General features: G+C 38.5%; 1 protein-coding gene across 1 annotated transcript; it reads right to left on the bottom strand.

Moving 5' to 3' along the window:
- Positions 1–19,249: 19,249 nt before the first annotated feature.
- mxra5 (matrix-remodelling associated 5) lies at positions 19,250–56,610 on the bottom strand. Its single transcript, XM_002941005.5, has 7 exons — positions 56,115–56,610; positions 36,776–36,983; positions 35,382–35,511; positions 32,693–33,083; positions 25,853–30,841; positions 22,914–23,814; positions 19,250–21,956 (listed from the first exon to the last, which is right to left on the bottom strand). The coding sequence occupies exons 1-7, from the start codon at positions 56,143–56,145 to the stop codon at positions 20,051–20,053; spliced, it is 8,556 nt and encodes a 2,851-aa protein (XP_002941051.4). The 5' UTR covers positions 56,146–56,610; the 3' UTR covers positions 19,250–20,050.
- Between the last annotated feature and the right edge of the window lie 15,479 nt (positions 56,611–72,089).

The raw sequence follows: 72,089 nt of genomic DNA, 5'->3' as shown, positions 1-72,089 counted from the left end.
TGCAGGGGCGAGGTGCCCGACCGGGTTGCCGGGTTGGACAAAATATGCATAGGCAGGGTGTCAGGACATACCAGTACCTGCACAGTCCCCGTTCCCCTCTGATTTTGTGACAGGCACAGTGTGCCCCCCCTGTCCCGACACAGGGGGGGCACTATAACACTTTGGCAAGTCAGGACTATGGCACTGTGACCTAAAATGAATTTGACCAGTGGGGGAGATTTTAACTTTTAATTGCAGATACTAATTGGTTAAACGTAATAACTCCTTTGCCAGTCAAACTCCCAGCACATCCAGAAACTTGTATAAGGCATAACTGTGCATGAGTGTTAGTGCCATTGTTAGTGTTAGTGTCAGTGTTATTCATTACTTCATGACACCCATGTCTATTGCACATGTGTGTTTTTGTGAAAACTGGTTATCCCCATAGACCATTTCTATGCATGCACAACCCAATATTGATATATAGAAGGATTCATTTCTTAGTAACTACTAGTTACTAGGGTACGCTGGGTTATTCTTCATGCTGTGTACTGTGCACCTTATAGAAATGAAGATATGGGTTACACATCTTGGGAAACTATCAGTAAAGAAAATGGACTTCAGAAAGAGAGGAATGCAAATAAATCTGTGCAAGTGATCTAAAAGGACTTTTGTGTCTTTGAAGCTCATCAGTACTTGAGCACGTTATTGATAGCTGGTGCTTCATTCTATTCCCACAGAGGGACACAGTTTCAAGTTACTGTCTGACTTCTCTCTACAGAGGCCGAATGGGGCAAGCAGCCTGCATTCAAACGGTAAATCACACGATATATCACTTAGCCCTATGGGAGGCCTACAAATGATTTTGCAAAAGCCAATTACCAAAGAAAGAAAGCCTAGTGACAATGAAAAATGATTATAATGGCAGGCAGCTGTTAGGCTTCTTAAACATTTAAATAAAAGGAAATTCTATTCTTGCATAATTGCCATATACAGACAATGTTTAGGAATGGAGCTTTAAAACAGATAGCAAATAACATAAAAGAGTTATGTATATTGGTTATTCTATATATAAGTATGGGAGTTGTTTCTTCATATCTGCAGATTTCTCCAAGTAACCCTATTTCTTACATTCAGTCTTGACATCTTTTCTAATATCCCCATTATACAAGAAACATGGGCATCCTTTTTGATGAAAATACTGATAAAATATGTCCTGTAGCCAGGCCTGGATTTGTGCAGAGGCCACAAAGGCCCGGGCCTAGGGCAGCAGAAATGCCATATGGGAGTTTAAATGCCCGGGGGGGGTTGGGCATTCACGCTCGGGGAGAGGATGGGGTGACCAATGGGGGCAGCCTCGGGGCACCCGGAACACAAATCCGGCGCTGCCTGTAGCCCATATGCGGCAAAATTCTATTTACCTATGGGTGAATTAAAACATCTTTTTGGAGAAATGAGTGAAAATAGCATTTTCTTTTTTTTTTCCTAATAATTTCAATTTTCTTTTCAATTACCTTTTTATGTAAGTAACTGAAATGCAATTGAAATAAAGCAATTTTAGGAACTTCTTAACACTTCAATGACATTTCCTGTTCAACAGCAGCAACTGCTTTGCTTCCCTACCCCCAACTTTGACTGAAACCATTTAAAGCTTTATAAATAACTGTTGAAATCAAATTGCCTTTGGTGTGAATGTCTCTGACAGTGTGATTGGCTTGACAGAAGTATACAATCCAATTGCTCCTGCATGCTTTTTTAGTGGGGATATATATATGCATTTCATGTGTTTCCAGTTATTAATTTATGAGAAATGGGTTTAGCACAATTAACTATAATGAGTATAAGCAGTCCAGGAAATATGACGAAAACACAACACTACTTATTTATTTAGGAAAGGGGAAATATGAAAGAAATTAGACTAAACAGTAATTAGGGAGGAGTGTCTCAGCAGGCATAGGAAGGAGACTCTAAGTAAGGGAAAGTCTTGCTTGCTTATGATCTTATGCAAGTAAGCAAATCTTGTAGAGACTCAGACTTCACAAAGAGTGAGTAAGCGCTATTCCATCATTCTGATTAGATTCTGGTAAATTAAGTCAAACCTAATATTTTATGTCAAATAAAAGTGTTAGATTACAAAGGAATTGAATTGTACCAATTCTCAAAGGAGAGCTAAATCCCAAAAATTAATATGACCAGTTTTTGCAGTATATATAATTTACTTATTGCACCAACCTAAAGGTTCAACATCTCAATATATATATAATCAGTAATGATCCAGGCCTTCACAGTTGACACAGGAGTTCCCCATCTTGGATTCTGTTAGAAGTGTCAGTGACACTCACATGCTCAGTATGCTCTCAGCAGCTGTTAAGAAGCTAAGCTTAGGGGTCATCGCAAATTAATAAGCAGAAAATGAGATTTGTCTGCCATATAAGCTGATGCTACAAGTGCAAAAAACGAGTGTGATCCGCTATTCACAAAGAAGGAGTTCTCTAGGTCTCAGTTCTTCTCAGTGGACAATGCTTACAATGTAGTAAATTGTTTGTTGTTTGGCACTTATGTGACATATGAACTGTAGAACAAATATTTATGGAGGGTTAAGTACTGATCAGTAAATCTGTCAGTATTGACAGTTGAGTCAGTCATTTAATGTTTATGTGTAAAATAAGGAACATTTCATGGGAACTGAATCTTTCAAAATGCTGACCGCTCTTTAACGTTACCCGATTTCCAAACTCCAGAGAAGATGGTATTAAGGCTTACAGTTGAACGTAAAGCTTTTGTTTATGTTCAAACCACAGGATAATGTTATAATCTCATTCCCTTCCTCTCTTTTGGTATTTTGATTTTCCCTTTTCAAGTGACCAAGCAGTCTAAATGCAAACTTAATGAAAAAGTAAAAGTGAATGACATAGAGATTCTGAGCACACAGAGTCCAAATATGTATGTTTATATGAGCATTTGACTTTGGGAATTGAAAACAGCGTGTAGCTACATTGTGTGTGTTGATTTGTTCTGGCTACAACTAAAATTGCAAAAGGATTTGCCTTGTTCAAATGCCCCTAGGGACACAAATAATGTTTAACAAAATAGACATCTGAAAGAAGCCAAGTGTTGGTTGTGTGTGTTTGCATACATACAATCTTCTTGTTTAATTTTTGCATTACTACTTCTTTTGGAAAATGTCCAGACATTAAAAAAGAGAGGTGTAATGTAGCAAAAAAGCCCACAATTTATAGTGACAAGCATTGGTTGGTCTATTTGTCTGTACTAGATGTTCTCAAGAAAGGAGTGCTGATCAAAGGAGTGGATGTGCTAGTTTGTTTTGTTGTTACCTATTCATCTTCCAATCAGTTGTCCATAGACCTACAAACATGATTTCATAGCCAGGGTGGGACTGGCCTTATACAAGATTGCATTGCAGGGATGCATATCATACTTACATATAGTGGAGTGAAGTGCAGCAAATGAGTTTTGTAACCACAGAAAAAAACCCATTGGCAGATTCTGTTTGAGTGTTTGCGCTGTTTACATTGTGCCTTAACCTAATTTTGTTTTTTTAAATTTAGCTCATAGCAGAGGGGATTTGTGTGGGGTCTTAAAGCTGTCTGGCGATCAAGTGTTATTGACTTTGACAACATGTCAGTTAACTCTGGAGGAAAAAGATATTGACAAATAAATAATCATTTCTTTTACACGTTTAATTTATTTTTTTATAGAGACCTTAAGTCAAATTCTAGTGTGTGAGCAGTGGAAATGGGGCTTAGCCACAGGACCAGGTAGGATGTGAATTGGAAAGAATAGATATTTGCTCTCTGCAAGCCCAACCTAGGGCAACCTGTTAGGGTGAGATTTATAATGAATATGTATTTGCTGCCTTGTAAGTATGGGTGAATTGCTGTTACACCAATATTTTTCTTTATCTGTATGAATATCATTAGCTAATAGGGGTTTTGGCCAAAAGTTGGTCCTCCCCAGGGAGCCCAGGCCAAAGGTTGGACCTTTAATGAGGGTTTAAGATGAAACATTTTGCCAACCACTGGCCTCAAACATTGATATGCAAAGGATCAAACATATTTAATTAAATAACATAGGTAGGGACAGAAAAGGTAATGAATGCACATGTTTAGAGCATAATTATTAGGGGTTTCATGGGAAAGAAAGAAAAAGACAATGGAAGTAATTCTACTGAGCACACATGAGCTAAGATGAACAGCAGCAGAGTGCCTTGGTGCAAAGATTTGCATGACCTATTTTTGCCAATCGACAGCTTTGAATGCTCAGGGTATAATAGAAGAACTATATTTAAGGGGTTAAATGGAAAGGTTCCCTTTCTCTCTTCAATGCTTTAAACTGGATAAAAGGACCAAAGTAACACAAAACAGCTTGGATGGTTTGGAGCTCTGTGTCCTTGCCATGGTAGCCTTTTATCCAATGTATTCCTTATGCTTCAACCTTTTCCTATTATACAATCTGAACTGCAGCTCTTTCTCATGCATGTGACTGCAATGCAATTCAGTGGCTGGTAGGGCCAGTACAATTCTGTATTATGTATCCATCCCAGTTGGATCCAATCCCAGCATACAAAATATATCCAAACTAAACTGGAAAAGTCGGTTATGGGGAGAAATATACTTAAATTTAGCCAGACCTTCAGTACTGCAGCAGTTGTATGACTATTACTCTATACTAAACTTGAAGAGGATGCTGGGAGCTGTAGTACTACGGCAGCTGGAGTATGGAAAGCTGTTTAACTCCAAGTTAAACACTGCTTTTCTCTGTTTTATACTATGAAAAAGTGGTGTGAAATATTAACTTGCTTAACTTTACTTAATTAATATTAATATGCTTTTCGGTGTTAGTTTAAATCAGTGTTTAGGCATAACGTTTATCTTATATAGACATATAGATAGACATATAGGTAAAAAACTGAGCATTCTGGACATAGATGGGGCAAATCTAGGTAATTATGTACTACTGACAGTGGACCTATTTGATTTTTATTTATTTTATATATTACTATATACAACATTTATACAGTGTTTGACCAAGATTACTTATCATTAACACCAGTCCCTGCCTCAGTCAAGCTTACAATAACATTCACACACTAGGCTTCTATTTAGCCAGGTAACCTGTCTGTATATTTTTGGAGTGTGGGGGAAACCAACGCAGACACAGGAAGACATTACAAACAGATAATGACCAGTTTAAAAATGACATCAGGACACGAGTGCTATAAAAAAGCAGGGCTAATCACTGAGCTATAATGAATATTCAGACAGCCTTTGATGTAGCGCTTAATTTCAGCTCTCTAACCTCTTAGTTAGTCAGTGACTTTAGGGGGGAGGCACATGGCACATAACTATTCAGTAAGTTTATGAGCACACAGGTCAGATTCAAATGCAAACTAACTGAGCAGTTATGTTCCATCTGCCCCCCCCCAAGTCACTGATTGGCTACTGACTGCTAACAGCATAGAAAGCAGGAAATAGTGTTCTGGCTATTATGTTAGACATCTGCCCACTCCAGTCTTTATCGATTATATTTTTGGCTAACTAACTATATTTTTCTGCTGCAGTAGAAATGCATACTCCAGGAATTCAAGGTAACTGACTGCTTAGAAGTCCAAAAGTTGTTTTTTTTAAAGATTATAAGTAAGACCATAGCATGAACTTGGTGCAGTCCACAGAAGGAGTATTCTGGATACTTGAAAAGTACCCGACAAAAAATGTAAGTTTGAGGGCTGAGACTACACAGTTCCCTAATAACCAGCATTTCTAATAATGAATGAAGAAAAGTAGTGAGTCTGCAGGACCATGGGAAATATCTTTACCTGAAGCCACATGAATCACTGGAATGTACAACACACCATAACATTTTTATAATAAATCCTTTGTCCTGGTTGTTTAATGTTAATATTTAGCCACATGTGGAATGGAAGCCAGCAGGATATCTGTTGGTCCAGCAGGATAGCTATTTGTGACCCCAGAGAGAACACTAAGGGGTGCAAAGAGCACAAACTAAGGCTACAAAGTGTACAAAAAATGGTGCTGTTGCTCCTGCCTTCCATGTGGTAAATAATCTGTATAGAACTCACTTGCGAGGGAGGACAAATGTCATAAAAGTCCATACAAGTATTAGATTTGCAGTATGTTAGATTCATACAAATGAAACAGCAAAGCTTGCTCTAAATTGCTTTCATCACACTGTGCCCCTAAGAATTATTATATAATCTAGCCCTAGCATGAAAGAATGACAAGGTCTAATGGAGATTTGCATTTTTGTAATAAACTTCCATAGAAACCAAGCAATCAGGCAGGCCAGGAAATCAAGCAAAAGCTATTTTTCCATTGCAATCACAGCAAGGGCCGTAAAAAAAAAAAAAAAAATAAAGGGCAAGCTCGACTTCAAATTATGACATCATCAGTTTTAAAATCAAGTCTATGGATATCTAGATAAAGGCCCGCTGCATGAACAAAAATACGCTGTCTAAATTGTAGACATATACATCTTTTGCTCTGAAAAGTCTTATAAATTACATTTATCCAAAGGGGCCTACATCAATTAAGTATAATGTAGAGCAGCAGTAGAGTTGACACTATAGCCTATACACTATTTGCTACTGTGTTGGTTTCTAAAACCAGGATTTTCATTTTCTCATAATTTGTATTTGTATGTGGTTGTAATGTGGTTACACCAACTCTATATTCACTTAAATAGAATTGTTTCCTATTTTGCAACACCACCTTCCTATACTATAACTGTTTAATATCACAAAAGGTGTTTCTCAAAACACTGCTTCATTAAAGGGGACCTGTCACCCTAGAAAATAATTCCAAATCCTTTTCTATCATGTTTGTTGAGCAAAATAAACTTCACTTACACTATGTAAACTGTTTAATTTTCTTTCCCTTTAGTCCTGGAATTTATAGTCACAGAGAGCAGGGAGGCGCCATTTTGTGTATACTGTTATTAAGCAAACTTTGTATCATCCCAAAATCTTATATATTCACCTCCTAGGTGATATCTTGAAAAAGTTAAATGGAAAATTGAAGTAATTGTAATTAAAAATCTGAGCTGACAATCATATATTAACTGCCCCGCCTCTATGCCTTCGTCATAGAGGCGGGGCAGGCAATATATGATTGACAGCTCAGATTTTGAAATCCATTTATAACAGGTATGGATGATTCAATTAAAAAAAGAATTTGTGTTTCATGTTTAATGAAGGACTTTTATCATGTGTTGGTGACAGGGGGTGTTCAAATTTATTCACAGTTTTTGAATATAGACAGATTTGGCCATTTAAACAATATTTACAGTTTGGTTTAAATGATTCATTTTCAAACTACCAGCGCGACATAAAGCCTTAGGCCTTCGCTCTGCCAGCCAGGGGGCCTCCCATGTGATCACAACACAGGAAGGAGCAGGTAACACTTGCTAGTGCTCATGAATCACCTCAGCCAATAAGATCATGGCTGCCACTCTACCTGTATCGTCATGACGTAGCATGGACCCTACACAGCTAGGGTGTAGGCAATCCTCATGAATTTGTGGAGAAAGTAGTAAAAGTTCCAAAGTTTGTGCCAAGTCTAGCAACCCATCAGCAGGTAGCATTTACTGGTTAAAGCAAATATCTGCTTGGTTGCTAGGGGTTACTAGATCTGGTGCAAAGGTTGTGCCAATTATTTCATTATTCCCCTAGCGTCTACTGTTTAGGCTGATGCCACACGTGGCGTTTTTACGCGGCATTTTTTCTCAGCCTAAAAATGCTGCACAAGCCACACATGGCGTTTTTCAGCCTAGTACTGGTGACGTAAGCAAATCCTGTTGCCATGGTGCTAATAGTGCGAAATAGCAAAAAACGCCGCGTATTTCCGCTAGGTCTGGCAGCTGCCTTTGCGTATCCATAGGAATAGCTTGCTTTGCAAGTACTGGCGTATTTCAGCCAACGCTTGAAAAATCCGTGCTTAGGCGTTTTCTAGCGTATTTCCGCATTGTGTGGTTTGGTTCGCGTCTTTTCAAGCTATTTCTATGGATGATGATATCAGGCGTTTTTCAGCCGCCGAGAGAATTAGAAAATACGCAGCGTAAAAACGCCACGTGTGGCATCAGCCTTATAGTTAACATTACTCCATACTTTCAATAGCATCTAACTAAACATGATGTGTGTTGTTTGTGTGAAAAGTTCTGTTACTTCTTGGCATCTGTATTTTGTTTTCTTTTTACTTAGCTCTAGGCTTCTTTCTTTATTAGCACACTTTACTTTTTACACTTAAATAGAAACATATCAGATCAGTTCTGTAAACATGCATTATGGTCACTATATCATGTACAACATGGGCATTTTACAATGCACCAACTTGTAAATGAAATCCTAATAAACCTAAAAAGATAGTAGAGAGGCACGGCCATGGGTGCTGCTCTTATACATTACAAAGCATAATGTAGCCCTATCATAAATTAGAAGGCTATTAGATATTTCTGCAGTGTTCCGTTACCACTGTGACTTCTAATAGCCTTATAAATGACAGTAGGGGGTACACTTAACTCTTTTTAATAGAATAAATGTTAGTTTAGGGTTAGTTTAATCAAAAAGCTCTATTTATCTTTATTTACACGCATAGAACAAAAGATCTTTCCTACTAAATAGGAATACACATTTAAGCTGATGTGAGGAGAGATATGACCCCCAAATGGTAAACATTACTGTTTTATAATAAAGGACAAATAGTAAGGGCACGCTTTCTATTATCTGCTTGTTCGGCCAATGCAGAGCCACCTAAAGAGGACTGCAACAATAGTCAGCCCTGAACTGCCACTGGGAGTCACACCTTCAGATATTTATTACTAAAGAGCGTAATTGCATATATATTTGTTTAAAATTGCCCGAGCAGTTGTAAAATATACATGTGATGATTGCAATAGCCTTAATTCCTAATTAATTTGCGTGCTATTGCAACTCTTAACAAGCCAAAATAATTGGTGGACATTGACAGACTCCATGCCAGGTGACTGTATAAAAGGGATATAAATATCTGTCTGGTCCCCTGGGGTTCCCCTACTTTTTAGTCGATCGCAAAGAAAAACCTGGTTATTGTTGCCGTTTGAAGTGAATGTGGTTTTATAAAATTGTCATGGTGCAAAGCATTGATATCAACTCCTCGCTAGTGTAGCCAGGTTAGAATAAAATAATTGACTTGTGGAAGGCTGGCTAGGTTTTTAAAGAATTGGTGTCATTTACAATTTAACAGTTATGAAATAGTTAATAGTTCCAAAAATAAAAGCGGCAGCTATTGCTCTGCTATTTCATTTTTATTGTTTGGCTTGGGATCTCGTACAGTTTATTCATTCCGTATAAAGTGATATCTGGTTGCTGGGGTCAGCAACAATTGGCAACCTGGAAGAATTCATTTGCAGTTCATTTTCTCTATAAATTATGTGCATGAAACATCGGCTCATGACAACTGGCCATTTTAACTTATTTATAGAAATAAGATAATCTGAGGTTTTATAATGCATTAATGGACATGGATTAGCAAATAATAAAATACTTTCTATCTACATGTCAAATCTGTCAGTCTATCCTCAAATAAAATGTTTTTTGGCAGCAAAATCTGTATTTTGCCTAAGGAAGGTGTTTATGATATATGTGGGTAGAAGGTTATTAAGAACTTTTGGTCACTGCAACTGTACTCACTGTCAAAAGACAGCTTTTCAATCTACTTCACATCGTGGAAGCACGGAATTCCATACAGATTAAACAAATATTCCTTCACCTAGCTATGGAGAGCTACATCCCACCCACTCACTCAATCAGCAGTTCCAGATACAATGAGTTACTATATAATGGAAATGAAACTATATGACTTGTAGTAGGGACTTTAAATTACATGGGTTTATTTAACACTGACCACCATTCAATTTTATAGTTATGATCTTTCCTAGTAAAAGGAGAACTAATATTTAACAAAGACATTGGCCGTTATAGATTGTGGGTCATTTAGGTAGGGATACATGCTCATGCAGACAGAACTTCTTCTCCAGGTCTGAATGAAGTGCAACTTAGGGGTCTGATAAAAGGAAGAATCACTAGGCATCCTGCCTTCCCTTCATGAACACAGTGCTCCTTAACACAGTATTCATCATGCTGTATTCATCATGGAGCACAGAGACCTATGGTAGTTCTTCAGAGCAGGAAGACAGTGTCCAAAGTTAAAAAAAGACACACTTCCTTCCTGTTATTAAATGAACCCTATTCTATTTCAGGTTTCTTTACTAGCACAAAGCCTTTTAGCCTTGAAATTTGGGTGGCGATTGTGGGTTCAGATTGCTGCGGGTCAGACTGGGGACGTACACTCTCTGTCTGCTCCGGATGTTTCCCTGTCATCAGAAGTGACATACATAGCAGAAAGACGTGGGTATGGGTTGGGTGCAGGTTTTACAATGGCAACATATTGCAAGCTAGGGTCGGATGTGGGTTAAGGTTTTGCGGGTTAGGGTCGGGTTCGGGTTGAGCACACATCTTTGACCTGCACATCACTAATTCATAGCATGTGTTCTAGGAACATGGAACTCTGAGATGATTTCTGATGGGCTTTTAAATTTTAGTGTGGGCATGCTAACCTTTATATTCTAGCTTTATTGCCATACAAAATTCCCAACATCTTCACTTTCATGCACAAATCCCGGCACCATCTTCCCCTTCTCCTGCTATGCTATAACTTTCAGTGTCTGTCCTGTTGACCCTCCAATCCAGAAATCTAACCATTTTCTTCTCTAGATATTTAAGTATTATGCACAACTCCCAGTGCTTCCCTCATTGCATAAAATAGCCTCCAAAGTGATATTTTTGTGAAGCCAACACATGCTAAGTCCATAGAAATTTAGAGAAAAGAGAGCACCACTGACAGATAGTGATGAGCAAATTTTTTCCCCAGCATGGATTTGTGGCAAAATTCAGCATTTCAAGATTGGCAAAATTTTGGGGGAAACTGCAGCAGACATTCACCACGAAAATAAAAATTGTCGAAAAAAGTAATTTGCAGAAAAAAATGAGACTACAATGCAAACGGGACAGATTCTTATCACTACTGACAGACACAGAGCTGACTGCATTAATAGGCGTTCCCATTTTCAGACTATAGACTATTGTATGATTCTTTAAAACAGATGATATACGTCATCAATGTCTGCCCATAAATCTAACCCTTAGTATTACAGACGGTATTTTTAACTTGACTTTAGCTGTACACACCATCTAATATATGCATCGTGCATGATGAGTCTTTGTTCCAGAACAACAAATGTTTTGCAGATGTACATCCACCCTATTGTTCCGTTCTATAGAGTGCTGATTGCATCTTTTCTGGCCATATGCCTGGGCTGTATGATAATCACTTACTGTGCAAGTACAGAGAAAGTCTAAAACCACACAGACGCTTGTACAGAAAGGCCTTAACATGCAGATTTAGTGCTTAACCCAAGCTTATCCTCAGATTGCTTCGCTTCAGAATTTCTTTAAACAAACTTGTGCAGACTTGGGCGAATTATTTATATTTCTTTCATATATTTCCGAATACAAAGCCATTATTTATTTTTTAGAATTGGATTTGCTGTCGGAGCAAAAGCAAATGTAAAGCAATACTCTCTCTCCCGGTATTAGGGATCTGCTCTGCCCTTGCCCTATAAGAAATAAACATGTTGCAGATAAGTCACAAGGCAATTTCCTTTGCTCTTATAAACAGTGCTTGTTATTTCAGTTGAATTTGTTGTTTTCAATAGAAATCAAAGAAAAAAGGTTTCATTAGGTCTGCTCTGTTTTATTAATCTTTTTTGACAACCTTTAACAATGTTGATTATTTGTCTTGCATCTTATACCATTACAGCATGGTGTATTTGCTGCTTACTTATCTTTCTGGGTGGTTGGACCGGAACAGCAGTCTTTTAATTGGTTAGAATAACAAATGCAAGTTTGCTTTCTTTATATTTCCCTTGCTTAAGTACTCTCAGATTTTCTATCATATAAATCGTATTCATCATCTCCCCCTTTTAACTGTTTTAAGCAAGATGCAAGTCATATATTAGCCATTCTTTAGATCAGTCCTTGCCTTAGTGGAGCTTACAATCTAAGGTCCCTTATATTATTCACATAATACTTAATTTTATCAGAATCCAGATACCCTGGCTGTGTGTTTTGGAGCCTAGAAGGAAACTGGAGTAACCAGAGGAAACCCACACAGTCAGGGGGAGAACATACCAGCTCCTTGCTGATAGTGCCCTGGCTGGAATCAAGCCTAGGCCACAGTGCTACAGTGTAGCAATTATAAACTCTGGGCCAACACGGCTTCACTGACAGACATGCCCAAAAACCCACATTGGTTAATGTGTCCTGTACCACTGTAGATTTTAAGATCTGTAAAACAAAGTTTGGGGGTTAAGCAAAGTAAGGGATATCTATTTGTTTGACCTATTACATAACACCTGTAAGCGTACTGATCTAGTTGGGGAGGAGAGTGTTACTTTTATTACAAAATATAGTACTGGTTAAAGTAGACAGGTGGCCCCGGCAACCTCGAATGTGTGCATTCCTGCCCCCTCTGTTGACAAGTACAAGGTGGGGGGCCTGGATGGTGTAAAAGTGCAGGAAATTGTTAGTAGTGCCTAGGGTATCTGAGGCTCACTGGGGCCACCACTCCAGACGGCCCCCTCACCTCCTCTGTGGCCCCTGCCACCTGCCTTTTCACCCATAGCCAGCCACTTCCCCCCACACATGCACTTTATACTCATTTTGCTGCTATGGGGGGAGGATGGCGACAGGGGAAGACAGGCGGAGATTGGCTCTGGGTCGGCAGGGCCCACTGGGTTTTTACCCTATGTAATGGAGCCCAGTCCCTGACCCCTAGTTCCAGCCCTGATAATGCAAAATCCTGAGAAGTTATGGGGAACTATATCTGGTAGAAGGTTCTGCTTCTTAATAGTGATGAGCGAATCTGTCCCGTTTTGCTTCGCTATAACATTTGCGGAATGGCAAAAAAATTAGCAAAACGGCAAAAAATTAGCAAAACGCATTTGTCGCGCGATTTTTTTTTTTTGTCGCCCGCGTCTATTTTTTGTTGCCCCTGCTTTTTTGTCACGAGTGCACCTGATTTGACGTGCAACACATAATTTCCCGCGTGACAAATTTTTCACAGCGAATTTTCACGGAAGTTTCGCAAAAACAATTCGCCAAAGGCGAAATGTGGAAATTCGCTGTGAATCCATGCCTGGCGAAAAAATTCGCTTATCACTACTTCTTAGACTTTTTTTTTAGGTCCAGGAGTGGAATAATAATAATGTAGGAGTCTGGATCTAGCTTTATCACCTCAGTTTTGCTTAGTTTATGGAGTGTGAATTGGGTCTTATGTTAAATAGTACAGTAACTCAGTAGCTGCTGCTAATGGTATAAACAATCCAATACGACAATGCCATGTTAATAAGGGGTCAACTACTAAGTGCATTTTGCACCAGGCCCTGCATCTAGTTGGTCTGCACTTAAAAATGGAACACAGAGACTTGTGTTATCCTATAAGTACAGCACTGCCTGTGTTTAGCACCTCTATATACATGAGGGACAGGCAGGCACTTAGACTGTCACCCTACCATCACCATAAATAGGGGTGTTTTTTCTCACAAATAATGCAGTATATAAACTTGCATTGCTATTGTTACTTTTTATAACTTATCTTTCTATTCAGTCTGACTCCTATTCATATTTCAGTATGTGCAGAATAGTAAGCTACTTTTCCCTTTGCTGGCAAAGGTGCAGACTTGGGGAAGCATCTACTAATGCTTGATGTTTTCAGTTTAAGTTTTTTTTTTGTCTTGGAAAAAAACACAATTTCGTTGTGATGTAATAAAACCTTAACAAATCTGAATACACAACTACTCCATTAAAAACCTCATTGAGATCATGTAGAAGTCATTGATAGATGTCCCTTTTTCAACGAGAAGATGCTTCTTTGCTTCATGGTTTTAGTGTTTTTTTGGTTTTTTTTTTACTTTTGCGTGACAATATGAAAAAGTCACAGTGTTCATGCAAGATAACAAGAAAGTCCCTTTTTTTGTGTTTTTTCCTAACCTTTTTTTCCATGAATGCTTTTTCAATTCGGATCTTTTGATAAATGACTGAAATGACTTAAGTTGTTGTTTAAAAAAACTATAAAACCATGAAAATCCAAATGTTAATAAATGCCCCCCCTTAGGGGCAAATTTTTCAAATTGTGAGCTTAGATCTGAATACATCAAAATTCACCCATGTTCTATTTATTCCTATGGGATTTTTAGAAAAGTATTTATGAAATGGTGAGTTCTAACTTTCACCCATTGATAAACATGCTTCTAAAAATCCTATAGGAATGAATAGAACATAGAACATATTATGCATTAAGCTCTAAACTCACATTTTGATAAATCTGCCCCTAATAGAAAGTAAGCGAGGGCATGCAATGTTCAGAACACATAACCCAAACCTATTCTTCCTACTGGGTGAAAGAAAAAGAAATGAATGTGTTTATTTATCAACATGTGAGCACTGTTATTGTATTTCACAGCATAATTATTCCTCTATGTCCATTCTATGTCAAGGAAGGAAATTCTTACACTGCAGTTTAGTTTGAATTGATGTGTTTTGTCAATGAGAAGATCTGTGAAGTTTGATTTCAAATGGAAGAGCCGGCAGAGCTTTGGAATAATCACCAACTGTACATTCTGGGATTCAGTGATACAAAAGGGGCAATTTATTGCAGGCTATCAGATTTCAAGCTTTCTGAGTAATGTAAATTAAATTAGGAAAAAATGTAGCTGTCTGTGTGGCTCTCATTCCACAAATTTGGGAAAAAACAGAACTTGCATTCGGTTATGGAAATGGAGATGTCAAGCATGACGGAATCTGCTGTATTTCCTTCACAGAACCCAGGGACAGATTGCTGCATACAAGATCCCTTGGCAATAAACATATTGGTTTTACACAGTTCATTCAATACAAGGGCTTTACTGTGGGCACAGGGATAAGTGCAAAATTGCTTCATGTAGCAAAATGCCTTACATTAAGCAGCTGTGCCCAAGGGAACCCAGTAATTTATCCCTTCCAGTGTTAAAGGGATTGCAAACTCAAAAATAATTGTGTGAATAATTGTGTGAATAATTGTGTGAAAGTCAATTCCAAGGAATTTCCCAATATAGATCAATTACCAACAATACCTTATTCTCCTTTACAGGCCTGGTCTTGGCTAGGGGGAGAGTACTGCAACAATGTTTCAGTGGTATGTGTAGTCAGATCCAGTAGTGATCAGACAGAAAACTTGTAATTAAAGTATACCGATAAATTGAGTAGAATTAAATTTTTGGTGACTTGCCCCTTCCATACAGAGTGGGTAGGGGCAGATTTATTATTTATTATTTATAAGTCCGAATGGGTACGATTACAAAAAATTCTTATTTTTTCTATTTTTGCATATTTTTCACAATATTTTCCTTAATTTCTGCAACTTTTTTTGTGGTTTGCGCTATTTGTGAAACAAAATCGCATTTGTCGCAAGGACTACAAAAGTTTCGGATTCATTCAAGCTTCGGTATCGTGACTTTCTTTTGACGAGGTTGGAGCTGCAGAGTGTCATTGATTCCTATGGGAGACTTTCCTTGGGCCAGGTTGGAGCTGCAGAGTGCCATTGAGCCCTATGGGAGACTTTCCTTGGGCCAGGTTGGAGCTGCAGAGTGCCATTGAGCCCTATGGGAGACTTTCCTTGGGCCAGGTTGGAGCTGCAGAGTGCCATTGAGCCCTATGGGAGACTTTCCCTTGGGCCAGGTTGGAGCTGCAGAGTGCCATTGAGCCCTATGGGAGACTTTCCTTGGGCCAGGTTGGAGCTGCAGAGTGCCATTGAGCCCTATGGGAGACTTTCCTTGGGCCAGGTTGGAGCTGCAGAGTGCCATTGAGCCCTATGGGAGACTTTCCTTGGGCCGGGTTGGAGCTGCAGAGTGCCATTGAGTCCTATGGGAGACTTTCCTTGGGCCGGGTTGGAGCTGCAGAGTGCCATTGAGCCCTATGGGAGACTTTCCTTGGGCCGGGTTGGAGCTGCAGAGTGCCATTGAGCCCTATGGGAGACTTTCCTTGGGCCGGGTTGGAGCTGCAGAGTGCCATTAAGCCCTATGGGAGACTTTCCTTGGGCCAGGTTGGAGCTGCAGAGTGCCATTGAGCCCTATGGGAGACTTTCCTTGGGCCGGGTTGGAGCTGCAGAGTGCCATTGAGCCCTATGGGAGACTTTCCTTGGGCCAGGTTGGAGCTGCAGAGTGCCATTAAGCCCTATGGGAGACTTTCCTTGGGCCGGGTTGGGGGAGCTGCAGAGTGCCATTGAGCCCTATGGGAGACTTTCCTTGGGCCGGGTTGGAGCTGCAGAGTGCCATTGAGCCCTATGGGAGACTTTCCTTGGGCCAGGTTGGAGCTGCAGAGTGCCATTGAAGCCCTATGGGAGACTTTCCTTGGGCCGGGTTGGAGCTGCAGAGTGCCATTGAGCCCTATGGGAGACTTTCCTTGGGCCGGGTTGGAGCTGCAGAGTGCCATTGAGCCCTATGGGAGACTTTCCTTGGGCCGGGTTGGAGCTGCAGAGTGCCATTGAGCCCTATGGGAGACTTTCCTTGGGCCGGGTTGGAGCTGCAGGGTGCCATTGAGTCCTATGGGAGGCTTCCAAAATCATGCACAGAAGGATCAAAGTCAGAAAATTTTTTGCGCCATTTACGGTTGTTCGGATATGAAAATTTCGTAACTTTTGGATCGTACGAAGATATTTTCGTACAACCACAATCTGAATTTTCATGCAATTAACGCACATCAGAAATTATCGTTATTAATACGAGTTTTTGCCAATCCTACTTAGAAACATCTGAAATTCGGACTTTGATAAAACAGCCCCCAAAAGTAAAATTAACATATTTATTATTACAGGTATGGGATCCCTTATCTGGAAACCTGTTATCCAAAAAGTTCAGAATTACAAAAAGACCATCTCCCATAGATGCCATTATAAGCAAATAATTTTAATTTTTAAAAATGATTTCCTTTGTCTCTCTAATAATAAAACAGAACCTTGTACTTGATCCCAACAAAGATATAATTAATCCTTATTGGAGGAAAAACAATCCTATTGGCTTTATTCAATATTTAAATGGTTTTTAACAGACTTAAGCTATGGAGATCTAAATTACGGAAAGATCCCTTATCCGGAAAACCCCAGGTCCTGAGCATTCTGGATAACAGGTCCCATACCTGTGTTTTATTGCTATTAATATTTAACATTATCTGCAAGTATTCATAGATACTGTTTATAATATGTATTAGAGGTAACTAATAAGCACTGTTTGCTCTAGGCATTTTTAACCACAAAACCCTGGACTTGGTGTTATGGAATGCACTCAATGTCTTACTTTCTCATGCTAAGTCTTCCTTTTGCTGTTGAAAGATGGTTTTTATTGCTTGTGTCTTGACCCGTGCCTGCATTGTCTGACATCCTGACCTTGGCCTTGGCTGATCTAAAACACTATGGTATCATATAGCACAAGAACTACACTGTCAGTTTCTTCTCACAGTCTATTACTTTTGTATCTGTCACAGCTTCCTTATGCTCCAATTCCTAAACATTCCTGAACAATCAGATATATTACTTCACCCATCTAAACTGCATCTGCCTTTGAGTCAAACAAGTTGTCATAGTAATATAATGTTAGCTATCCTACTTGTGCATACGATATTTTAAAAAAGAGCCAAATAAATGTTGTCCAGTCTGCACAGCAAAGCCAAATATCAATATTAAAATATTCTATTCCCACAACCAAGGCATCATATAAATGTTTATCTGTGAATAAGGCTTAATTACACTATACTGTATGGGGCACATTTACTAACCCACGAACGGGCCGAATGCGTCCGATTGCGTTTTTTTCGTAATGATCGGTAATTTTGCGATTTTTTTCGGCGTCTTTACGATTTTTGTGTAAAAACGCGAGTTTTTCGGCGTCTTTACGTTTTTTGCGTAAAAACGCGAGTTTTTCGCCGTCTTTACGAAAGTTGCGCAAAGTCGCGATTTTTTCGTAGCGTTAAAACTTGCGCGAAACGTCGCGCCTTTTAAGTTTTAACGCTACGAAAAAGGCGCGACTTTGCGCGCAAGTGTAAACGCTACGAAAAAATCGCGACTTTGCGCAACTTTCGTAAAGACGCCGAAAAACTTGCGTTTTTACGCAAAAATCGTAAAGACGCCGAAAAAATCGCAAAAAATACGAAAAAGTCGCAAAATGTTCGTTTCCAATCGGAATTTTTCCAATTCGGATTCGAAATCGTGTCTTAGTAAATCAGCCCCTATGTGTTTAAAACTTTCATGCTTGTAAATACTTTTTTAATAGACTTGTCAAATTCACTGGGTCATTTGGACTCTATTTCTTAAAACCAAATGTACATAAAATGATATAAACAACAAAAGATATTACTTCTGTAAGGTCTGGACATGTTGTACAATGTATGAAACTACTGGGATTTCAAAGGCTTTTACGTACAACTTACACCTTATACACCTTATATATTTTAAATTAACTGTTATTAGGACATATAAGCCTTATATGTCCTAATGACACCCGGGTCGTGTTTCTGAACCAGTGATTCGGGGCGACATCTTCTCTATTTTTTCACTTTAAATCAGAGTGTGTATGTGTTTTCTGGTTCAAAATGTTGTTCTTTCACTGGTACACAACCCTCCATCCATCTAGTAATAAACTGAAGCTCAGTCAAATTGCTTCATATATTCTTATCTTCACTATAACCTAATTTTCCATGTTTCCATTTGGATTTGTGCCCAATCCTTGGAACTCCCTTTACAGATGGATGGACTCTCTTATCTTATGTTTGCAGTGTTTGTAATTAAACTGCAATATAGAGGATCTCTGCATTCTGCTAATAAATGGTCTATTATTGATTAACATGTACGTGACTAAACCTTATATATTTGTGTAATCTTAAATAAAGCCATTTTGTATGATAAAAATAACTATTGCTATAGTAATAATTTGTCAATCTGGATATAAGTCTCCAATTTACTAATAGGGGCCTTTTATAATATATTTCAAGATTATGGGTGCTTTTTATATATAAAACATATTTTTGGTAACACTAAAGACACTTTAGGGAATCCTGTCCAATATTTCTTGATACCAGCTATTTATAAAGCAACATAGACTACAATGTTAGTGGTTGTTCGGAAAAATAATATTTATTATAAAATGTACAGTACATCGATTTAATAATATAAACACAGTTTTGCGTAAAGTCTTTTAAAGACCAATAATTTATAAAATGAGACATCGATAGACTGACTTTGTGTCTCATGACAAGATAACTAATATATATAAAACATATGCATTAAGCACCAGTTAAGGGATCTTTATCGATTTGTATATCAACAGGTTTATCAAAGTCCAGTTCAGAGGTGTGATAGAAATGGTACATGATGAAATATCAGCTCCAAGGTATATGTTTGTACATAAAAGAGTTACTAAAACAGCAGTGCTATCATACAGAAAGGTGTTTTACCCTTTTGTATCTAAAGGGCTTTAAATGCATTGAAAGTAATGCTTTTATAGCCCTCTTTAGAACGCCAAAGGGTTCACGTTATAATAGTTAAGGGAAAGTTATTACATTATACAAGTTAAACAAAAATTGCTGCAGCATGTTTGTGGAATTAATACTTCTTTGGTAGTAAGGTGCAAAAAAAGGCAACAATACATTGTATTACTCACTAACCATAACAAGATGGGCCTGGTTTTTGCTACCTTTGGCTTTATCTGGATTTCATCGTCCTTACTAATTAATGTAGACTCTTTATTTCAGTTGTGGATAGGGTATTAATATCACCAAGCAGCTCTCAGAATCACTTCATCACCGTGACTGAGAGACACCTCTGAGATTTATCAAAACCATTTACAAATAAGTCAGTATCATTTGCACTTGTGTGGCAGTCGTCCTGGGCATTTACCGGTAAAATGATATCTCCTAATACACATGTATGTAAGTTGTCTTTGTATCAGCCCCTAGTATATTTTTAGCTGTGCATTTGTAGTATCCTGTATCTCTTTTTGAAGAGTGTTGAATAACCAGTGTCCCCTGAGGATGAAGGAACTTGTTTCCATATAAACGGGATTGAGCCACTGCAGTCAAAACAGATTTATCAGGTAATTCCCATGTGATTTCTGGCTTTGGGATGCCAATTGACATGCAGTTTAACTGGACAGAACTTCCAGGTCTTGCATAAGTAACAGGAGCAGGACTAGTGGTAATGCGTGGAGGATAAGCAATGACGATCACAGGAACATTCATTGTTGATGAGCCATATTGTGTGGTTGCTTTGCATACATAACTTCCTCTGTCATACACAGATGTATCACGCACGACAAGGGTACCATTCTGTAACAAGGAAACACGACCCCTAGTTTGTGGACCATCAAGAATCACACCATTAGGCAGTGTCCATGAAATCTGTGTCTGGGACTCTCCATGTGTTGAACAATGAAGTTGTAATGTCTCACCATTAATTATGCTGATTAAATTATTGTAATTATTCTTCATTTGTGGTTTACGGCCGATCTGTAAAGTAATCAATTTATCTGCAAATCCAGCAATATTTATAGCCCTGCACCGATAGGTTCCAGCATCAGATACAGCGATGGACCCAATGAGCAAGGCACCATCATTCCTATGGTATAATCTGTGAAGCTGTTTACCATTGTGAACTTCAGTTCCATTTGGAAGAAACCATATTCTCTCAGGCACTGGAATTCCTCTGGATGAACAATTTAAGCTTACTGATTGTCCCTCACCCACAACAATATTTTCATTCTCAGTATTGAATTTAGGTTTTTCTGTTGGATCAGTAACCATCAGATGTACGACTAATCTTGCCTCCCCACCTTCATTGCGACCTATGCAAGTTAACTGTACTGAATCAGTTTTCCTTAAAACTTTGATGTCAAGTGTACCATTACGGTGTACGGTAATTCTGTTTCCATAGTAAGGAGCAGGAAGTATCACTCCTTCAGGAAATGCCCACATGACCCGCGGTGTTGGGACTCCTTCAGCTTTGCAGTCTAGCATAAGTCGAGAATCTCTCATTGCTAATTGTTTTATAGTGGTTATTTGATTAGAGAAGCCATTTATTGTTGGTGGCAAAACCTTAACTTGGATTTGCACAATCTTTTTGTCTTCTCCACCAGTATTCTGTGCTATACAAGTATAGTTTCCACTATCAGATCTTTGTGCTTTTTGAATCAGAAGAGATCCATCTCTGTAAATTTGATATTTGTCTGACAAAGAAGGGATGGGTCTATTTGAAGGGGAGAGCCAGATGATCTTGGGAACAGGTTCTCCTTTTGCTTCGCATGAAACTGTGACTACATCTCCGTAAGGCACATGTATTATAGAGTGGGTTTTATTCTTAATAACTGCTTTTTCTGCTACTACCTTAACGCTAACACGCATCTCATCTTGTCCGATTTGGTTTATAGCATAACATGTATAGTCCCCTTCTTCCTTCAATCCTACTTCATTAAAATATAAGGTTCCATTATTAAATACAACATATCTTCTTGTCCTGGTGCCACTGTCGTCTGACTGCATAATGTTATTGATCATGCTTCCATCGGGAAGGCTCCAAGAAATCTCAGGGTTAGGGACACCGGTAGCTATACAATCGACCTTTAAATCTCCTCCATACATTACTTTGTGGTCCACCTCATTTTTATACTGAATTTTAGCAGGTTTCATCATCACATTTACTTTGAGAACCACATAATCATCTCCAAGTTTGTTCCGAGCCATGCACAAATAGTCTCCGGCATCTTTTTCAGTAACTGAATAAATGAGAAGCGTTCCATTGGAGTAAGTTTTGATTCTGGAGTCAAAGCTGTTTCAGAAAAAAAATAAAGAACAATTAGATGTGTCATCTTTACTGGGATCATTATTTACAGTGCCATTCAAGGTGACATTAGTTATTAAGTTAACAAATGCCAAGGAACTTTTTGTGTTTTACTAATCCATGAGTTTCTGATCAGTGTTTCTTCTTATTTAATATCTTCTTTTACTTCTTGTCTAGCTTCTCCCCCAAATATCAACTTAATAGGAAACTATACAAATAAAAAAAATATATAATTATCTGGTTCTCAAAAAATATTAACTCTAGTTCTCTAATATCCCACTGAATTTGGATTGACTCTATAGAAAACCCAATAATTCATTTTTTTTTTTGCAATCCTTGTAAAAACTTTAAAATGCACAAGGCCTTTGGCCATAATGGTCCCTTTTACCTTTATACTCCTGTATACACTGTACTAAGCGTACCCTAATGGAGTTTTCTTCTGTAGGAACATTTGCCATCGACATCTATAAAAAAAGCCCGATTTCCTTCTCAGCTTAAACAAAGCTCTCCAGTTTTCAGAATCCATATCACACAAACACAATGGAAGGAACCTTTCAGAATACCAAACTGATGTCATCCCATAAATGATAAATGTATCAAGCAACTTTTTCCTAACTATAAACAGGTATCACCTCCTTTTAAGCATCGCTGGAATGTAATTTTTTCCATCTGTCTCTTAACATTTGACTACTTTTTTTAAATAAGAAAAGCATTCATAATGGCAAAGCGCATTACAGCACATGGTCAGAGTTTAAAGACGAAAGGTTTCCTTTGACATAAATGGGATTGTGCACTACTAAATGGGAATAACCACATTGTCCCTACTTTTTTCCTCCTCTATCCTTTTTTCCTTTACTGCACTAGTAACCATATACAAGAAAATGTACTTGTTAGACTACGTGGATGAGTTTTTGTTTATCTGACACAATATTTCTTATATTTTACCTGAAGAATGAATCCACCACTCGTTTAGAGGGAAGTCTCCACAGTATCCTTGGCCATGGATCACCAGCTGCACTGCAGTCCAGGCGCAGAGTGCTTCCATATGTGACATCTGTTTTTTGGGGTGAACTTGCAGTGATCTTGGCATTACTTGCTAACTTTTTTACATCAAGCATAATTGTCCTTCTGGCAGCTCCGACGATGTTTGTGGCAACACACTCATATTTTCCGGTATCTTTCTGTGATAAGCTTCTTATATACAGTGTTCCATTTGGAAAAACAAACACATTTCCATTTACAAATTGGGATGTCCGGACCTGGGTTCCATCAAAAAGAACCCAACGTATACTTGGAGATGGAGCACCTTTTGCAGAACAATGGATATAAACACTGTGACCATGGGGAAGGGTAATGTTCTCTTGCTTTTCCTGTTTAATAATTGGAGGCAAGGCAGCAATATGAAGCCTTACTGTCAGACTGTCAGCTCCTGCCACATTACTGGCAACACATTTGAAAATTCCTCTGTCAGTAAAAGTTGTTTCCTTAATTATCAATGTTCCATTTTCATGAAGCATAATACGACTCTCTGTAGCTGATACAGTCCGTATTATTTTTCTGTCAGGGAATATCCAAGAAATGTGTACAGATGGAACACCACTAGCAGGACAGTCCATTGAAATTGTATCTCCAATGTACACTGTAACATCCTTATAACGAGATCCTAATATTCGAGGCTGTTGGACAACCACAGTCAGGGTCACATACATCTTGTCGATGCCATGCTGGTTCTGTGCAGTACACACATACTGTCCATGGTCCTGCAGCTGAAGTTTCTGAATGCTAAGAGTTCCATTTTCCAAGACCTCATATCGTTGCATCCTTGTGTTTTTTGACATTACTGCCCCTGCAATAACAATTCATCGATTAATAAAAAATATAAACTCTCCTAAAACTATCATTGCTTCCTCTTTATACTGCCTGTTTAAACATAACTGTAGTTATGAAGATGGTGACACATCTTTGATGTAGTTATTATTTAATGTATACTTTGGCTGAAAGTTGTGTTGGCAAAAAAGGGAGTTGTATAAAATGGTGCACTTGTTCCTAACTAGAAAGAAATATGAAGCTACTCAGGGCACAAGAAACATTCTTTAACCCTACTTCATTAAAATATAATGTCTGTATAATATAAATGTAATATAAAATATGTCTTTGTGGCTTGTATATCAGATTATAATAATTAATCACTGACATCTATCTATCATCTATCTATCTATCTATCTATCATCTATCATCTATCATCTATCTATCTATCTATCTATCTATCTATCTATCTATCTATCATCTATCTATCTATCTATCTATCTATCATCTATCTATCATCTATCTATCTATCTATCTATCTATCTATCTATCTATCTATCTATCTATCATCTATCTATATCTCTAGCACAAGAAGTACACATCACAACCTACAGTATGTGTTAACACTTTATGTTTGGAACCATTGAGCATATATTTTTGATGCTCTGATTTTCATTCTATCACAGCTAGAGTACTAAAGCTGGTCATACAACTTAAGACCCAGTGTTGCCAAACAAGTGGATATCTGTTAAATTTGGCCACCCACGTGCTGGTGAATACAACTTGAGACCCATTAATTTAGCGATGTTGCGAAACAAGTGGATATCTGTTCAATTTGGCCGCCCATGTGCTAGCAAATTCTGTATTGTTGCTAATATAACCACTCTCTCTACATGCAGCTTTGTGTTGGTGTCTTGGTCGGATGGCTATTTTGAAAGACAGCTCAAATACATACATTGTCTAGGGCAGGCAATAGGAGCACACAAAACTATATTTGTATCAAAAGCTGACTTCTGCATGAGGTAAGACTTTTTGCTAAGAGGGGGATATTAAAATCTAACTTGATATTCAGAATCAGTGCAAAATTTCTAATGGTTTATATTTAGAAAATGTCACATTTCCACGAGATGAAGATCATATTACATATTCAGGAAAGTTCCCCTTATGATAAAAATGTATTTAGATTACTACATTCCTATCTGTATCTTTGAAGAACCCTACAAGGTTCAGTTAAAGGTAAACTAAGGCCCAATACAAAATGTTTAATTTGAATTAAGCCTTTACACAAACAGCAACCCTATACATCTTGTTACAGACTTCAGGAAGATACACATATGTACCCTTCATTGGTCCCCTTTACAAGAGGTAAACTCAACATAAACAAGTGGGTGGGCACCATGGTGGAACCCAGAAGTTTGTTGGAAAAGAAATAATCTGCTGGACATGGCACAAAACACAAATGCCTTAGTAATGCTGCTAAACTTAGCAAACTATTAGATGTTCTTTGTTTTTGCTAGAAAGTGCTATTGTTAACATGCTATTGTTATATTAGTGAATGATGCTCCTGAACTAAAGCTTTTTTGTTTTTCATATATGCAAGTGTGCACCCCTTAGTGTTCACTTACTAAAGCACTGGGTAATGCTGGGTAATGCCGGGGAATGCTGCTCTCTGCTCTGACCTCCAGATCAAAAATCCTGGCACTGGTGCAGAGAGCAGCATCAGGAGATGCAACCAATCTCTGGTAAAACTGGTACATGATGAGCAAGTTAGGGGCATATAAGGAATGGTGGGAGGACACCTATGGGCCTCCCCTTTGTCCCTTTTGGATAGATCTCTGCCTCACACATGCAGCACTCTATCCGAGGGGCAAGCTGCAGGTCTGTTTCAGAGCGTGGAGGAGTGCAGCAGGTCACATGATGCAGGACGCAGTTTGCAAAGTACAAAATAATGACCATTTGCATGCTTTTTTGTGCCTTGCACAATATGTCCTGCATTGTAAATAACTCCAAATTTGTGCATGATCTTATACCTTTTACATATATGTGACAAAAAATAAAGTAAAATCTTAATTCATTACCAGTGGCGACTTTTGTCCAGGTAATGGAAGGCTTAGGATCACCAAAGGTTTCACATGGTATAACAGCATCCGTTTCAAAAGGCACAGATAATGACTGTAGCCCAGTGGTTGTAATCCGTGGCTTGATTCCTTGAGGTCTTTGAGTTACTGAAGACTGTATTTCATTGAGATTTGTCAGTTTAGCTCCTTCGACAATTGATGGTTTGTTGTTTATGTGATTAAAGTACCTGTTTAGCTGAATAGTTGAGCTGGATTTGGGTGTTTGAGTATGTACAATATAAGGAGTAGTCAGCTGCATTTGTTTTTGTGTTGCAGGCTTGGTTACAGGTATCACTGGCAAAGGTGCAACCGTGGCTTTAATTATGGCACTTGATATTGTTGTCTTTGCAGCTGATACATAAGTGTTTTTTTTATTTGCACTGTCTGGAACCAAATTGGTAGGTATAGGAGGTTTAAGTGTAGCAGTAAATATGATGGGCTTAGTCCTGTTAAAACGATAATGGAATCTTGGATTTAAGTAATATGGATTTCCTTGATAAGGAATTCTTGCAACTATGTCTTTACCATTATTATTGAGAGTATTTCCTGCAGGTCTATAATAGGGCGATATGCGTTGCCCTAGATTAAATCGACTTGGAGTCATTGGTTTTGGTCTAAATAGTGGTACAACTGTTGTAGTTGTTGTGGATGGTTTTGTTGTTAACTGTTGAGAAGGAAATGTTTTTTTCTCTTGATTGCTTTGTGCTGTATATGCTGTAATCTCTGGCTTGTTTGTCATCACAAATGGTTGGTTTGTAACAAAGTAACGTAATGGTCCTTGGGTGCCAAAATAAGGTGGTCTCTTGGTTCCACGAACAGGACCATGATGAACTGGAGGGTTCACATTATTTTGATTAATAGGTAGTCGTGACTGATGTAATTTTGTATTATATAAAACGCTGTTATTTGACATTGCCACATAATTGTCCTTAAATCGTCCTTGTATTTGTGGAAAAAGCATTTTGTTTTGAATGTGTGGAAGCTGGTCCAGTTCATTTTGCCTGGAAGATGGGGTGCTTGTTTGTGCTATTTTTACTTTTGATGGTGCTGTTGGAACTATGATTTCATGATATTTGGTCCTTGTAGAAGCTGTAGCTTGGGTTGTAGGCAAATGTAAGTGAGCAGTAGGAATGAAAACCTTCTCTGTAAATGGCCTAAACTTAATTTGAGAGCTTTGAGTAGTCATTGGATATGGCTTAGTGGTACTTTCCCTATTTCCTTTGTATGAATATACTGTTTTCCTTTCGGTTTTTGAAGGGAATGTGGCTGAATCTTTTCTTTCTTTCGTTTCAGGCCTCAAAGTAGTATGTCCAACTGTGGTTTCTACAGGTATTTTAGTGGTAGACACAGGGGAATCAGTGACCAAAGGCATAGATTCAGGATATGGACTGCTCTGAACATTGTCTAAATATTGAAAGATATGTTCTGTTATACCGGCAGTAGTTGTTATTTTTAAAGGTTCCTCTGTAACAGTTAATGGGTACAACTCAGATTCAGACTGAATTCCTGTAGTTGACTCAATTGAGTTGGCATATGGAACAGTAGTTGTATATTTTGAAAACTTAGATGGCTTTGTAGTTACATGCAAGGTATTGGACTTTGTAATATGACTGGTGCTGACTGCATCGTTTTTCCCAACCAATGTTGAGGTCTGGACATTTTGTATAGTATTGGAATCTGTGTTAACAATGGGATGTAAGGTATTTACATTGTTTACATGCTCATGTTCACCTACCCTTTGGGTCTGGACTATTTGTAGTGTTGTTATAGGGGTGGGAATGGGCAATCCAATTATTTTAGTATTAGATGCAGGTGTAGAAGATGGAACAGCACTGGTGTAAACATTTTTAAACTCAGTAGGTCTTATGTGATCATTAGTGACGACCTGTTCTTTTGTTGGTGGTGCAACTGGCTTTTGAGGAAAATAATCTAAGACTGGTTGTACTGTTGGAACAATCTGATTCTGACGTAATTTGTACCGATTTGGACGTTTTCTTCTCCCATTTGGTCGACGTCTATGGATATTAATATTTCCATTTGTACTTATTGTTGTAGTTGTACTTATTTTTGTAGTTGTACTTGTTAGATAATTTGTTCTAATTGTTGACCCCTGAACTGTGGGAGTCACCATGTTTTTCTTAGGCACTGCATTAATAATAGTATTTGGGATCATTGTAGTCTTCAGTCGACTGTCTGTTTTTGGTTTTCCTGTAGATGTAGTCACTGTAGTAGGTTCAGCTTTATAATTATTCTTATGTCCCCGGGAAATGGAACTTTTACTACTCATTTTGGGGAAAATAGTGTCTGTGTTTCCAGCATAGTCCTCTGTGTAATTTACTTCAATTACATTTTCACCAGCAGACTGAGTGGTAATTGGAATTAATGTTTGAGTAGGAACCAAAGCATAGATATTCAACTGGTCATCAGAGGGAGTGGGGGAAATAGCATTAGATATAGAAGTCACAGGGGTGGACTGAATTTCTCTGTTGATTGTGGGAAGAATATCATTGTCTTCTTTCCATAAAATAAAGTTTTCTGTAGTAAGGCTATCATCACTTTCAGCATTCGGAGGCTGAGACGGTTCTTCTGGAAAATATGTGTCACTACTTTTTATTGTTGTAGATTTTTCCACACCAGGCAGCAATGGGGCCACTGTTATTCCAGAAGCAGTAGAAAGTTCTTTAACATCATCAGTTCCCACGCTAAGCATTTCCATAGTACTGCTTTCTAAATCTGCTTCCGAATTATTCTCACTTTCAAACACTGTTTTTTCATTTGATTGCTCCTCAACATAACTGTCGGTTGTTACACTGTCTACTATATATTCATTTTCAATAGTCTGGATATATGTTGTTGGGGCACTACTGTGAATTTCATTCCCTTCTAGAATTACATTTTCATCTTCATTTGTTGAATAAGTAAAACCTTCTGCTTCAGAGTTCTCAATAGTTGTCAGATCTGTGTTTGGAGTGGAAGACTCTGTTTTACATGTTTTGCTTTCTGATAGCACAGTTTCGCTGTCATTATCTGTTTCTTCACTGATTACAGTTACAATTCTGTCATTAGGGGATACTGTGACATCAGAGATTCCTTGTGCTATTGTTGGGGAAGAAGTTATATGTAATAATTCTTCTTCATCTGCGGATGTTTCTTCTACATAAGGTTCTGATTCTTTTGCAGGTGGAGGCATAGCAATAGACGAAGGGGGTGTAGGTTTATGCCGTAATGCAGAAGTGGGAGTGGCTTGTGTGGCAAGTGGAAATTCTGTTGTTCTTTGAAGATTTTTCCCTCTAACCTTTGCTAGAATATTGGCCCATTGTTGTGGATCAATCTGTTTATTCCCCATATTAATTCTCCTTCTTGATTCAAACTTCCTTCGACCTTCGGCAATATTGCTCCCTTTTGATCTTTCTGTACCTTTCCAAGGTTTCATTTTCCTTCTGTCCTTTCTGTTTTGTTTAACACGAACTTTAGTTGAAGCTGAACCAATTTTCTTTACCGGTCTTGCACCATTTTTGACGTTATATTTACCTGACTCTTCTTGAGTATCCTTTTCCCCTGAGCCACCATCATCATCTATCACATTATACTTGGGCTTTGTTGGAACTTCAAAAGAAGGCTGTTTTTTAGTTTTTATTATTTGATAAGGTTTTTCAGATACTTTTCTGTTTATTTCTACTTGAACGCTGTAGTGGTCTGTCCCATGCTGATTAATACCTATGCATCTGTACAAGCCACTGTCACTAAGTTTGGCATTTATAATTGCTAATGAACCATTATTTAAAAGATATAGACCTGTATTATTTACTGATGCATCAATAATTTTATTATTAGGCAAAATCCAGTTCACATCAGCATCTGGATTCCCCACTACATTGCAAGCCAAGGCTATGGGATCCCCTACATTCCTTGTAAGAACATGAATATGATTCTCAGCTACATCACTTGATGATGACTGCACTGTGACTCTAAATAGCTGCATATCCACTTCATGCTTTACTCGAGCAATGCAATAATACAATCCAGAATCTGGGAAATCTGCTTCTTTTATAACTAACTGTCCACTGGGAGAAACGGAAAATCTGCTTTCTGGGCTATTGTATGGTGCTTTGAGTATTGTTCCATCTGGAAGACTCCATTCAATCGAGGGGATTTCAGATGACTTTACATGGCAGTTCAGCTGACAGAGAGTTCCTTTAACTGCAGTGCATGATGTCTTCACTTTTTCATTTTTCTCAATCAACACCCAATTATTCTGAGTATACTGTATCTCCTTTGTGTGTATAGACTCTGCAAATTGTGTAGAAAAAGATAAAGTGACTTTCTTAGCAGTACTCATCTTTCTATTTAACTGGATGTTGACAGTTGTTTGCATTATCCAAGATGGATCTGATGATATTAGAGCTTTAACACCTGTATAATAATATGAGTCATGGTCTACATTCTGTCTGTATCTGTAAGTCATTTTGGGACTGTCATTAAACTGTAATTCCCTTTCCAGCTTTACAGGTACTTCGCTATAATAGGCTATAAGCTTCCATAATTTTTCATAGTTTTCTCGATTCATTGGGCATTCAAAATCAAGACTAAATGTGGCATTGATATCAATTTCCTCTGGATGATGTTGATTCCAAGTAATTTTGCTGAAGTCTGCTGGCTTTATCATGTCACAGTCCAAATTTACTTTGTTCCCATGCTCGTCAGTCATATTTAATATGACTTTCCCTAGCAGGTTATGATAAGACTCTGCTGCTGGTGGATCATTCCCATTCTCTTCTTCTGTGTAGGCATAACTACTGTTGTCTCGAAGTGCTGAGTATATCACAGGTCTAGAACAGTAAGCATCTTTCAGACTCTGGATTTCCCGATTTTGCAGATGCTTTGGAGAAGAGCATGTAGGGCACAGCTGCCCATTTTCATATGATCTGTCTTTCTTACATTTAAGAATGCCTGTAGGAGCAAAAAAACAATTTGTTAAAATTAACCAGGATGGAAACAATGAACAACATATGACTATGAAGATTTTCATTTATCCAGGTCATGGTATATTTAGTATAAATAAATCTATAGCAACTGGACTTGTTAAATAATCATTGAAGACATTTCACTACTCATCTGAGTAGCTCAGAACCTCAGTTGAAAGCCTTCAATGATTACTTAAAGGAACAGTAACACCAAAAAATGAAAGTGTATAAAAGTAACTAAAATATAATGTGCTGCTGCCCTGCACTGGTAAAAGTTGTGTGTTTACTTCAGAAAGTCTACTATAATTTATATAAATAAGCTGCTATGTAGCCATGGAGGCAGCCATTCAAAGGAGAAAAGGCACAGGCACATAGCAGATAACAGATAAAACACCATTGTATTCTACAGAGCTTATCTGTTATCTGCTATGTAACCTGTGCCTTTTCCCTTTTTTTCCAGCTTGAATGGCTGCCCCCGTGGCTACACAGCAGCTTATTATATACATTATAGTAGTGTTACTGTAGCAAACACACCAGTGTTACCAGTGCAGGGCAACAGTGCATTACTGTTCCTTTAACAAGTCCAGTTGCTTTAGATTTATTTATTCTAGATATTGAACAACATAGTTAAGGAGCTAAATTAAATATATTAAAATATGTATCTAGGCACACCAACAGTAAAGTAAGAAAAACATAACACTACTTCCTAGTTCATTTACTGTGGGCATCCCTTGAATAATAAGCCACCGGCAACAAATTGTTTTAAAGCTAAACGGATGCATTTTGGCAACAAAGCATTAAGGCAAACATGCAATTTGCAGTTTTAGCAATTAGAAACAGCAAATACAGAATATACACTTGGCTAATCATGAAAAAGCTCAGACAAGCAAAGAGAAATTGAACTGTTAATGCCAACTGCAGTATTTCTCCTGTCTTTTAATTATAATTCTAAACTTAAGTTCATTTTTGATTAAAGAGTGAATTTGAAAGCAATTATTTACTGAAAGACTGTGAACATTTGAAGCTTTATTTCCTAAATCTTTCCATGTTTACACAAGTATACTCAACAGCCCACTGTGTTCAGGTGTTTGTTTATTCACCTCCCATTCTCAACTACAGTAGTGAAGACTTCTAGACAAAAGGGCAATTATTAAGCAAATGTTGCACAGTTTCAATACTAAAAGACTTCTCCAGTTGTGAAATGACTCTGCTGTACTAGAACACTTATGTAAAACTTGTTCTCCGCTAAATTCAAATAATTGCTGTCTACCTGACAATACTAGTAGTTGTCTTTTTCAGTAATTAATAGGCATGACATGGTACAATGATGTGGTCCTCGTCCCGACAGCCTGTATCCTGTCAATGTGATTTGATCATTTGGATATTGGGCCAAACAATTGGATCAATACGATATCGCTCACCTCAAGATAGCCATATTGGTGAAAGATCTGCTTATTTGGCAACCTTGACAAATGAGCAGATTTTCACATGTATGGCTACCTTTACAATATAATTTTGGGAAAAATAATTGGAAAACATACATGGAGAACTGTTTCACTTCTGTGCACTATATACTCTTCAGTGATCTTTTATGTTTGGTTTTTAAAGGCATTACTGTCTGTTGTATGTCCACCAAATAGGATTGTACTTAGTAATACTATGCATTGGTACATCCACTTCCCCTGTCAATGAAAGATAAGAAGGGAAAGTTTGAAATGTATATTTTTGTGGGCTACTAAATGATGCCAAATTATTAGCACTTAACACACTTTTCATATGAGACAACGGCTTGTATTGTTTTTCATAGACTTTTGCTTATATAATAGATAATATTTACCATCTGTTTGCTCAGTCCAGTCAAGTAACCACTTGATGTTACAATCACAGACCCATGGGTTACCATGAAGGTAGAGATTTTCCAGTAATGGCATTGTTTTTATCATGTCTGCAGGCAGTGACTGAATCATGTTTTCTGATAAATAAAGGTGTTTTAACGTAGACTGTCGGAAATAACCTAAGAAATTGAAGGTGCAAAATGTGTTGGCATGTAGCTGTTGAAGCAAGTTTCCTTCTAAATGAAGAAGTCTTAAAGACATTAAACCATTGAACGCATTGGGGTGTATGAATTCAATTTGGTTATGGTCAATGTGCAGCCTTGTTAAGCCCAAAAGACCATGGAGGGTGTGACTGGTAATCGTTTTCAGCTTGTTGTAGCTCATTTTGAACACCTAAGGGAAAACAAAATATAGAAAAACATATTTTTTACATTTGAAAACACAGTGGCACAGAACAATTATAAGGCTATTGATTCCAGCTGACTAATTATATTGCCAGAGAAAGATAGTATTACAATTATACACAAATGAATACACCGTTGACACTTCAACTGCATATGACATAATTACCCTGAATTAAGGAAAAACAGATGTTCCTTTATTTAAACAAATTTGCAAACTGTGAATAATTGTAATATTAGGTATTCATTTTATATCACAGTACAGAAAGTAGAGTCTTTTTGGGTTGTACATGCACCATTGTCCCAATGCATTATTAGGACTCTGGCACACGTGGAGATTAGTCGCCCGCGACAAATCTCCCTGTTTGCGGGCGACTAATCTCCCTGAGTTGCCATCAGTTGCCATCCCACCGGCGAACATGTAAGTTGCCGGTGGGATGGCACACGCGGTGGCGCGATTTCGGCAAATCGGCGAAAATGCCTCACGAGGCGACCTCGGCGATTTGCCGAAATCACCTGCACAGCGTGTACCATCCCACCGGCGACTTACATGTTCGCCGGTGGGATGGTAGTTCGGGGAGATTAGTCACCCGTGACAAGGGAGATTTGTTGCGGGCGACTAATCTCCCCGTGTGCCAGAGCCCTTAGAAACTGTCCAGCAGCAGATTTTCATTCATTTCTCTTATACTTTCATCATACCTCCACAATATCCCAAGATATGAATACAAAGGTACAAAGAATACACCAGGAACCCTAAAACTTAACATACTCATATGATAAGCAAACAAACTAAACTAAAATGTTATTGGGACTATTTTAATAAATGTCAGTCTTAATTTACTGCATAGTATTCTCTATTCGTTTTCAAGTAAACACTACTTAGTTTAACATATGGCTTAATAATAAAGCTATTCTGTACTGTAACATTTTAGTCTAATTTATTTATTTGCAAAGACAAGCCTTAACAAAAGTTATATTTCATTGGAAGCCCTGACTGTGAAATACCATTGACTTTCTCAACCACATTGTTCAAACACAAGGTCAAATGCAGATACGTTGTACACAATGATCCACCTTGTGTGCACGGAGCATTCCATTCATCTGAGAGTCAGCACAGTGGGATATCTGCCTGGTCTAAGCCTTTTTTAAGGGCAATTCTCTTTCAGAAAACTGCAACCAAATGCAAAATATTTGTGCTATCTACAATATTGTAGATATCGATTTCTTAGTTCATCCACTTGTACAGAAATACTTTATTTTGTAATAAATATAAGTAGATATCACTTGATAAAAGCCCTAGAACTGAGCCGAAATGTTGAAATGATGTGGTTATAAGAAATTAAGTCCTATTTGTAAGTCCATGATGTAGACTAGTGATGAGCGAATCTGTCCTGTTTCACCTCGCCATAAAATTTGCGAAACGGCAAGGAAATCCGCGAAAAGCATTTGTCGCTCGATTTTTTTGTCACTCGCGTCTTTTTTGTCGCCCATGTTTTTTTGACACGACCATGCCCAATTTTGATGTGAGCGCCCTTTTTTACGTGGCCATGCCCGATTTGACGCGCGACAAAAAAAATTCTACGCAACGAATTTACCCGCGGTGAATGTTCACGGAAGTTTCGCGAAACAATTCAGTAAAATGTAAAAGCAGTGAAATGCATTATGCACAAAAATAGTGTAAAATGAGGGAAAACTTAGAATTAGGGGATTGAGATCTTCCGGGATTGGGTCTGCTTCACTACAGCTGTCTATTTATCCCCTTATATAATTCCTATTCCAGTTACTTACTTACTGACTGACTTACTTAATCACTTGCAGCTCAAGCAATAGTAAATCTGCCCCTAAATGTCATCCTACAGTTGTAGCTTTAATTTATAAAGGGGTTGAGGCAACAAAAATATGCAGGATCATTCTACCATGCATGGAGATGCATAAAACTACAAACTTTCAGTAAGTGATATTTGTTATCCCATACATTCACAAACAAATACTAGGTTGGTAAAGTCAAATACAACTTCATTTATATTTAACCTTACTGAAAAAATTGTTAATTTCCATATTACACATGAAGGAATGGCATTTTGTATTAGCATCATATTAATTCATAATGAAGAAGCTAACTTTATCCATGCTTTTGGCTCAAATGGCTCACTTTGTACATAATTTCCATGGATATAAATATAAATGCTGAGATTCAGGAGTGCACAATATGAGCTACAGGACATTTTCTTAATTAAGAAAAGAAAATAATAAAACAGCAATGTGTTGGAATGTATTATTCAGAATTTACCTGTAAAGAAACCAGATCTCTAAAAGCACCGTTGGGAACATTGCGGACATCATTACTATGGATCAAAAGTAACTCTAGTTTTGATAATCCTGCGAATGAATCCTCCCCAATAGATTGGATACTGTTGAATCTGCAGAAAAAAATAGAACTCATAAGAAGCTTTGTTTTCTGGATATGGGATCTTTCCATAATGTGGATCAACATACTTTAAGTCTACTAAAAATCATTTAAACATTATATAAACCCAGTAGGATTGTTTTGCCTCCAGTATGGATTCATGCAGCTTAGTTAGGTTCAAGTACGGGTATGGAACCTCTTATCCAGAATACTTGGAACCTGAGGTTTTCCAGATAAGAGGTCTTTCTATAATTCTGATCTCCTAGCGTACATCTGCTAAAAAATTATTTAAACATTAAATAAACCCAATAGGATTGTTTTGGCTCCAACAATTATTAATTATATCTTAGTTGGGATCAAGTTCAAGGTACTGTTTTATTATTACAGAGAAAAAGGAAATCAGTTTTAAAATGTGAATTACTTGATTAAAATGGAGTCTATTGGAGATGGCCTTTCTGTAATTCGGAACTTTCTGGATAATGGGTTTCTGGATTAGGGGATTAACTGTACAAAGTACTGCTTTATTAGTACTGAGAAAAATGAAACAATTTGTAGAAATTTGCATTATTTGATTACAAACGACTCTACAGGAGATGGCCTTCCCATATTTCATAGCCGTCTGGTTAATGGGTTTCTGGATAACAGATGCCATACCTATACAGTAGTACCACTTATTTATTCCTGCTCCATACCATCAATTTTTATTCATTTCTTATTTGCCGGTTTTTCCATTACTTACTAAGCCTTCCACTTCTTGGCCATATTTTGAATTTAGAAGCCCTTAGTCACCATATTCCTACATAAGCATACATGGAAAATCTGTAATAATGAGTAATAATGGTTAGCTTTGTTTATTGTCCGAGATCTGGGTCATGTTCTTTTGGGAATTTATCTCTGAGTTTCATAAACTTATCATAATTACTCAGATGAATAAAATCTGTGTAGAAAATGTAATTTTCACTTGATAATGACATACTGTCTAAGACACCAAGAGACTAAATGGGATAAATCATTGACTAATTGTTTAACAACCACTGAATCCAGCCTAAAACAGCAGGACACAATTTTCCTAGCAGTGGAATAATAGGTGACACCGGTTTTATTTTGACAAGTGCAGGCAAATTTTCATGCAGATTAAAGTTTTATTCATAAACACACACGGGTAATCATTCAAAGGTGCATGAAAAACGGCCAAATTCAACATCTGCTCAGTATCAAAGAGCGTAATTTGTGACTATGTAAAGGATATGAACTGAAAATGAAATTTAGATACAAACCCCAAATTGATTCTTTCCACATGTTTTGGTATTCGCGATGGCACTGCCGCTAAGGAGCGGAAGGTACAATGGACCTCGGAGTTGACGTAGCAGGCACATGGATGTGGGCACGAGAGAGCATTCTGTGGCACAAATATAATAACCGCAAGGATGAGCCATAAATGAATCCCGTTGTACATTTTGCTCAGTTTTTTTTTCCCTTGAGTTCCTGAGTGAGGAAATAAAAAAAAAGTTCAAATGTATATTTAGTACATAGTAGCTGACATTATTTTAACATTTAAATGCATTCCGAACAACTGAATAATTAACATCACTTAAAACGTTGTTAATGTATAAATAGAGGAATATGTTTGGGTGCAGGTGACGGAATATATAAATTAACAAGGCATTGCAATCACCAAGTCCAACCAAATGGCTTTAATTAAACAAAAATAAAGTGGCCTGATTGGTGTCGTGAAATGTTTATATACTATATATATAGCCCAATAATAACAAACTTCCCGTAGCCTTGTAATGGCTTGGAGGGATCCTGTAATACAGATCTATAACTTCACTTATTCATACTGAGGGAGCTTACAGAGATTAGCAGCATGCCGCATAATGACCACAGGCATACATCATAGGGCTCATTTATAAAAAAAAAATATTTTATCCACATTGCAGCTTTTTGTTCTGAATTCCTGACTCTTTGGGGCACATTTACCAAATCACGAACGAGCATATTTTCGCCGATTTGTACGGGCGTCCGTACGATTTTTCCATACGCTGCACGAACGCTTGCACGAAAAAATCGGAAAGGCTTTACCGCTGTTTACAATTGTACGGTACGAAAATTTTGTGACTTTCGGATCGCCAATATGATATTATCGTGGCTAATACGATTTTTTCGGAAGCATTTTCGTGATATTTGCAATCTTCAGAAATTTTCCTTTCCAATCATAATTTTTCCCATTTGGGATTCGAACTCGTGATTTGCTAAATCTGCCCCCTTGCGTTTATTTGTGATTATCTGTGAATGCCACTTGGCTTCAATAACAGCAATATAATACAGTTCACTTTGCGCAATTCAGCTGCAGTTATGGATGAAGCCTTTTCTTTTGTGTCCTTGTGCTCAGTTGATCAGAGCAGGCTCTAAGTTTGTTTATGTGCTCACTGCAAGCTGATGTTCAATTTGTACCCATTTTAGCACATTGCACTTGCAATCTTAAATAAGCCCCTCTAGTTTATTCCCATGCAAGGAACTGAATTGCATAAAATGGAAAAGGCAGTTAAGGTGGCCATACACGGGCCGACTATAGCTGCCGATATCGGTCCCTTGGACCGATTCGGCAGCTAATCGGCCCGTGTATGGGGAGAGCAGAGCGGCCTGGCCGACCGATATCTGGCCTGAAATTGGCCAGATCTCGATCGGCCAGGTTAGAAAATCTGGTCGGATCGGGGACCGCATCGGCTCCTTGATGCGGTCCCCGATCCGACTGCCCCATTGCCGCCCACATAATCCGATCGTTTGGCCCCAGGGCCAAACGATCGGATTATTATTTTTTTTACCTAAATGGTCCCCGATATCGCCCACCCGTAGGTGGGGATATCGGGGGAAGATCCGCTCGCTTGGCGACATCGCCAAGCGAGCGGATCTGCTCGTGTATGGCCACCTTTAGGCTCGTAGATAACAGAAGGCAACACTTATGTTAGATGACTTGTACTCATTGAAGCAAAAACAAACTTGGTGGGGTATTAGCACCACTGCACCACTGACACTTTCTCTCTACATATTTAAAAACATGTCTACAAAGAATTTCACTTCTGTTCACCTCTTTTCAAAACCATCAGCAATGCTGTTCCTTTATGCCACCCCAGCACTCCCAGGTTGCATGTTGGCACAGTGTTTGAGCAGGGGCAGTGGGTTGTGCCTACATGCACAGGCACGAGTATGTAGAAATGATTCCAGGCTGTAATCCCCAAGTTCATTGTTTTAAAAAAGACGTGTAATTTCATTATCTGCAAGTGTATCAGCGTCACCTTTAAGCATATGCAGATAATAAAACTGCAGCACTTACTGCAACCCCTGGGCTTGGCTGGAATCTATAGCTTTGCACCAGATGGAGTGCCAGAGGTAACACCACCTTATGGACATATATAAATTATTTTGCATGCGAAAACAAAGTCAACAGCTGTACCTCCTAGCAACTCTAACATTATTATATACAACAATGGGGAGATAAAAAACCTATATTACATGTCATTACATATGCCAATTGTATTTAATATTCAAGAACCTCTTTCATCTGTTTGGCAAGCATGGGAACTGTTACATGGATTCAGTCCAGATCTTGATATGGGATAGATTACATGGAACTGCAGCTGCATAGTGTTATATTAATGTCTATGGTCTATAAGAATCATTTTGAATGACACAGCTATGCTATTAAGTGTAGTAGAGCTAGAGAGATTTGTAATAAAAGCCTTGAATTGGGCAAACCATTAATGGTAAATACGAGTTATATAATTATATATATATATTTATATATATTTAAGAACTCTTTCACTTTGAGAAAGGCTATTGCTCTAGCTAAAACGTCAGTCTCCACTAATAAATGACCTAAGTGTTTCTACGTAAAACCTGCAAATGTGGACCTTTCTTTCCTGGTGGATTTGTTTAAGAACTTTAATATAGATTTTAGTATTCTAGTTGTACATTCCCAAGTTCCATCTTCAAATGGAATTCTTCACTATTGACTCTAACATTTTCTAGTTTGCCTCTATGGAAACAGATGAAGTGATTTTCCTGGAATGAAAGTGTGCAACCTGTGGAGGCCCCAGACAGCTGCAATGGAGGTAAAAAGAGTGTAACAATATAACAATATAAGCCACTCTGTGATCTTGGCAAACTGAAATGGGAGATAGTGGAATTTGTTACTCCATACTGCATTTAGGGTGTGTTTACTCTCTGTTGACTCAATATTCAAAGTAGCCATGAGAGCTTCTATAAGTGGCTATCATGTACAACACCAGTTGACAGCACTAAAGAATATCCTTCTGCCCACCAGATAATCCTAACATTAGGAATGAATACTTTCAAATGAAAGCACAACTGTATGAAGAGTCCTGGCTTCTGCATCAGATTAGTACCACATGTACTTGTTATGTAAGAGGGGCCCTAAATACATGGCAAAGTGTGCTTGAGTCTTTCAGCACTTGCTAATATAATTGGCCATTTAAGAGGATAAATCAGCAGGAGGAGCAAACTTGATTTAGACATTTGATGCAGATGAACTGAAAGTACATCTGGGTCATTTCCACCAATGCTCAATGAGCATCTGCCGTTTTTAGCATTCTCACCAATGACCCCCTACTTTACAGCTGCTTCCTTGCAATGTGACATTATGCTGAATGTAGCAACAAAGGTGTATCCAGTACAAGGTGCAAAAAGCACTTTGCCCTAAGCATTAAATAAATGTAGATGCAACAGGTCAATATGAAGCAAACATTGTACCCATTAACACATCAAGCTCTTGCCCATTTCCAAAAGTCTTTCCCCCTCGAGCTTTGTACCCATAGGCAATCTTGACTTCACCTTCAAATGGTAAACTGGTAAGGAACACCAAAATTAATGCCCACACTGCCTTTATGTTGCCCCTCACCCAACAGCATAGGGCAAATCTATGCTTTACGTACTGCTGATGCACAGATTTCCATCAAGAAGTAGGCTTAATGGAAAGAGTGCCAATTACATTTTCAGCTAAACTCAAAAGTCTATAATCATACTTTTGAATTCATAATTTTAAGATTTTTTCCTAATTTTGTTGATGTATTATATGAGTAAGAATCCTTTAAATGTAAAATTCTGCCATAGACATAAATAAAATAAGTACAGGTATGAGACCCATTATCCAGAAACCCGTTATCCAGAAAGTTTTTAATTATGGAAAGGCCATCTGCCATAGACTCCATTTTAATCAAATTGACATTTTTAAAACATATTTCCCTTTTCTCTGTAATAATAAAACAGTACCTGTACTTGATCCCAACTAAGATATAATTAATCCTTATTGGAGCCAAAAAAAAACTCCTATTGGGTTTCATTACTGTTTAAATAATTTTTTTGTAGACTTAAGATATGAAGATCCAAATTATGGAAAGACCCCTTATCCGGGAAACCCCAGGTCCCGAGCATTCTGGATAACCTCCCATACCTGTAATATGTATGGAAAAAACGTTCTTACATTGTCTTTTTGTATTTGCAGCTTGTAACATTCTGCTGTTTGTAATGTTTCACCCATTGATCCATCTACATCTGCTGTTTGTAACATTCTCGCAAATAATCAATCAAATATATGGAAAAGTATGGTTACGGGATGCATTCACATTACCACAAATCCAATAAGCATCAAGGCTGTATGCTGTGAGATATTACGCTGAGAACCTCTTTACAGTATGTCAGTAGTATGGAATGAAATAGAATAGAAGGCTAATGGAAACCTGCTGACAAATTATGGCCAATAAAAACCTAATGTGGTTCTAATACATAAAGTGAATTAAGAGTAATGGGAGCTAGAAACAACTGCCCATTTTGCAAATTGTTAAAGAGTATTCCGGTAATTTAATCCTAATATTTTTGGACGCAGAATGTCCCATGCAAAGTATTTCACGCTCACTTATGGCCATAAACACTCTTGTGCCAGGGCAGAAATCAATTTCATTTTCCAAAAACTTTAAAACAATGGCAGATCATCTATACACTAATGATTTATAAAAATATCTCCTGATAAGCAGAACTGTGTGTTCTTTGTGAAACTATTCATGCAATGTTCCCTCATTAAGGAAAGAATAATGAAAACAAGTGAAAGAACAATAACATATATATTATTTTCATAGACTTGGATGAAACATATTGTATATTTTTTAGGTGAAAGTTATGAGCAGCTTTTTTATTCCATGTGGGGGCCATTTACCAATGTTTGTATTTTTTTTTTCCACGATTCATGGGTTTTTTTTGCACTAGAACTTTTCATGATTTATTAAATGTAAAACAGTAAAAACCACTAATACACAATTTTGCCATGAAAAAACTGTTAAGGTAATGTAGAATTCAATGGGAGCTATCATAGGCAAATCGTTACACTATTTTTTTCAATTTGAGATTTTAGAGTTTTTCGGGGGGGGTTTTTGTTTGTAAACACACAAAAATTCTTACAAAAATAAAAAAATAGAGTTTTTTGTGCTCTTTTCATTTTTGTTCCACATTTAAATTCATTTGTGCTTTTTCAGTTTGGATCAGGGTTGGACTGGGCCGGCGGGGCACTGGGAAAAAACCCGTCGGACCCTGACTCTCGTGGCCCTGTGCCCCACACAGGCCTAGGCCTGTTCCCCCCCACCAGTAACTGCGGGTGCTGGCGCTCTCCCATCCTTTCTTTGCTGCAAGTAGGAAGTGTGGTACAAAGTGGGGAGGAAGAGGGTTGACATAGAAAGTGTAGCAGCTTCTGACTGGGGTGAGGTGGGCTGGACACCCCAATCCAAAATGGTTTTCGATCTTTTAAAAAATGACTAGACATTTGTGGATTTAGTAGAAATGAGTTTATTTGTGGCTTCGAAAACCTCTTAAACCACAAAAATGAGAATGTTGATAAATGGGCTTCCCAAATTAAATAAAAAAAGGATTAGTAGTGAATTCATGGAGAAGATTTGATTACACCCAAGCCATTTGTACGCCAGACACACTCTTTAAACTGACAGTGCCAAACGGTGATAGAGACAGTAACAGAACCCTTGCACTCCGAGCCTGCTAGCAGCAAAGGCACACATGCTTTTCATACAATTTCCATAAATAACGTTGCGCTACTGTACCAAGCCCATGTTTTTGAGATCTCCCAGAAGGATTATTTGCTGTATAATATTTCCACTAGATTTATTATGCATTTAAACAAAGCCAGTACAGTGGGGCGTAAGGACTTTTGGGAGTTTGGAGGTGCAAAACGAATCTGCAATTCGAAGGGAAATTTTAATGGGATGTTTAAGGCCATAACTAAACGCCACAGGTGTAATACCAGTCTGCTCCACATATCAGCCAATAAATCAAAACACTGTGCTCTAGACCCCGACCCTTATCTAGTATTCTCATCTTCCTTCAGCCTTCACTCCTGTATTGGCAACCCACTTTGCATGGGTGTTAGTTATAGTGCTATTTTACCTTTAGGCAAATCACCTCTATGACCAACATAAAAGCAGAGGCTGAAATTTTATGCAGAGGATTGTGTCACTGTAAAGTTGAACGTGAGAAGACCACAAGGCAGGAATTACATCTGCATTGTAAAAGGAGTGCAATAAAGCAAGGATTGACTGCAAATATTGTACCTGTACCAGGGGGAGGCTTGCAATGGTGGTGCAATGAGATTACTGTGGCCCTTGCAGTAGCACTGGCCCAGACAAAGGACAATCAACCTTTCAAGACCACACAGTACAATGTTAGTTAAATTCCACTTAATAATATCACTCTTATCCCTTACTAGCCCCCCCCCCCAACCTGTACTTTCAGTATTTACTTTCTTTAATTCAATGAGTTTTATTTATATCACTGAAATTGTGTATCTGTAAGGATGTGCTGCCTATGGGCTCGAGTACTGAGGAGTACCTTTTTTTGAGTGTGTTCTATACGTACCAAATGTAAGTTTTTTGTCAAGCTGCTTAGAATAATCATTGAAGAGTTCAAAGTAGACCTAGTAGACATAAATAGACCTTGGTAATAGGAAACTGGAAACTGTTATCATAAAGAAAAAAATCTGCACTCTTTAACCTTCTGCCTAAATGGCTCTGCAAATTGTGGATGGATGGAAAGAATATAAAGATGTCGCGTGATGAACTGGTAATGTTAGTGCATATTGTTACTTCCTTTCCAAAGTTTTTTTAATAGGTGTTGTATTAATATCCCATGGCTGGTCATTGATTATGTGACATCTGTGATTGCCAGATTGAACAATACAATGGGTTTTGACAATTCTGATGCTGATCTTTCTATAAAACAGATGTATAGTCATAAATTCTAAGTGGATGCCAAACAAAGCATTCCTAGATTCACAGGCAAATACAAATGGGTAAAATTATTCTAGAAACACTAGACTGAAGTAAAGCTACAGAAAGTAATAAGGAGAAGAATGAAAGGCTAAGTTGGCTTATATCCACCTAATTACAGATTACTGGAAGCACAAGGTCATGTCAGGTTTGGAAGCAATAACAGTAATATTTTTAGTAATAGCATCTTGGCCACATTACTCAATCTACTGCAGTTTGTCAGAGGAAAAAAAAAAGTTTGTATTCCTAACTTAGTTTCTTAAATATATTAATAGGGAAGTAGAAGGGGATGTGTTATACTAAAGGGCAGTAGGCATAACACTGTCACTGGAATAAGACCAGATAGAGTGATAGATAGATAGATAGATAGATAGATAGATAGATAGATAGATAGATATCTAATCAATGATAAATGATTAATTTGATGGATGATAGATAGATATTGTTAACTCACGTCAGCACAGGTTAAAAAGCAAAGATGATATCTGTCAATTCAAACACAGTACCATTCAACTATGCAGAGTAAATCATTATTTAAACTGTCTGGGGACCTTCCAATTCAAAGAGAGCATGGTATGTATACTGTATGTATATACATATGCAGTTTCCCCCTGTTCGTAGATCCTCAGATTTCCATCTAAAGCACCAGCTTATATGACATTGCTCTGTGCTTGGGGCAGCTACAGGGTCGGACTGGGCTAGACCCGATACCCACAGGGCGCTCCACCAATCCTCCGGGGGGAGGGGGGTTGGACAGGCAGGTGAGGCCTGCGATGAGGTGTGTGAAGGCCGCAACCATTGGGCGGTGCAGGGACCCTTAAGGCAGAAGCCTCGGTGGGCCCTGAACCCCCCCAGTCCAACCCTGGGCAGCTATTATAGTTGAGAATTATAAGATGGTGTTTTGCATTATTCTGAGGGCCCAAAATACATTTTTCTTACTGTTTTGTATTTATGTATTAGGCTCTTTCCTTGCATTAGGATTCAAAGAACAAAATGAATTTCTGAAGGCGGCTGTGGCAGAGACTAGTAGAATGCAGCACTGGTTTGAACTTAATGTGAATATTCTTGATGTATAGATTCTTTTTTCTCTGGCTTTTTTTTCTCAAGTGCTTCTGAAAGAGCAGCATTCATTTCTCATATTTATTAAACCCCCAAAAATGCTGCTTTTAGAAAAACTTTAATCATATCTGCATTAGTCTTTTCCTCAAGCAAGTTCAGCTTTCAGTAGGAAAGTGATTTAGTATAGCCTGCTGAGCAGAAACACTTTCTGCTACCTAATACCAGCACTGGTTCATGATGGAAGATATATGGACATTAGATCACTGACAGGAGAGGATGCTGGGGGCCTGGGTTCTATTGAAGCAGCCATACACCAATATAGGGGACAGATTCAATATATCGGCATATATGTACAAACAAGCCAGTTTTAGTAGATTTTTGCAGAGTAGCCACACTTTACTTGCATGGGTGCTAACTTGCCCCAGTCTGTTAATTAGAAAATGAAAGCAAAGACCTGATTGGCTGCTATGGGTGTGCTTTTACTCAGCGTGTGCAGTTTACTATGTTAGTGTGTGAATAAACCCTTAGGGGCACATTTCTCAAAGTATGATTGCTTCCGAATAAAAAAAAAAACTTTTTTTTTTTTTCCAATTTATAGAACTGAGTGTATTTTCTGCAATATTTTTGTTAATTTGTGCACAAATTTTACGCAACAAATTCGCATTTGTCGCAACGAGTACGAAAGTTTCGGATTCATTCAAGCTTCATTATCGTGACTTTCCTTGGGCCAGGTTGGAGCTGCAGAGTGCCATTGAGTCCTATGGGAGACTTTCCTTGGGCCGGGTTGGAGCTGCAGAGTGCCATTGAGCCCTATGGGAGACTTTCCTTGGGCCGGGTTGGAGCTGCAGAGTGCCATTGAGCCCTATGGGAGGCTTTCCTTGGGCCGGGTTGGAGCTGCAGAGTGCCATTGAGTCCTATGGGAGACTTTCCTTGGGCCGGGTTGGAGCTGCAGAGTGCCATTGAGCCCTATGGGAGACTTTCCTTGGGCCGGGTTGGAGCTGCAGAGTGCCATTGAGCCCTATGGGAGACTTTCCTTGGGGCAGGTTGGAGCTGCAGAGTGCCATTGAGCCCTATGGGAGACTTTCCTTGGGCCGGGTTGGAGCTGCAGAGTGCCATTGAGTCCTATGGGAGACTTTCCTTTGGCCGGGTTGGAGCTGCAGAGTGCCATTGAGCCCTATGAGAGACTTTCCTTGGGCCGGGTTGGAGCTGCAGAGTGCCATTGAACCCTATGGGAGACTTTCCTTGGGCCGAGTTGGAGCTGCAGAGTGTCATTGAGCCCTATGGGAGACTTTCCTTGGGCCGGGTTGGAGCTGCAGAGTGTCATTGAGCCCTATGGGAGACTTTCCTTGGGCCAGGTTGGAGCTGCAGAGTGCCATTGAGCCCTATGGGAGACTTTCCTTGGGCCAGGTTGGAGCTGCAGAGTGCCATTGAGCCCTATGGGAGACTTTCCTTGGGCCGGGCTGGAGCTGCAGAGTGCCATTGAGCCCTATGGGAGACTTTCCTTGGGCCGGGCTGGAGCTGCAGAGTGCCATTGAGCCCTATGGGAGACTTTCCTTGGACCGGGTTGGAGCTGCAGAGTGCCATTGAGCCCTATGGGAGACTTTCCTTGGGCCAGGTTGGAGCTGCAGAGTGCCATTGAGCCCTATGGGAGACTTTCCTTGGGCCGGGTTGGAGCTGCGGGTTGGAGCTGCCATTGATTGCTATGGGAGGCTTCCAAAATCATGCACTGAAGGTTCAAAGTCAGAAAGGTTTTCCTGCCGTTTGTGATCATTCGGATAAGAAAATTAAGTGACTTTCGTATTGCCAATATAATATTATTGTGACTATTACGATTTTTTCATAAGCATTTTTGTGACATTTCCGATAATCAGAAATTATCATATCTAATCCGATTTTTACCCATTTCGGGACTGGAACTCGTACTTTGATTAATCTGCCCCTAAGGGTATATTAAACTTAATACAGGTATGGGATGCGTTATCAGGAAACCCCTTATCCAGAAAGCTCCAAATTATGGCAAGGCCATCTCCAATAGACATTATAATCAAATAATTAAAATTTAAAAATATTATAACTTTTCTCTGTGATAATAGACAATTACCATGTTCTTAATCCCTACAAAGATATAGTTAATCCTTATTGGATGCTCAAAACAATAAAGAAAAAGAAAAATAATGCCTGCATAGACTCACCCCCTTGATTGCATTTTCCTTGAACAGGGGAAGGCCAGGGGAGATGGGTGCCTGCCAATCCAGTGCAGCGATCCTACACTGTATAGTTAATAACAACAGGGAAAGGAAAAAAGGCCACATTCCTTCTCCAAAATGAAAAACTGTCATTTGTTAGTTAATTAAAACCATGGGTGGTTGCTGTCATATAAAGGCCTGACACATTTCGGGTATAAACCCTTAATGGTGGGCATGATTACCTATAATTAAGGGTTTATACTTGAAGGGTGTCAGACCTTTGTATCACAGCAGCTGCCTTTGATTTTAATTAACTATTAAATGACAGTTTTTAATTTTGAAGAAAGAGTGTGGCCTTTAATTCTTTCCCTGATGTTTTAATCCTTATTGAAAGCAAAATTGTCCCATTGGTTTTATTTAATGTTTAAATTATTTTTAGTAGATTTAAGGCATGGTGACCCAAATTATGGAAAGATCCCTTATCCAGAAAAACCCAAGTCCCAAACATTTAGGATAACAGGTCCCATACTTGTATATACAGTAGGTATCAAAAATATGTATGATCAATATCAGGCCAACATCTGAAAGTGATATATGGCCAGAATTGTACTAGACACTTTTTGTGCTTCCATAAGCTCCTTGTCCCCTCTCCTAGTCCCAGTCATTGTGATATGCCAGATAGTCACTCAGAATAATAGTTTGGCCAGATGCAAATCAGAAAATGTTATTTTAAAAATGATGACGTGAAAACTGTAGGGGGCGAAATTTAATTTGAGGAGAAAACAATGTTTTTACTAATTCATGTCCAGTCAGCTCCAGATTTGAGTTTGGGGTGCCCTAAGACGTCCCATTTGCCGATGCCCCCCCCCTCCAGGATCACACATATGGGCATCCTTTTCACTCACATATGGAACACTGGGGACAGGATACGCTGAAGTATTTTTGCACATCCCGTCCCCAGTGCTCCGCATGTGAGTAAATTTTACTTGCGACTGGGCATGCCACCCCTATATTCGTGCCACCCTAGGCCCAGGCCTTTGTAGTCTCGCCACAAATCTGGGCATGAGTTTTCCCATTGACTTTAATAGAGTTTTCATTTGATGATAGGTTTTCTTATTGAATTGCATATGGCTCTAGGGGAAAATCTGGAATTGAATACGTAGATAAGCTTTTCTCATACTGTATAATTGAATCTGGCCAATGTTCTCCCTTTTGAGAACTCACTTGGAAGATCTGTGACCTTATGGATGTGGCCACAGGGCTGAGGTTTTGAGGAATTGTTTTGTATGCTGCAGGTGGTGTCCATAAACAGATTTCTATTGTATCCCTAGCTGTCTACTTACTGCAAAAAAGTTTCTTTGTTACTGTTGCTTTAATTGCTACAAAAAAGTGAAAAACCATAAAAACGATCAAAATAGTGCTTTGTACAGCAGACTTTTGAATAAGAATAATAAAAATCAGCAAATAACCATAATAATATGTTAAAGTGAATTGATGAGCAAATGTAATTCCTAAGAAATTGCTTTTAATTAAGAAGCTATAGTTTATATTTCCGGTTGTTACAGCAAGTCATGTGAATCAAGGCAAAGCCCTGACAAACAGAGCAATCAGCATTCGAACCGAAAGATATACTGGGGAGGATTTTATTTTGTGTTGCATGAGTTATATGACTTTAAACTCTGTACCAACAATAAAAATCTGTTTTACTACATGCCAGTGTTGTCCCAGCTGATACATAAACCTTTCCTGGACAAATAAATGAATCTGTATGGGTAATGTCACTCTAGGAAGCCTTAGTTACAGATGTATAATTTCTGACGATCCCTTGATCTGGGTGGGAACAAGCTCAAACAAGTCTGTCTCTCAGTACAGAAGCTCTGCAACTGTTTCTTAGCACGTGGTTGCCAGAGGATAGCAAATATTTTGGGAGGCTTTCCTCAGTAATTGTAAAAGGAACTTCCATATAAGACATAATAGGGCTCATTTATTATTGCCCTAGATGAATGTGCAAGAGCACAAATAAGTGCAGACTTGGACAGCGGTGTCATTTTCTGTGCTCTGAGGCCTTTGCTATTATCAAGAGGCAGCCCCCTACAAGTGCACAGGCAATGCAGCAACAGAGGTAGCGTCCTTCACCAAGGTCCACTTGTCACCACTCCATGAGCATCCAATAGGGAGCTTGTGATTCAGTAGCATCAGAGACAGGTGTATTGTTCTTTGCCAGGGGGCAGCGGCAAAAAGTTATAAAGTAATGTTTTTTGGCATTATTTTGGAGTAAAATAAAACACACCATTATAAATGTGCAAAAATAACCCTTTCTAACAAATAATTTCCGGTATTACAATAAATGGTTTATGGGAATGGGCTACTACAGAGCTTTACAAACATGCCAGGCAATTTACACTTACTTGTGCTCTGTTCTTGTGGCATAAAATGTTTTACTTACCTTTATGACGCAGCCACTTTGTGTAGAACCCTATATAACTAGCATAACTTCCTGAATATACAAATCATAATTATATGTTGAAGTGTTAAATGAATAATAGCTTTATATATAGTTAGTAAACAAATTATACAACTCATGTACCATGGCAATCCCTTTAAAACTCACTGCTGCCTACTTAATGCCCAAATATTAGGACATTTTTATGCCAAGCCCTGATCTAACCAATAATTCCAAATCCTTCTGATGGCTGCTTTTTCTTCTTACACAAATACTAATGAATCATATGGAGAGAACAACCCACTGCTGATTTTGCTGCCAACAGCCATGATTATCCCGATGCCCTTTGTTTGAACAGCGGTAATGGCGGGGGCACACAACTGGCGGAACTCCAGCAATAGCAAACTGGCTCTCTGATATACACAGGAGCTGCGCTGAAGTCTAACAAATGCACCAGCGTGTTGTTATATAATTCTGTATGAGGAAAGCTTCCTCTGGAGGTTTTCTCACCTCTTCATGGATTAGCACTGAAAGCTAAATTCATTTTCCAGCTCTGATGCTTCCTACACTGCATTTCCCATAGCTTGACTGGCCAACCACAAGCTCTGCCGCATCTAACTCTTTAATGGCAAAGCTCCTACTGTTGGAAAATTGGAAATATTCTGACTTTTTATAAACTATCTGCCAGATGGAAGCTCTGTGCTACTATTTCCACAATGACTGTCTCATGTTATTCCAGTTGGTGCACATTATTAGCAGAGCCTTTGTTTGGGATTTACCATGTTTCTTCCAGGATAGCAAATGTAATCTTGGTTTTCCAGGATATGTGTTCTTAAAATGGACAAAAATTAGTATTTACTATTGAATTACACAATTAGCTGCTTTACCAGGAAAAATGTTCCAAAACCCCTGCTAGTGGCACCCAGCCATTCTACTTTTTCAGGCTGTGCAAGAAAGCCTGTGTCTGGATGTAACAATACTTTTAAGTTCAGTCACCAAAAACACTGACATCAATGGGATTGGACTTGTAAGTCATAGCATCAAAATGGTCCCTTCTAGTGATGAGCGAACTTGTGGCGCAAAATTTGTCAAAATGCATTGAAGTTAATGAGAAGCCATGATTACATTGAGGTTAAGGCATTTTTAGCTCTGCAATAGCATATACATTGTCCTTCCTTGATAAAGAAGCTCCTTTCTGCTATGCTACAACTGTTCTTCATAGAAACAAAAGTTCCATGTTACTAATGTCTTCCAAACATGGTGCCCGAACAGCTCCTGTGATAGACAGGGGTTGGGGTGGGGAAGAGCAGCTTGGTGTAGAAGGCAATAGGGGATAACGCTGAAAAAGTAGTCTTGGTAAGTTGTGGAATTTTGGTGCCAACTGCACTGCCAAAAAAAGTGCTTATCCTTATTAACTGCTATTAAAAACTAGCAAATTACATAATATCACTACATGATGTTAAACCCTGCCTTGAGCTGTTGTTCAGCAACACATTACATTACCCCACATGGCAAAGTATGTCAGTGGGTACTTGGAATTGTGTAAAGGATGTTAGAGGGCACTGGAAGATCCAAGCAAGTTATCAAAAGGGTGTTGGGGTGCTTGTAGTTGTCAAGAAACTGTTATGGGGTTCAGGGAGGTGTAACTCAACAACAGATTGAGGGTTCCAAAATTCATATGTATTTTCTTTCCCGGAAGTGAAGGTCCCAGCCTTCCTGCACTGCATGGGGGCCCAGTTTCACTATACACAGTACTATTTTTGTCTTTCCCTTAGAAAAGTGCTTTAATTAAAGATCCAGATGACTGAAAGGTGCAAGTCTTTACATTGCACAGTGACAGCAAACAGTATGTTGGCTCATGTGCCTGTCTATAGCAGCATGGTTCCAAGTTAAGCTCTGGAGACAACTGTGACTGTGTACAAGTGTCATAAAACACGTGACACAGACATTCCATGTGTTCCAGGCATTACAGATAACACTGCAGACTAAGTCCAATAGCTGCTAAATGCAGTAGAAAAGAACATTTCAATGTTTACTAATAGCTACTAAATACTGAGAGGACAATGAACACTTTTACTTCACATAGCATTCTTTCTTCTGCCAATAACATAATGGTGACTGTGCCCTGTCCCATGTAAATTGATCTAATCCTAAATAGTATGAAGCTTAAAGGTGAACTCTGCTCATAAAAACTAGAGTGTATATTTGCACTTACAATAACTAATATAGTTCATGTTATTGGAATCAATATTTAATAAAAGTGTGTCAGCAATACATTTATCTACATACAGGAAATTTTAGAAATGTTATACCTTTAATTGTCCTTGTGTGGTCTATAACCTGTGCAGCTGTCTTTGGGCAAGTCTACTAAGGGACCTCTCTTCCATGCACCTATTGTTTCTCCATCCATGGGACTACTTTCTTATGGTTTCTTTTGGCTACCTCAGCCTGAGGGATCTGCTGCTGTTGCTAATACCATGGTCCATGTGTGATCCGCATGTGATACTCCAGTGCAGCCTCTTCACTTCTACAGACACTTCTCCTATTCTGTTCTTGTAGGCTCTCTTCCCCTTCATTCTGGGGTTTATATCTCTTCTTCTATTGCTTTCATGCTTGTTGCTTAGCAACAATATGAAAACAAGATGGCAGTACCCACTGCGAGTCCCAGACCAGCTTCCCATTAGAATTCATACAAGGTAATTAAAGGTGACCACCCCCGCATTAGTGAATATTCATCATATGGGCATATTAGTGAGCAAAGAAAGAGAAAATATCAAAGCCACATAAAAAATAGAATAGAATGCACAATTCTGGGTCTTAAAAACTACAAAAGTAGCTAACCTGTGACCACAACAAGCTATATCAGGAGCTGCTGGAAATTGTAGTTTAACCACAGCTGGGATTTTGTAATAAATTCCTTTGTTTACTAATTCTGCCCCTGGGACAGCAAATGTGCTTCCCACAGCACTGACACTGACTTTGATTTACAGTTCTTACTAAATGTCATCAACTTTGTATATAGAAAACAACAAATAGAACCCTGTTTTCTATACTGGACTAAAATATGTATTCTGGTCCTACTAGATTCTCAAAGCAGTAGATGAGGGAATCAGTCTGGGGTAGGGACTGATGTGAATGACATATAATCTCAGCAAAGTGCTAGGAAATAAGTCTGAACTATACACATAAAGGATAATGATGCTACCTTAGATTTTTCCCATTGCCGGGCAGTGAGTTGTTTCTCCTGGACCCCCATTTGTGAGGTATAAGGATATTATAAATCACTGATGAGTTCCATTACCATATAAAGCCACAAAGCTGACGATCGAGTACTTTTATGTAGGTCATGGAACTCTGTGGTGGCTTCCTCATATTTTATAGCATAGGGTACAATACACAAGTTTCAGTGAATCATGTGACACAATTATATCACTGAGCACTGATTATAACTGATGACATCACTAAGCACCACTAAGCTCTCATATTGTATTAGATAACTAATATACAGTGTATGTATATATATATATATATATATATATATATATATAAAACTATCTCCTGTATAGTTAGTGTTCCTTAGCATTCACTTTATTTCTAGAAAATTCTACAGAAAGGGACTACAATTTTTATGACAACGTTCACATTTGTGCCTAATTTCCTGGGAAGACTCACAAATGTGCTGGTGTTTTTCCTTTTTAACCCTCCTCCATATAAACTTGTGTTTTTACAATCAGTTGACAATTTGGCATGAATGTAGTCAGGTTTCGTGCATCTGCTTGTAAATAGCTATCTTTAAACTTTGGAATGCAGAACCTGTTGCTTCGAGCTTACTAATCAGTGAAATATGTTAGAGCTCAAGCCATTTGGAACCATAGGCATTATGGCATGCGATTTTATCTGTCCCAAAAATAAAATTAACCAAGAAATAAACCAGTATTAAGCACAGAGTAATCAGGGCCAGACATAGTGAACAGGTGGCCCCTGTCTGTGCAGAGAAATACATAAATCATGGACTTCTTACACATGGCGGTTGTTGATCTACAACTCTCAGAATCCCCTGTCTGTTGTTCAGACACTGGGTATAGAGTTAAACAACAGCCTGGGGGCCTCAGGTTGACCATCCCAGAAATCCCTGTCCTATATACTCAAATTATTCAGCCAAGGTCACATATAATACCTTGCTCTTTTTTTCTATGTCCCCCCAAGGGACCACTTTAAGCTGTGGCCTAGTGCAAATGCCCTGTCTATCCTACAACCAATCTCATAGTGTGAGTGTGGGGTACTGCCCTGAGACATCCCCATTATATTTTCAATGGGGCCACCAGTTGTTAGTGAGCTACACAATCAATTAGCAATTTAAGGTAATTTGAAATTTGGTATTTTTTACCCCATTTTACTTGGTAAATAATGTAAAATTCAGATGGTGGGAAACATGTCTAATCAACTTTGACATAAAAACCCATTTTTTGGGGTACAAATAATCTGAAATTAGAGTTGATGATTAGATGATTGTAAATTTCAGGTAACCAGTGTTGTCTAACAGTTGCTGCTTTAGTGTACACCAGGTGCAGGGTCATGCCATATAAATAAGGCAGCCCCCCAAACTCTGCTTTGCCCAAGGCCCCACTACTACTAATGATGACTCCACATTTCAGAGATCACAGCCCAACTTAGCTTTTGGTTTATACTAGAGGACAGTAGATATAAATTGTGTTCAGGATATAATTCCAAACCAAACAAGTTGCATGCATAACTTGTTTCACATAATGGTCCTTTGATGGCACCTGGAACTCGCAGCCTCGCTAGATGCCCCATCATGGTGACCCCCCAATGCACATCATCTACTTTAAATAGGAGAAATCCCTTTACACTAAGTTTACTCCAATGCAGCTATCAGACATCTCACCCAATATACTGATTATTGCTTTGACCAAGGGAGCTGACAGCAAGGCTGTCACTGTTGGTAGCTTTCCTTATTGTTGCTGGTCTCTGTGGAACCGTCAGAGTTCCCATCACAAAATCCTGCCTCTCAACACCTAACTGCTGTTTCAGCATCGCAGCGCTTCTACTGAAACCCGATGTGCATGAAGAATTTGCCCTGAGTAATGCTGCACTGATGACTGCTCTATAGATCAACACAAGGGACATAATACAGTAAAGACTTGCTGTAAGTTGAATCTGGAACCCTGTTCATTAGTTCTGATGAAGTCAAACACTGGTTAAACTTCCAGTTCTAAATGGACTATACTTTAAAGACAGACAGCAAGAGACAGCACCAAAGTTGGCGTGGGTCCTTTGCTTATTATATCAGCCCTTTACATGAGCTGATTTCTCTCATTATGAGCAACGTCTGATTGCAAAGGCTGGCAGAAGACTAACACCCTTACTCTGAAGGGTTAATACAAATGCAACAGTTCCTATTAATCATACAAAGCCAAAAAGAATATGGATTTTCCTTTGCCTGCAGATCATTTACACAGTCCCTGCCCCTGCAGAGCTTGCAACCTAACCGTCCCAGTCACACAGAGAGGACGGAATTAAAGTTCACACAAAAAGCATAAAGAGATATATACAGTCTCCCCATACAGTGCCCTGGTTAGACATGAGCCCAAGACGCTAATGATTTATATATATTTATTTGACAGTCTTTATGGATTTGTACATTGCATGTATATTTCTTTCCTTGCAAGCCTGACATCTTTAAGAGGCACTTGATTTAATACAGTAGGAGGCGGAACGACTTGGCAAACATTTCCAGAAAGCTCTCCAACTGAGTAAAATACAGTAACACATCAATGCGCTGATGACTTAACCAGCTACACGAGCAGCAGAGGAAACTTTCTCCTCCAGTTTTCCCTGTTAGGTCCCAACTCCCCGTCTGGAAGGAGCCATTATAGACTGTGAGCACACCTGCCCCCTGCCTGATATCTCCTCCAATGACACATGATTCATATTAGTTAACTCTGCTTCTTAACTGAACTTTAATGAGCACTATTAACCCCACTATTGTGCTGAACAGACACAGCCCAATGCGGAAGGGTGGGGGAAAACTGAAAATACTTACAAAATCGCTCCATTTTTATGTATATTTTATGGTTGTTTCCATTCACAAGTCCTTGCACGTGTTTTCTTTTACTACATTTAAGCTTTTGCCAAATCCTTCTAAGATAAATATTAAAAAAAAAGTTTTTGTTTACTGTAGAATAACATAATTATTGATTTGTTTTAAAATTTTGTTTCTGCCTTAATACATAGCTCAATTAAAAGAAGGATATATTATGTCTTTTTGGACTGGTATGTTTTTTCATCATTCTGCATTTCAATCAGGTTTGTGCAACCTGCAGCCTTCCTGCCCTTGTTGGACTACAATTCCCAGCAATCACTGCAACTTCAAGGGATGCTGGGAGTTTTCCATCCACATAAGCAGGTTGAGCACTGGGATTTTATAGTATATCTTTAAATGTTTAAAGCTAGTAGTTACATTTTGCAGTTAATCCAAGGCACTGTAATTGCACATTGGGGAAAAGGGGTTAATTTAGGGTTTGGGTAAAGAAGAAGAAAAGAAAGAACATTTTCTATACTGTACCTGTATAACGGCAGCTATAGTTACAGCTCATCTTCAGGTTTCTGCCAATAAATCATAACGTCCAGTGAAGAATGTTACACTCTCTCAGGCTGCGCAAGTGAATTCTGCAGAAGGTGAATTCTGATGCAAAAAAAAGTCTCTTCTTTGAAATATTGTAACTTTTAATCCTTCCTGCTTTTCATGGTAATATGTATTATATCCACTTCAAGAAGCAGCAGGCAGATAATAGAAGCAAACAAAACTTGGTATCCATTAAAATTATTTCAAGAAAATGTATCCAGCTTTTCCTGCAGAAAGCATTCCAGATAGGAGGAAGTCAGGCTTGGCACTCAGGCTCTGCAAGAATTGAATCTGGGCTGTCTGAAGCTAAATTTCATCTCAGGACCTGGGAGCATCCACCAAAAATGCAAGCGGTGTTCCAAAACTGGGAATAACTAATTCTAGTAGCATGAACCTTCAAATAAGGACGGATGCCCCTCTCCCTCCTTCTTTTGTGGTGTGTGTTCAAGGAGGAGGGACCAGCAGTTCAGTTTGGAGTTAGTTTCGCTTAGTGGGCGGCTCTGTCTTTCTCTTTTAACAGGACCTGAATGGCACAGGGGCTGCGGAATCCAGGGGATGCTGAGAGTCTGGATACTTTTCTCCGGCATGATGCTGTAGCCCGACTGGGCTCTGTGCAATGGCAGGACAGGGAGAATCTCTGAAATCAGCGAGCCAAATAGGGAACAGCATGGAACACATTGACATAATCTGCAGAGGCAAAGTGGCAAGCGAGATTCTAACAAGTCTCAGTACGTAGTATAATATACAGGTATATGATCTGTTATCCAGAATGCTAGGGATCGTTCTGTAATTTGGATCATCATACCTTAAGGGGCAGATTTATTAAGACACGAACGCTCGGAGCGTTAATCTGAACGCTCCAAGCGTATTTTCGACAAATTTTTAGTGTCTTGCGCAACTTTTTCGACGCCCACGCGACTTTACCATACGCTTGGGTGGAAAAATCGGAAAGGTTTTCCCGCTGTTTACAATCGTTTGGTACGAAAATTTTGTGACTTTCGGAATGCCAATACGATATTATCGTGACTAATACAACTTTTTCATAAGCATTTTCGTGATATTTGCGATCTTCAGAAATTTTCTTATCCAATCTGAATTTGTCCCATTCAGGATTCAAACTCGCGTTTTCATGAATGTGCCCCTAAGTCTACTTAAAAACTTTTAAACATTAAACAAACCCAATAAGGTTGTTTTGCCCCCAATATGGATTCATACAGCTCAGTGACCATCAAGTACAAGGTACTGTTTTATTATTACAGAGAAAAAGGAAATCATTTATAAAAATTAGAATTATTTGCTTAAAATGGAGTCTATGTGAGATGGTCCTCCTGTAACTCGGAGCTGCCTGGATTACGGGTTTCCGAATAAGCAGGGAAGAGCGAAATTTTTTGCCAGTCATGGATTTGTCGCGAAATTTCACATTTCGCCATTGGCAGATTTTTTTTGCCAAACGGAAGCAAAAGTTTGTTGTGTGAAGAAAAAAGTTGCGGTTGTGTCACCAAAAAAGTTGTGCGTGTCAAAAAACTGGCACGATAGCCGCGTTTTGTGAATTTTTTGCTGTTACGTAAATTTATTCACAGTTTCACAATTTATTGGCAAAGTGAAATGGACAGATTTGCTCATCACTACAGATAAGGGATCCCATAACTGAAATATATATATAAAACTGTATAATGCTCTATAAAAATATGTAAAAGATGCTACAGTGCTACATGTGGAAAAAACATGCAAGGTATGGGATCCCTTATTTGGAAACCTCTTATCCAAAAAGCACCACATTACACAATTTCCATAGTGTCCACTACAGCAAATAATTTTAATTTTTAAAAATGAATTGGTTTTTCTCAATAATAATAAAGCAATACCTTGTACTTTATGGTAACTAAGCTGCATGATTCCATATTGGTAAAAGAACAATCCTATTGGGTTTATTTAATGTTTAAATGTTTTTAAAGGTATGGTAATCCAAATTACAGAAAGATCCTTTATCTGAAAAACCCTGGCTCCGTATTTCAGATAATATTTCCTATACCTATACAGGTATAGTACCTATTATCCAGAATGTTTGGAACCTGGGGTTTTCTGGATAAGAGGTCTTCCACCAATATGGATTCATGCAGCTTAGTTGGGATTAAGTACAAGGTATTGTTTAATTATTACAGAGAAAAAATTTGAATGATTTAATTACAATGAAAGATAGCCTTCCAGTAATTTGAAGCCTTGTGGATAACCGGTTTCAAGATAAAGCATCCCATACCTGTATTATTCTTATAGAAGTCTACAATCTACAGCACTACAGCTGTTGTTCAACTATATCTTTCACAACTGATTAAGGCTAGCCTCCAAAAACTTCAGGATGGATATCTGTGCACTTGTTCTCCCCTTGTTTTTTGCTTGTCTTCTCTGGCTCAATTGTAAGCTCTTTGGGGCAGGGACCACATTGCAACTGTGCTCTAAAACTCCTTGCCCTTATGTATTTATTTATTCTGGTTATAATTAATAAGTAGTTTACCCATGTTTGTGTTTATTGCCTTGTAAAGCACTACATACACTTGTGGTGATCTATACGTAAACAAATATAATGTAATACAATACGTCCCCACCAGCAACATTTGAGCTTATTTGTCTTCTTAAGGGTCCTCCTAATGTCCTCTGTGTATTTAAGCCCAGCTAGACATGTATATGAATGGAATACTAATAAATATATAGTACTTGTTAATGTGTTTGCATTGTGAATGGGAAGCAATACACATGCTGGTATTGTGATGTATGGTATCACTTTCATGTCCTTTTCACTTGCAATTAGTCTTGCTTTGTGTCTTTTACACCCATATGGTTAGCAGTTTGACCTGTACTTGGAAGCAATTCAGAATGTCAGGTCAAACACAGGTTAAAATGCATGCAGAAGGCTATACATATGCCTTTAACAGCTTTTCCCATAGGCCCCTGTGCAAACCTGCACAAACCTTTTGCTAAACCATTTGCTTTCACTTTGGCTCCCTTTAGATGTGTTGCAAGTGTGCCTTACATGCACATGGAGACAAATGATCTGCTTTGTGCACATTCAAAACCATGCAGTTTCCACTTCGTAGTGGATCAATTATCCTTTATACCCTTGCACCTTTTAGACAGGTCCTGTTGAATGAATACAATATTATGTAGACAGACAGGAGCTACAAATAATATCAGTTGAAGGGCCACATCCATCCATCCATCCAAATGGACAGCCCTGCATTAATAGATTTGAATCATCCTAATTGCACTGCTCTGTGGTTTCTCTGGGGACCCTGGGGAGGGGGGAGTACAGTACAGCAGACACCGTGATCCAGGCCCCCCATGGTCTGCTGTATAGATAGTTACACCACTGAGTTTCATATAAGAGGTTGATTATGACTTCAAATGGGAGGAACAAAGTGCAGTTTTAGATGCAATGCAGTTAGTGGCATAACTACAGAGGAAGCAGATCTGTGATGGGCATAATCAGCAGGCATGGATTTGCGGCAAATTTCCACATTTCACCATCGGTTGATTATTTTGCGAAAAAAAACTTTGTGTGTCAAAAAAAAGTTGTCAAAAAATTGTTGCACAGTCATTTTTTGATGTGTGCAGCAATTTTTTGACGGCCAACATTTTTGCTGTTTCACAAATTTTTCGCAACAAAGCGAAACGGGACAGATACGCTCATGACTACTGGCGGCCCAGCCCCCCTGTCCCCTGGGGCCCCCCCAGGGGATTCTGGAACCCTCACAGCAGCTCCAGGGTTTATAGGCTCACTGGTGTGTGATTTACAGATGGGGTTAGTGCAGTGGCACATGGAAGTATGGGAAGCATGTGTGGAACCTTTAATGAATAGCGTCAATTCAGGCAATAATTGTAATGATTTTGCATGACACCACACCAGTGGCTGCATTGGTAAATGAACCCCATTGTCTGAGAATATCACTGTCTACACAATACAAAAATAATTTTTTTAAGTGAACTGCTGTCCTTACACGCAGGAGTTTCAGTATGCGTTCCCGTGCTGGGACTTATTTAGACATTTCACTGTACGGGATTTCAAGAGTTAATGAATCCCTTTTTTTTCCCTAAGGCTGATGCCACACGCGGCGTAGGGCTGATTTTTTCGGCAAGCGGAAAAACGCTTGCCGAAAAATCAGCCCTACGCCTGCTACTTGTGCCTGCACCTGAATGAATGGGATACGCTAGGGTGCAGGCACATGTAGCCGATATACGCATGAAAACGCGAGAGAATGCAAAGTCTCGCGTTTCATGCGTATATCGGCTACATGTGCCTGCACCCGAGCGTATCCCATTCATTCGGGTGCAGGCACAAGTAGGAGGCGTAGGGCTGAATTTTCGGCAAGCGTTTATCCGCTTGCCGAAAATTTCAGCCCTACGCCTCGTGTGGCATTAGCCTAACCTGTCTGGAATCACCCTATTCACTTTGCTTTGTGATCAGTGTAATCTGGAGGAATCTAGAGAAACCTGATGTTAATATAACACACCTTCTGTTCACAGGCAGTCATTGTGCCCTGTGTATATGGATCCTATTTCTGTTATTTCCCTTCTCTATTAATAACTTTGGCATTAAGTATCATTTTTCCTGGCCGGGTTGATAAAATACTGGCCAGGTGGCAACCCTAGCTGTGTCTTGTTCACTAAGATTCCCATTATGCAAGTGGGAAGCAATGCGTGGCATAAAGGAATGTTTTATTGCCTTGAATTTTCCTATGAAATTGAAACAGACAGTATTTTATAAAGACATTATTTTTGGACTTGAAATTTAGAAATTAAACTTTGGAGCCTGAAAAAATGTGGCTATATATGACATTTATATGACATGGTAATTACATCATTAAAGTGCCAAATATCCAGTTAAAATGAGCTGACAAACATTGACACACTGAGAGTGACAAACAATCCCAATGTGAGAAAGTGGCAAATACTGGAATGAATGCCCTTCCCACTTACACACCTGTTTACACTGAACTACTGGGAACATGCGCTAAGCAATGAAAACCTCTTTTAGCTCTTGATAGTTTTATGGTTTTTCAGTCCTTGTGTTTTCCTACAAAGCTTCAGTGACGGGAATGAGCGGCTCAAACAGAGAAAGCCCTAAAATAATCTTTGCAGTTAGAGCTGCTAAAGGCAGCCAAATTGTTTGGGTTATCCCACCCACGGGCATAGCAGTCGGATGTTGTATGGTTTGTAAACTCACTTAGATGGGCTGATCTCAAGGGAAACAAGAGTAGGGGGGGTGGAAGCCTGGGGTCCCCGGCAACTCCAGGTCAGTTCTAAAAAAAAAGAGGTGAGAGGAAGCATATATAGACTGGATGTTCTGACCAGCTACATTCTCTTAGGAATGTCAAAAGGTCGCTAAAAACCAAGGGGCACATTTACTAACCCACGAACGGGCCGAATGCGTCCGATTGCGTTTTTTTCGTAATGATCGGTAATTTTGCGATTTTTTCGTATTTTTTGCAATTTTTTTCGGCGTCTTTACGATTTTTGCGTAAAAACGCGAGTTTTTCGTAGCCATTACGAAAGTTGCGCAAAGTCGCGATTTTTTCGTAGCGTTAAAACTTGCGCGAAACGTTGCGCCTTTTAAGTTTTAACGCTACGAAAAAGGCGTGACTTTGCGCGCAAGTGTTAACGCTACGAAAAAATCGCGACTTTGCGCAACTTTCGTAATGGCTACAAAAAACTTGCGTTTTTACGCAAAAATCGTAAAGACGCCGAAAAAATCACAAAAAATACGAAAAAATCGCAAAATTACTGAAAAAGTCGCAAAATGTTCATTTCCAATCGGAATTTTTCCAATTCGGATTCGAAATCGTGTCTTAGTAAATCAGCCCCCAAGTGTATGGAGTTTAAATATAGCAATAATCAAACAATAAAGACAAATAGTCCTCCTAGTTATGTAACTATGGACACTTTAAGGGCTTATGCATTTACAAACGTATGCTAAGAATTTAAAAACACATACATGTACTGTACACTTTTTTAAAAATGCATTTAAATGTGTTTATGTTCCAAATACAACCTTATGTTCTATTGTTTTTTGAATGTGCATCAAGCACAGGGAAAGGCAGCATGCTGTGTTTACATTAATGCAATGAAACGCAATACAATAAAACCCAAATGCTCATAGTTACATAGGGTTGAAAAAAGACCAGTGTCCATCAAGTTCAACCCATCCAAGTAAACCCAGCACACACAACCTATACTTACCAATCTATACACTCACATACATAAACTATAAATACAACCACTAGTACTAACTGTAGATATTAGTATCCCAATAGCCTTGGATATTCTGATTGTTCAAGAACTCATCCAGGCCCCTCTTATAGGCAGTAACAGAGTCTGCCATTACCACATCACTAGGAAGGGCATTCCCCAACCTCACTGCCCTCACCGTGACAAACCCCCTACGCTGCTTCAAATGGAGTACAACCAGACAGAATATAATGAAATCAATTCGTTTGTGCACTCAAACCCAGTGCCGCTCTAGGCACTAGACCTCTGCGCATCCATTGGTGCATGTACAATGGAATTGATGGAAGTGATGTCATAACATGAAATTTATACGAGTGACATCACTCCAGCCCACAACGCATCACAAGCTTCACTCCTATCCCCCACTCTCTGACTTCTGCCTGGATTTTGTAAGAAAGAATCTGGTGGCAGTGGGAGAGATTTTTCTTTTTTGTAGAAAAACCTTTATTTACCCTATAATCACCCAAGGGCCATCCCCCTAAAGCTGCCACAGTACTTACATGGTAAACACACCCCTACTCAAACCTGCATCTCAAACTCACGCCAATTGCATGTGTAAGACAATGCTGTAAAGGGCTGTGTATAATAAGCATGGGCCTCACATATAACTGTTCATGACATGTTTGCTTACAGCAGAATGTGGGAATTTGCTACGCCCAGCTTGGAAAAAAGGATCTAGCTTAGTCAGATCCATCATCCAGCAGGACCACCTAGTACTGGCACTTTGATAATATCTCCATAGGATGTGAAGTATGTGAAGCTTAATGCCCCTTCTACAGAACCCTTCTTGGAAAGATGAATTGATAATCAGCTATATAGATAATCAGGTTGCTTTCTTTTTTTATTTTTTAAATTCTGGTCCACAGAATGGGGCATACTCAGACTTGCAGGGACAAGGAGCCTTATGCATGCCAGCTGCTGGGGAGCTACAATTGCCACCTTCACTTGGGGGGTCCTACTGGACACTGTATTTGTGCAACAGGTGCCAAACACTGACTATGTTTGGCTTATGGTGTAATAAATAGGGTGTTATGTTGTACCATGCTTAAACAAATGTCTCTTATTTTGCATTTGGTTTTATAGAGATGTGCAAATGCAAGAATTATTTGCCCCACAAATCCTCAGTGAATTACAAGGGCAAAAAAAATATTGTAATGCTGCATCACTGTTAATGCTTGTGCTAATGTTAATGCTTACTTCACTGGTAATGATTCAGAAACACCTTGGGGCAGATTTATCAAAGCACGAATTTTGAATTGTAAAAAGTACGATTAGATATAATTCAGAGCAACCACAATAATTTCTGATGTGTGTAAATTGCACGAAAATTTGTGTTGCGGTCGTAAGAAAATATCCTATTAACAGAGAATACCTTACAAACTCATACTGTTGCTAGACTGTAATAGACAAGCATTTCTTTGAATTTTAGAAGGGAGGGCAAATAGGAGAGTTCCTGAAAATAAATTGTTACAGCAATATAACCTCACTGTATATGATTGGAATTGATTGGACTCTACCTAGAAAAGGTAGGGTTTACTAGCTGATGGATTTCTAACTTGCTGGATCATGGGGATGACCAAGAATTTTTCAAAAATCTCCTAAAATGCACCTATAATACCACTTTGCCCTTTCTTGGATTACTGGGACTCACCATGCAAAAATCCAATAGCTTGCGAGTCAAGTGCCAAGATAACCCAAGTATGTATGGCTGACTTAATTAGCAGTATTAAGTGTTATGGCTGTATAGCTATTGTCCTATACAAATCTAAAGACCAATAATTTGGCATAACTTCAGTGCTACAGTAACATGGCTGTATTGACGATAGAATAGTATCAATGTCATCATCTGGAAAGGTCATACCACTTATAGCATTGCATGTTTCATCATTATACCACAATACATATGTTCACTGATTAAGTTTATGTTGTACTTCCATGTTCTTATTCTCAAAGTCCAAGCCCATGCTATTGTATTGTACAGTGCTGCCGATGGTGCAGTAGAGATACTTGTTAATTATTATAATAACCCCCAGGATTACCATAAACAGCATAAGAAAGCTTACAATGTGACTCCCCCTAAGAATACATGGATGGGACTGATGCAAGTCACAGTTACAGGCAATTCAAACAAGGGACAAGCACCTTATGTTTATGTAATGACTATATAGAATAAATTGAAGTTACACTATGAATAGGAAATGTTTTTCCCTTCAAATTTGCTAGTAATTTTTATTAAATAATATATTTTTTAGCTGTATTTTACTATTTATTTTTTAAGAACCATATTATGCCAAACCAATATCATACTTTTCCAAATTGTATTAGGGATGCTTCACTATTTGCAACCATAAATTACGATTAACCAAGAAAACCAACCAATCACATTCCCACATAATCTATTGTTCCAGTTTTTCAGGAAAATGCCACAATTCCAGGCTATGATGTCCGCTTTACATCTGTAAACCATTTTATCCTCATCATGATAACATCTTTCCTTTTGCAATAAAATAGTGCAGTTGGGAAAAGAGTCATCTTTACTGGCATACAAATCATGGACTGTTTTAACTACCGTATCCCATTCCTTTTTTCAAAGTATTGTAAATACTTGGGTTGTTTAATATATGATCTGCAAGAGTGGATAACAAACAAAACAGCATCAGTGGTAATTGGATAAATGCTTAACCTCTTGGAAGATATAGGAAGAGCAGTGTAAACAGTGCCTTGCAAATTTATTTCAGCCTTAGGGTGAAGACACATGGAGCTACTTAGTAGCAATTAATTGTCATGGCTAGTAAAGGGCAGAAAATACTCTCCCATTGACAATACTGAGAATTACCTCTGCTAAAACACACATAGAGATAATTATCAGTAATTGATCAGTATTGTCTATTTTGTAGCCGTGACAAGTAGCTGCTACTAGTAGCTCCGCATGTCTTCAGAGGGTTCCTGTTTTTCAAAATAACAAATCTCTTACCCCGAAACTCAAAATTAGTTTTATTGTGACATTGTGTTATATTAGAATATTATTGTGTAGAGAAACCTCTTGCAGCAATAACAACTTTTAGTTTGTGGTGGCAAATATCTACAAGCTTTTCACGTTGTTCAGCCAATGCCAAGTAGGATGACACTGATGTACATTGAGTTTCAAATAGTAACACAGATTCTCAGTTGGAAAGAGATCAGAACTTTGATTGCATAGTACAATCCGCTTTAATTTTCTTATTCAGCCACTTCAGTGTTACTTTTTCCTTGTTTTTGAGTCATTGTCTTAATGCACTGACCATAGGTTGTCTAACTGTCTTCTTCCTTATTGCTTTAATAGCTCAGATTTGTTGCTACTCCTGCTAAGCTGCTGGGTACATATCTAAAGAAAACTTTAGGTATTTTACATAAACAAGTATGTTTTTTAAAGGAGATGGAAAGGTAAAAAAGTAAGCTTTATCAGAAAGGTCTACAGTATAATAATACAGCCATAAGCACTTACAGAACTGCTACTCTGAGTCCTCAGTGAAAAGAAACACCACATGTCTTTCATTTTATTCTGTATACATGATCTTCTGTGCCAGACTCTCAGAAAAAATCCCTCAGGGCACAGCTCAGTTTGCTCTTCTCTCCCCCTTCCATCTCAACTCTCTCCCTCTCCCATATCTGCTATGCAATCTAAGCACAGAGCTGTTTCAAGAGCAGTATGCAAGCAGGGAAGTGAAGTCAGACCAAGCTAAAATGGCAGCTGCTATCTTAAACAAACAGAAGGAGCATTTATGGCTGTTTACTCGGGTATAGTAAAGCATTCTGCAGAATAAATATAGCATTCTAGCTTGCACTATTGCTATAAAGAGTTTTTACATTTAAAAACATTCCCAGTATGGGATGATTATGCAACCATCAGTAATTCTGTAGGAATTTGCAAAATTAACTGTTTCTTTCTGTACCATTACACTGTATGATACTAAAGCAAAATAGAAGGGAAAATATGCTGCCTGGAGCCAAAACTTTTATAGACATCGGATGAAATACAGACACAAAGTAAGGATGAGCACAAAGGAAAGAGACAATGACAAGAGGAAGTTTTATTCTCTCTGTTCTGCTTTGGTTTTACATTTCACCTTTTGCCCTTATTTTATGTAGAAGCAAGAACATTCTAATTATATAGGTTTACTGCATCCATTAAGTTATCAAGTTAAAGTTTTTTTTTAATGAAACAAAGGTAAAACATCTCAAGCAGTTAGCTTGTAAAAAGCTAAAATTAAAGCTAAAGGTCTAAAGTTATAGCAAGAAGGAAATGCTCCCCTTAATCAACTAGGATAACCTTAAATGGATGATTGCTTAAATGAAGCTAGTCTTTGGCACTGGCTGGTTAGTGTAGGGTGCACTGCAGAAGTGGCAATGCAGTTCTTATTGTATACACCCATGGAGATTTATCAAATGTTATCTTGAAACCCTTGGAATCTAGGAAACAGGTAGGTACAAATTATATTTTTCTCTAAACCTTTACTGTTATTTTGTGGAGCTCTTGAGGGTACTTCAAGGCTTTTGAAAACTATAAATTGTTCAGTGGGGCCCAAGTCATTGCTATTTATAATTTTTAAACTACACTGAACACAATGGATCAGAAACCTGGGTATTTTTAGGACAAAACCCCATTAATAAGTATCTGAGAGAAAAAGTCAGGGTTTGGCAGGATATATCTGCCAAAATCAAGCCCTGTCTTTCTGTATCCATAATGCAGATAATTTAGTGGTGGGTCTGGGCCCATGGTTTGGCCTATGGCCCTTGGTTCCACTGAAAGCAAGCCATAAAACTACAATGAAACTACTATTAATTTTCTGACAATTCCATGGTTCCTCCCTTGGGAAACAGTTTAGGGAAGTCTATGGAAGTCTAGACCTTTCAGTATCTCCACGGCGTGTCAATGAGCACACCAGATTTTTGGCCAACGAATTGCATACTGCCCCATTTTGATGCAATTTTTACCTTGAAAATGGTTGATGCAAATTACCCCCCAATTGTGTCAAAACTCAATCACATCCTTTGGATGCATTGGGTGCAATTGTGAAAGACACAACTCTTCACTGCTCTAATGAAGCTGTAATTGTGAGTAAAAACATAGAGAATTACATGCAAATATGCACAGTTTACAGTGCACTTGCTGCCATTAATTATCCCCATTAAAGTTATGTTTCAGCATAATAACACCTCCATGAACTGTGAGGTTTGTACAGAAAGGGTTTGCTGAGATGGGGTTGGAAGAACGTGACTGGCCTGCACAGAGCCATGACCTTAGTCCAACTGAACACCTGTGGGATGAATTGAAATTTGACTGTGAGCCCAGTCCTAACATCGATGACCACTCTTACTAATGCGCTTGTGATTGAATGAATGCAAAGTTAACCAATAATGTTACAAAATCTAAAGGAAACCTTCCCCCCCTCCCCACAAATAAGCTATTAGCAGCAAAGGGAGGGCCAACTTCATATTAATGCTCTTTGTTTGGGAATGAGATGTTGATGCTGTTTTGTGTTTTTGGTGATGTAATAAAAATGTAACTATGATAGCAAAATCATATTGCCTATCCTCAGTTATATTAACTTACCATTTCATACCATAGAAGAATAATTATTTAAGCTGTCTCTTGAATACATAATTGTATAACTATTTACAATATTTTTATACAATATAAAATATTTATATGTAGAATGCAGAAGAATTCGTAACCAGTCAGAATCAAAGGCTAGAATCTGGCAAAGGAAATATTCCATATTATTGGATCCATAAAGTCCTAAACTTACTTCTGATGAAATCTAAAAAAAAGTTGTGTTAGGTTAGAGACGCGTATTAAGCACCTGGAGCAGATGGCATGCACCCAGCTGTAATTATGGAGCTTATACTAGCCAGACTGCTATCTTCAATCTTTGTTCTCTCCCTATTATCAGGCATTGAGCCAGGATAGTGCAGAATGATAGGTGTGGTACCATTATTCAGTACAGGATACAAGATCTATGACTTTCACTCTGAGGTTGGAAAGTTTTTTGGAGAATATTATTCAAGTTTTGACAACATATTATTTTTATAATAGCATTATTTATGTTATAATTCTGTCTAGATGTGTGTAAGGCAATTTGCTTACCTTATATAAAAATATAAGTTGGGATATATAAACATGTACAATTCTGGGTCTAGTTTAGTTACATACAAGGTTACCATATACATTGTAATAAAATATTTGCCGGTAGATTGATTACTGTTTAAACAGAATTTTGTATATTGGATAGGTTTCAGTTTTATGTAGGTTAACATACTCCTTCTGGGTCCAAAAAGCAAATAGGGTGCTCACACTGAAGGTTAATTAAAGTGAAATTTAGGGCTTTTACACATGTTTTTTATGCATTTAAAAACATATGCTGAGCGCACAAAACACATTTTGTGATTATATATAGTATTTAGAAACACAGCTAAGTGTGATTTTGTAAGTTCCAAATGCAACCTTTTATTCTAATGTACATGAACTGTGTGTCAAGCATAAGGAAATGCAATTCTGAACGTTCATGAGTATAACCAGGCTGAATAGAATGGAACCAATTAGCTGATGCATTTAGGCAGGGATCCCCAACCTTTCTTACACGTGAGCCACAGTCAAATGTAAAAAGACTTGGAGAGCAACACAAGCACCATAAAAGTTCATGGAGGAGCCAAATAAGGGCTAAGATTGGCTATTAGGCAGCCTCTATGCACACTATCAGCTTACAGGAGACTTTATTTGGTAGTCAATCTTGTTTTTATTCAACCAAAACTTGCCACCAAGTCAGGAATTCAAAAATAACTACCTGGTTTGGGGGCACTAAGAGCAACATCCGAGGGGTTGGTGAGCAACACGTTGCCCTCGAGCCACTGGTTGGGGATCACAGCGTTAAGGTGTGCTCAAACCTTTGTCTTAAATGTGAGCATAAAAAACTCCAGTGTGTAAGAGCCCTTCAAGTTGATGTTTATTTGATTTGCTCCTTTTTGGACAGATGGAGATACCTTACTAGATAATATTATGTTACCACAGTTATCTCAGGAAGAAAACATACCCTCACTTCCCCAATTACTATGGAGGAAGCATTGCAAGCTATTAAACAAGGGAGAAACAATTCTAACCCAGGTCCAGATGGGTTCCCCTAAATTATTAAAAAGTTTAAGGATCTTTGTTCCCCATTTAGCAACCTTATTCAATGATATGGTCTCTGGACACAGAATTCCTTGGCAGATGTTACAGGCAAACCTAATAGAGACCTATCCTCTATTTAAAATTATCAACCAATTTCATTTTGAATGTTGATATAAAACTATTTTATTAAATGTTAGCCTCCAAGTTAAATAAATACCTTCCCAAAACTGAACCTTCTGCATCAATTGATGTTCATTTCTGGATATCAAATGTTGAATGCTATTTGTAGATTGGATAATACAACATTATTTCAGGATCTCAACTCTTGGCTCAAGTTATAATGCTTGATATTTAAAAGACGTATATGTAATAATCCTTCCTTGATTTAACATTGCAGGTGATTTCTGGTTAGAGAACCTGCCAGGAATGCATACTGTCAACTTTAGTTTTTGCTCTAGCTTTTCATTCGCTGTATCCTGTCAGGTTGCAATATTTCTGGTTATGCTAAAACATTACTGTCCTATGAAATCAATTTATATGCAAATGTTTTTTATTTGACTATTTTCAATCATGTGACAAGTCTCCCTTCTCTTTTTCAATACATTGAAGACATTTCACCAAACTTCGGGGCTGCAAGTTAATACAGCAAAAACAGGAGTTGCCAATCAACATTTACCAATCCACTGCTAGATAAACTTCTTGTGGAAACTTTTCTTTTCAGTTGAGGAAAGCATCTATTGATTACTTAGGTGTTAGGGATTCCAAATGATATACTACCTTATACAATGCAAACTTCAGAATTTCCAGGAAAATGTAATCAATTGGTCTAAATTATAAATTACCTTTTTCCTGTCTAGGTTACATTGCTCCAGCCTGGAAGGTAACTTTACCTAAGATTTTATTTATATTTCATGCTTTACCACATACTAAATCTCCAAAGGCTACTTAACAAAATTGTTAGGAATATTTAAGGGGGCATTTACTAACATTAGTATTTTTTTTGCACAAACCTGATTTTGTTATGGAAAAAATAATGTAGGTCAATGACATGATTAACTGGAAGATCTCTTTGCTGTGTGGTTTTAGAGGCTCTCAGGTGTTTCAATGGTGCCATTTGCGCAGCAATACAATAAGTTGCGTTTTTTGCATTTGTTTCCACTTTTTTATTCGTGTTTTTTCAGTTCGGATCTTTTAATAAATGACTAGACATTTGTGGTTTTTGTGGCAATGGCTTTAGTCGTGGTTCCAAAAAACTATAAAACAATGAAAATCTGGATGTAAATAAATCTGCCCCTTAAATAAATCTGCCCCTTATTCACTGATTGAATCAAGCTTCTCTCTTCAGTTAGGGGTGTTTAGGGTTCCTTATCTGATCAGTTACTAAAAAGCAGCTAGTTAGGTGCAGATGGTTCAGGGGCATGCTCCCCAGTGTGTCTCTGTTGCTCCATTTAAGGTTTCTGCCTTGCTTTTGGATTCCCCCACAGAATACAGAAAAGCATACTACATAAAAATCTGATTCAAATTCCAAAACATCCAATAATATTCTACTTTATACTCTGGTCCAAGGTTAAAGATATATTGCTAATCATATAGTTTTTATCAACCTATACTTGGTAACCTTCTTAATTTTTCTGGTGGGACCCCATAATTTCTTGACCTTATATGACCATCTTACTAGTGGATTGAAGTGTTTTAACGGACCCCAGCAACCACTCAGCAAGTAGCATTGTCTGGTCACCTGTGTTAAAGCATAAATATGATTGGTTGCTGTGGGTACTAGGCCTGGTCAAACTTTGAATACATAACTACTATTGGTTCTTTTTTAAACATGTGACCTGTAAATGCGATCTTCTGATACTACATCTACTGATGGTTTTTATGAGTTTCTTCTCTAATAAAATTACCAACCTCTACATTGATTACATTATCACATAGTAACTAGGAGCAAGGGATAGATACAACAGGAAATTACTAGAGGAGTTAAACAGCTTTCCATATGGATATACTAAGGGGCACATTCATGAAATCACGAATGTGAATCCCGAATGGGAAAAATTAGTCCAATAATATTGTATTGGCGATCGTGCATGATTTTGGAAGCCTCCCATAGGACTCAATGGCACTCTGCAGCTCCAACCTGGCCCAAGGAAAGTCTCCCATAGGGCTCAATGGCACTCTGCAGCTCCAACCCGGCCCAAGGAAAGTCTCCCATAGGGCTCAATGGCACTCTGCAGCTCCAACCCGGCCCAAGGAAAGTCTCCCATAGGGCTCAATGGCACTCTGCAGCTCCAACCCGGCCCAAGGAAAGTCTCCCATAGGGCTCAATGGCACTCTGCAGCTCCAACCCGGCCCAAGGAAAGTCTCCCATAGGGCTCAATGGCACTCTGCAGCTCCAACCTGGCCCAAGGAAGGTCTCCCATAGGGCTCAATGGCACTCTGCAGCTCTAACCCGACCCAAGGAAAGTCTCCCATAGGGCTCAGTAGCACTC

Source organism: Xenopus tropicalis, chromosome 2, assembly GCF_000004195.4.
Source record: "Xenopus tropicalis strain Nigerian chromosome 2, UCB_Xtro_10.0, whole genome shotgun sequence".
NCBI classification, from domain to species: Eukaryota; Metazoa; Chordata; class Amphibia; order Anura; family Pipidae; genus Xenopus; species Xenopus tropicalis.
The sequence above is the reverse complement of the archived record's forward strand: the minus strand, read 5'-3'. Positions and strand labels throughout refer to the sequence as shown.

Bases quoted from the DNA above. Each gene is read 5' to 3' on its own strand.
- mxra5 (XM_002941005.5), bottom strand. From the start codon at position 56,145: ATGAGCTGTAACTATAGCTGCCGTTATACAG. The intron at 33,084-35,381 runs GTAAATTCTGAA...GTTTTCCCTTAG, and splicing joins GAGATCTGGTTTCTTTACAG to GTGTTCAAAATGAGCTACAA. The intron at 21,957-22,913 runs GTAAAATATAAG...TTTCTGAAACAG, and splicing joins GTGGTGGATTCATTCTTCAG to CTTTGACTCCAGAATCAAAA.